The 72,089-nt window shown below is 27.9% G+C and overlaps 3 protein-coding genes and 3 long non-coding RNA genes across 7 annotated transcripts; 5 read left to right on the forward strand and 1 right to left on the reverse strand.

Annotated features, from left to right (window-relative positions):
• Positions 1–37,792: 37,792 nt before the first annotated feature.
• On the reverse strand, positions 37,793–56,467 carry LOC136082055 (uncharacterized). The gene is made up of 6 exons (XR_010639380.1): positions 56,314–56,467; positions 50,588–50,638; positions 42,042–42,207; positions 41,287–41,351; positions 40,979–41,106; positions 37,793–37,883 (listed from the first exon to the last, which is right to left on the reverse strand). It is a non-coding gene; the product is annotated as an uncharacterized LOC136082055 (long non-coding RNA).
• Positions 42,057–46,566, forward strand: LOC136082052 (probable serine/threonine-protein kinase Sps1). The gene has a single exon (XM_065800632.1). It carries the CDS (start codon positions 45,245–45,247, stop codon positions 46,241–46,243), a length of 999 nt encoding a protein of 332 aa, XP_065656704.1. The 5' UTR covers positions 42,057–45,244; the 3' UTR covers positions 46,244–46,566.
• Positions 46,506–47,628, forward strand: LOC136082053 (histone-lysine N-methyltransferase Set8-like). Of its 2 annotated transcripts, XM_065800634.1 has the most exons (5): positions 46,507–46,582; positions 46,714–46,807; positions 46,890–47,055; positions 47,126–47,321; positions 47,548–47,628. In XM_065800634.1, the coding sequence occupies exons 2-5, from the start codon at positions 46,756–46,758 to the stop codon at positions 47,611–47,613; spliced, it is 480 nt and encodes a 159-aa protein (XP_065656706.1). In that variant the 5' UTR covers positions 46,507–46,582; positions 46,714–46,755; the 3' UTR covers positions 47,614–47,628. The 2 variants fall into 2 exon arrangements, with proteins under 2 accessions (XP_065656705.1, XP_065656706.1); XM_065800633.1 differs by lacking the exon at positions 47,548–47,628 and having other exon boundaries at positions 46,506–46,582; positions 47,126–47,462.
• Positions 47,900–48,629, forward strand: LOC136082057 (uncharacterized). Its single transcript, XR_010639382.1, has 4 exons — positions 47,900–48,094; positions 48,228–48,269; positions 48,403–48,444; positions 48,579–48,629. It is a non-coding gene; the product is annotated as an uncharacterized LOC136082057 (long non-coding RNA).
• Positions 50,171–52,675, forward strand: LOC136082051 (uncharacterized). Its single transcript, XM_065800631.1, has 4 exons — positions 50,171–50,218; positions 50,309–50,367; positions 50,562–52,179; positions 52,272–52,675. The coding sequence occupies exons 3-4, from the start codon at positions 50,823–50,825 to the stop codon at positions 52,406–52,408; spliced, it is 1,494 nt and encodes a 497-aa protein (XP_065656703.1). The 5' UTR covers positions 50,171–50,218; positions 50,309–50,367; positions 50,562–50,822; the 3' UTR covers positions 52,409–52,675.
• On the forward strand, positions 53,365–54,854 carry LOC136082056 (uncharacterized). Its single transcript, XR_010639381.1, has 3 exons — positions 53,365–53,780; positions 54,110–54,214; positions 54,539–54,854. It is a non-coding gene; the product is annotated as an uncharacterized LOC136082056 (long non-coding RNA).
• Positions 56,468–72,089: the final 15,622 nt, after the last annotated feature.

Here is a 72,089-nt window from a genome sequence, read left to right on the forward strand (position 1 = left end):
AGAAGGTGGAGATTTCGATGCTGGTACTATTATCCCTATTGTTAGATCTGTTGCTCCAACACTTGTTGATACAGCTCAAAAATTCTATAATGATTTTCCTTATGGATTCGAAAATTGTTTTGATATGCATTTAATGCCAGAGACTATGAATGAATGAATGGGATTCTAAAATATTTAAAGATGTTCATGATTATGATGTAGCCTGTGGTAATACTACTATTAATTGGGAAAATACTAATTTTAATTATCTTCCCCGTATTACTCCTTTTCAAGGGAACAAATCAGTCAAGCCACTCTTTTTGTGTTTTGATCCAGCCTATATTGGTAACAACGTTATGCCTGTTAATATAAGATTTTGTCTTCGATATAATTTTACTATTGAAGGTTGTGGTAAAGAATGGAATTTTGAGAGACCGTTATTACAACCTGATACTAAAGAAATTATAACTCAGCCTCAGATTTATTTTGGTAAAGACGTTTTACATCATAAGACAACTATGGCAGATCCTTTTAGCACTGGAACAAAGTCTGTCTCTATTTATAATGGAGGACTTAAAATGTTTATTCCGAAATACACTACTACGTTTTTAAGTATTGCTCCTGTCCCACCTCCTGAAACTAAAAGAAATAGACGGAAAAAACGTTATAGAGTTTATTGAATGTATTTTTCATATTTTGATAAGTTTACAATATTGTTACAAATTTTTTGTTTTTTCTGACTTAAAATATATAAAACTCTTTCCCACATGTTGCTAAAATACTAATTTCGTCTTCTGTAAATATTGATTTTAATGGTACTCCCATGAATAAGATTAAACATCGACATTCGAACATCGGGTATTCATTAGGATGCCATTTTAATATGTCTTTTTTGCTGTTTGCATTCATTGTGATTATTACTGGGTGTGGGTCGACTTGTAGAGCGTCTTTGTACTTTACATCACTGTGTAAGGTTTTGCTCCCTTCTAATAACTGCTTAATCATCTGTATGATCGGCGCTTCTTCAAATACGAATTCGTCTGCGCGGTATGCGAATGAATTACATAAAGACTGCAACATAAATGTTGATACATTTTTAGAAGTAGGACAGTTGAAATATCCTATTTCATAGTCTTTAAACTCACTAAATAACAAATTAGCTAAGAAGGATTTCCCAGTATCCGATGGTCCACACAATATTACTCCCTTTTTCTTGTTATTTTGATTAAAAATAAAACTAGACAGTTTTTGCAGCATATGTTCAAGGAGTATTTTATTTTGATCAGCAATTGTTTTCATGAAATACATTACTAATCCTAGACGTCCTTTGTCTGTACAAGTTTTTACTCTTGGTGTTAAAATATCAGCATTTCTTAAACGTAGGTAATTTTGTCGAAAGGCAGTTTTTTTAATCGTTTCAATCTCTGTACATTTCTTGATAGATATCTCTAGAAGACGTAAATATTTATCATTTTCAAGTATATAATCATAATGCTTGTTATTGATGATATCATTGTTTATCAAGTAATCTTTAAAGTCGTCTTTTGTATAACTCTTTTTTTTAGTTTCGTCGTGGCTTGGTTCATGTGTTATTAGTTTGGTTGATAGCAGCTTGGAGAATGCGTTTAATGTATGCATTGAGGTTCTTGTAGTACGTAAAGCTGTTAATATGTTTGCATTTAGTTATAAAAGTGCATCGTTTACATTGTGTTCCAAATCGTCGTTTATATAATTCGTGGCATTCTGGACATTTGAATTTTCTCTCTCTGAAAAGTGATCTACAGATTGATTTGTGTATTGCATCCAATGATTTGTGTTTAGCTGGTATGGCGAGCATGGTATGTGTGTGTAACTTTCCATTCCACTCTGGGTCAGGTTTTCCATCTCCGTAATGACATTTGATGTGGGTACCTTGAAGAATCGGTATATATTTGATTGTATTTGTGAGGAAATTGTACCAAGGGGTGTTGTTTTCTTCTCCTGAGTATGTGACGTGATATAAGTAGTATTCTTTAGTTGGGGGTTGTTCTGAAAAAACAAAACACTACTCGAATTATTATATAATTATATATTCTTTAATTTTATATTATCGTTTAAAAAATCTTCACATTCTTTCATATATTTTTCACAATTTCTCATATCGTCTATCATTTCTTCTAAATCGCTTTCGCTTGTTCCAAATAATTCGTCCATGTTGATTAATTCTTCTTCTTGTAATTGTTGTAACAGTATTTCTTCATGTGTTATTAATATATCGACAAATGGCATACCGTATTCATTTCGTAATCTTTTTTTTAGTGGTAATGTGAATTTATCCCATATCGCTAAATAAAATAATTTATCTTTAAATATTTTAATTACCTCTTCTGTTATGTCAATTGCTTCGCATTCTGCTAGTTCTCTCATCAATTTGCTGATATTGTCTACGTCTTTTAATGAATCGATTGGTGGTAGAATTATATCTTCAGTCGTTCGCTCTCTTGTTTCTTCTTTTGAAGTAGACGCCTCATTTCCCTTACTTGTGTCAATCTTGATTCTCTTCTCCCGATCATCCATTGCATCATTATTGTCATTTCCTTCAATACTTCGTTTTCGTAATCGTTTGCTTCCTCCTCCCATCTGTTCAAGTTGTTCATTTCTTCCTCGTAGTTCAGAGTTGTTGCTAGATCCTGTGGGCATGTTGGAGTTATTCTTGGATACCACGGTTCGTGTAATTGACAATCTGTTAGTCTGTTCCGTGTTCTTCTTTTCATTACTTTCAATCCTTCGTTCAGCATCTTCTGTGTTCTTGCATGTAGTTTCATTGTTGTCTTCCGTTGGTCCCAGTACATCGATGATGTCTGCCAATAGCACTTGTTGTTCACTTTCATTGACATTTGTGAAGTAGTCATAGGGATCATGGGATTGATATTGGGAGGAGTCAGAGGTGATAAATAGGGAGGGAGAAGTGATGGGGTTGATGTTATTATTGGTAAGGTATTGGGTCTCTTCATTCGGAAGTAATTCGGCATTTCGTCTGGTATATCGTTTCCATTTATCATTTCCACTTTCACTGCTACTGGAGTTGTACATTAATCGTTATTCATTTGCGTTAAATGATTTTCTCATAGCCCTTGCTCTTTTTATACTTTTTTTAATAATTCGCTTTAATGAGTTACAGGTAAAACAGCATGTTAAACAACAGGTGTTTAAAGCGTTCATTTATACGCTCCAATAGAGCATATAATATGAATCTTTTATAAACATAGCGACCGCCCATGCCGTGCTAAGCAAAGCAGTATTATCTATTAGATATGTTTAAGCTTTGCTTATTTCGCTGATTGTTTAATCAGCGAAATAAAAGTTAAATAAATAAAATATATATATATATATATATATATATATATATATATATATACAGAGGCGTAAAAAGAATTTTTTGGTGTTCGAGATAGGTAACTTCCAGACATGGAGCAAACTCCAAACATTTATATGTTTATACCTATATCAAATAATGAGGGTTTGCAAAAAATTGCGATGATTGGAGGCTGGGAACAAAAAAGATCAGTTTAATGTCATGGTTAAGACAGATTATAGAAAGTAATGCATTATCAAAAGATTGGAGTTACTAAAGATCTCTGATCTCGAAAGCGCTCACTAACTATTGGCAGCAAGAAAACGTGCTGCAAAGAAGTCGAATTTGACATTCAAAATAAACATTGCAATCAAGGACACTTGAATATTAGTCATTTAAATATTTTAACAACTAACATTTCAATTGTTAAAATAATAAACATGAATTTGTTCGATTATACGTAGTAAAGGTGGTTGGAATGACAGGCCAACAGCCAAACAATTTAAGTCTTATAAATTTATATAACTATTAGATATATATCTCATCTATTAGATATTATATTTTATATATATATTATATATACAGACACCGACCATACCAGATCTGGTATGGTCGGTGTCTGTATATATAATATATATAAAATATAATATCTAATAGATGAGATATATATCTAATAGTTATATATGAAATTTGGTCGATTGTCGATCTCTATGTTTATAAAAGATTCGTATTATAAGGTTATATATTTAATAGTTTATTTTATTTTTTATCATTATGTTTTGGATATTAATCTGCATGGTTCTTTTAGCCACAGCCCTCACTGATTGGTGTGGACATACAGCTTGTATTTCTTTGTATAATCAATGTGTTGCACATAATTTATTTTCATGTGATATGTGGACTGTTTGTGGATGTCATGACATCAAAAAGTATTTTTGATACTGATGATGGAGTTGATATATTTGTTGATTCTTCTTTTCCTGTTAGTTCTAATCCTCAGCATTTTAGTAATAAGCGTTTTGCTGAACGCTCTCTTGAAGTTGCTCCTGGCTGGAATGATCAAATATTTGGTGTAAATAAAAGGAATTTTAAAGATCCGGATACAGCCCGTATGGTTGAATCTGCTGTTTTTGGTGCTGTTGGTGCTATTAATCCTAAATCTGTTGTTAATGCGACTAAATCTGTTGTTAATATTGCTAAAGCTATTCCTAAAGTTGTTCCAGCTATTCCTTCAGCTGTTAAAAATATAACGCGACAATATAAATATCAACTCTATGGTCCTAAGGCCCAAGTTACTTATAGTCAACGTAGATGGGATGAATTGAATATGGAGTTAATGGGTCGATCTAAATTTGGTTATGATATGGATGATCTATTTTCTGATACTATGTCTACTACGTCTTTTGATTCTTCAGTGTCATCGACCACTACTAAGTCTACTAATATCTCTGATACATCTTCATTATCGTCATTTGATCCTGAAGTTGACTGGCGTACGCATGATGATTTTTATGATAAAGATAAGTTAGCTCAATGGGAGAAAGAGCAGCTACTTACTGCTAAACCTCGTATTAAATACGATCATACGCAAGAATATTCTTCTAAAGATACACCTATTTATAAAGCTGCTGATTTATTTCATCAATTAGAATTTCGTAAGCCTACGTTATTAAGACATTTTTATAGTGATCCTTCTTATCAATCTGATGTTATAAGACCGAAAGCTAAAAAAGCTGATCGTATTCATCCTTCTATTCCTACAGATACTTATGACAATTCAGTCGTCGGGGAAATACTCTCGGAGAAAGTTCGTTCATCCAAAAAGAAGAAACGTTTATCGTCTAAGAGGTAGTCGTATTCATGGCGGAGCAACCTCCCAACGTAGAACCACCAGCCGCACCAGACTTCGTACCTCTTCCTGGCCTTCAGCATAACCAGACATTTTTTGAAGAGCATACTATGTCTGAAGAGTTTTATATTGGTTTAGAATTATCTGAGACTACTATACCTAATATATATTAATTACCTATTGAGTTTCCTACATTGATGCTTAGTCGTGACAAATTTTTACCTCTTAGTCATTTATTGTATTTTATACCTAAATCTATTACCTGGGAAATATTTGATGTTCGTGTTGAAAATCAATTGAAAACTAGTTCATCTGCATATGTTCCGTTAGAGATGTCTAATATTGGTATGCGTATATTTAATGTTGATGGTAATCAAACTATTTTGAACAGAATATATCCTTATGCTAATAGTAGTGATGCTACTTATTTGGTTACTTTGCAAGAAAATTCTCGAAGGAAAATTCCATCTCCTATTCCGACAGTTGTGTTATTGGAGGATGCTATATATTTTCCTCTTGATGACGAAATAAGACATGAAAATGTTATTAGTACTAGAGACCCTAGATTTATTGAAAAGAATAATGTTGCAGAGCAGACTCTTTTTAGTGATAGCTGGGTGAATGACGTTGGTTTGCGTATGCATATTAATCATTTATTATATAATCCTTATCAAGTGTCTACTTTTAGTTTTAGTAAACCTGCTACTGCTGTTGCTGATGCTAAAAATGGTGTATGGGTTAATTCAGATCAGAATGATGCTGAATTTGCTAAAGTAGGAGTTGTTTCTGAACATTGGAATGTTATTAATGTACCTCGATTAGATTATTCTGATGGGTTTTTAACTTTTCCTGGTGAAGGATTGTTACAACTGTGGGAACAACATTCTATACAAAACAGTACTGGTACCCCGACTGATACTAAATATCTTACTACATTAGATCGGGGATATAAAGCTTTAGAAGGTGGAGATTTCGATGCTGGTACTATTATCCCTATTGTTAGATCTGTTGCTCCAACACTTGTTGATACAGCTCAAAAATTCTATAATGATTTTCCTTATGGATTCGAAAATTGTTTTGATATGCATTTAATGCCAGAGACTATGAATGAATGAATGGGATTCTAAAATATTTAAAGATGTTCATGATTATGATGTAGCCTGTGGTAATACTACTATTAATTGGGAAAATACTAATTTTAATTATCTTCCCCGTATTACTCCTTTTCAAGGGAACAAATCAGTCAAGCCACTCTTTTTGTGTTTTGATCCAGCCTATATTGGTAACAACGTTATGCCTGTTAATATAAGATTTTGTCTTCGATATAATTTTACTATTGAAGGTTGTGGTAAAGAATGGAATTTTGAGAGACCGTTATTACAACCTGATACTAAAGAAATTATAACTCAGCCTCAGATTTATTTTGGTAAAGACGTTTTACATCATAAGACAACTATGGCAGATCCTTTTAGCACTGGAACAAAGTCTGTCTCTATTTATAATGGAGGACTTAAAATGTTTATTCCGAAATACACTACTACGTTTTTAAGTATTGCTCCTGTCCCACCTCCTGAAACTAAAAGAAATAGACGGAAAAAACGTTATAGAGTTTATTGAATGTATTTTTCATATTTTGATAAGTTTACAATATTGTTACAAATTTTTTGTTTTTTCTGACTTAAAATATATAAAACTCTTTCCCACATGTTGCTAAAATACTAATTTCGTCTTCTGTAAATATTGATTTTAATGGTACTCCCATGAATAAGATTAAACATCGACATTCGAACATCGGGTATTCATTAGGATGCCATTTTAATATGTCTTTTTTGCTGTTTGCATTCATTGTGATTATTACTGGGTGTGGGTCGACTTGTAGAGCGTCTTTGTACTTTACATCACTGTGTAAGGTTTTGCTCCCTTCTAATAACTGCTTAATCATCTGTATGATCGGCGCTTCTTCAAATACGAATTCGTCTGCGCGGTATGCGAATGAATTACATAAAGACTGCAACATAAATGTTGATACATTTTTAGAAGTAGGACAGTTGAAATATCCTATTTCATAGTCTTTAAACTCACTAAATAACAAATTAGCTAAGAAGGATTTCCCAGTATCCGATGGTCCACACAATATTACTCCCTTTTTCTTGTTATTTTGATTAAAAATAAAACTAGACAGTTTTTGCAGCATATGTTCAAGGAGTATTTTATTTTGATCAGCAATTGTTTTCATGAAATACATTACTAATCCTAGACGTCCTTTGTCTGTACAAGTTTTTACTCTTGGTGTTAAAATATCAGCATTTCTTAAACGTAGGTAATTTTGTCGAAAGGCAGTTTTTTTAATCGTTTCAATCTCTGTACATTTCTTGATAGATATCTCTAGAAGACGTAAATATTTATCATTTTCAAGTATATAATCATAATGCTTGTTATTGATGATATCATTGTTTATCAAGTAATCTTTAAAGTCGTCTTTTGTATAACTCTTTTTTTTAGTTTCGTCGTGGCTTGGTTCATGTGTTATTAGTTTGGTTGATAGCAGCTTGGAGAATGCGTTTAATGTATGCATTGAGGTTCTTGTAGTACGTAAAGCTGTTAATATGTTTGCATTTAGTTATAAAAGTGCATCGTTTACATTGTGTTCCAAATCGTCGTTTATATAATTCGTGGCATTCTGGACATTTGAATTTTCTCTCTCTGAAAAGTGATCTACAGATTGATTTGTGTATTGCATCCAATGATTTGTGTTTAGCTGGTATGGCGAGCATGGTATGTGTGTGTAACTTTCCATTCCACTCTGGGTCAGGTTTTCCATCTCCGTAATGACATTTGATGTGGGTACCTTGAAGAATCGGTATATATTTGATTGTATTTGTGAGGAAATTGTACCAAGGGGTGTTGTTTTCTTCTCCTGAGTATGTGACGTGATATAAGTAGTATTCTTTAGTTGGGGGTTGTTCTGAAAAAACAAAACACTACTCGAATTATTATATAATTATATATTCTTTAATTTTATATTATCGTTTAAAAAATCTTCACATTCTTTCATATATTTTTCACAATTTCTCATATCGTCTATCATTTCTTCTAAATCGCTTTCGCTTGTTCCAAATAATTCGTCCATGTTGATTAATTCTTCTTCTTGTAATTGTTGTAACAGTATTTCTTCATGTGTTATTAATATATCGACAAATGGCATACCGTATTCTTTTCGTAATCTTTTTTTTAGTGGTAATGTGAATTTATCCCATATCGCTAAATAAAATAATTTATCTTTAAATATTTTAATTACCTCTTCTGTTATGTCAATTGCTTCGCATTCTGCTAGTTCTCTCATCAATTTGCTGAAATTGTCTACGTCTTTTAATGAATCGATTGGTGGTAGAATTATATCTTCAGTCGTTCGCTCTCTTGTTTCTTCTTTTGAAGTAGACGCCTCATTTCCCTTACTTGTGTCAATCTTGATTCTCTTCTCCCGATCATCCATTGCATCATTATTGTCATTTCCTTCAATACTTCGTTTTCGTAATCGTTTGCTTCCTCCTCCCATCTGTTCAAGTTGTTCATTTCTTCCTCGTAGTTCAGAGTTGTTGCTAGATCCTGTGGGCATGTTGGAGTTATTCTTGGATACCACGGTTCGTGTAATTGACAATCTGTTAGTCTGTTCCGTGTTCTTCTTTTCATTACTTTCAATCCTTCGTTCAGCATCTTCTGTGTTCTTGCATGTAGTTTCATTGTTGTCTTCCGTTGGTCCCAGTACATCGATGATGTCTGCCAATAGCACTTGTTGTTCACTTTCATTGACATTTGTGAAGTAGTCATAGGGATCATGGGATTGATATTGGGAGGAGTCAGAGGTGATAAATAGGGAGGGAGAAGTGATGGGGTTGATGTTATTATTGGTAAGGTATTGGGTCTCTTCATTCGGAAGTAATTCGGCATTTCGTCTGGTATATCGTTTCCATTTATCATTTCCACTTTCACTGCTACTGGAGTTGTACATTCTTCGTTATTCATTTGCGTTAAATGATTTTCTCATAGCCCTTGCTCTTTTTATACTTTTTTTAATGATTCGCTTTAATGAGTTACAGGTAAAACAGGATGTTAAACAACAGGTGTTTAAAGCTTTCATTTATACGCTCCAATAGAGCATATAATATGAATCTTTTATAAACATAGCGACCGCCCATGCCGTGCTAAGCAAAGCAGTATTATCTATTAGATATGTTTAAGCTTTGCTTATTTCGCTGATTGTTTAATCAGCGAAATAAAAGTTAAATAAATAAAATATATATATATATATGTTTGTAAATCAGCTTAAAGCGGACATATATGTATTAAAAATCCATCCTAAAACAGACCGTTTCGTAAAGCGGACAATTTGCTGTCCGCTTTGCGTTTTGCGACTAAATTTCAGCAAAGTTACTTGGTTTAAGTTACTAAAAATTAGACTATAGTTTTAAAATTATTTATAATGTAAATATAATTAAAAAAAAAGCGATTGGTTGATGGATCTCTTCAAATTTTTCACTTTCTTTTTTTACCAGTGTATATCTCCTGTAATAGTAAAAACGTGTCCTAAAACAGACATTTATAAAAAACCTTGTTTTTCATAGTTTACTTGAAATTCTTCTTTTTTATTTAAGTTATAATTGTTAATAAATAATATTTATTTGCTATATAAGTTTAGTGGTACCTTATATAAAACAATAATCCAAAATTTTGTAAAATGTATATCTTATACAACATATACAATCAATTTTGAACCAAAAAAACAGAACAGTTTTTACTATTTCTCTAAAACATTTTTGACATGAAAACTTTTAAGTTAGCAAATTAATTAATAATATTGTTGTTATTATTGTTATTATTAGTGTTAACATTTAAGTTATTAAGAACCTTAAATTTCGTTTATTAGCTTTTTTATTCATAATTTCATTTTTTCATAAATGTCCGCTTTAAGTTAATTTTTTACTCATTACTTTTTGAATAAAGAACTCTTATTGTTTGCAATTATATAACAAATTTGTCATAAGAAAACAATACGAAACAATATTGTGTTTTGTTTTTGTTATAGTTAATTTTTTATAATTAAGAGAACAGATACAGTAGAATCCCGTTGACTCGGGACTCAGAGACTTAGCGAATGTCGAGTTAAGCGAAGCTTTTTGTATGTATAGAGAATTAATGGGGAATTGAAAATTTGTCCGACTTAGTAAAAGTCCAACTTATCCATGGTCCGAGTTTACGGGATTCTACTTTAAAATCGTTAGATTTTTTTTGTTGCTGTTGTTGTTGCTTCCCTTCAAAAACTGTTTTTCGTTTGTTTTTAACGCACTTAATTTTTAAATATACTTATTTCTATTTATTCAATAAACCGAAAATTATTTTTATGTGAAAAAAAATTCTGCCTATTCATTTAGTTAATTTATTTATGTGTGTAAATATTTTATAAATGCTTTTATAAAAAGAAAAACACAAGGTTAATTTATACAAGTATACGTTCGTTTTACGTTAAATTTTAACATAAAACTGATTAATTGAACATAATTGAACATTAAATATACTGAATGACTTTTGTAGCTTTATTTTTTTAAAGAAAAACTTTTTATGAAATAAAAAGTAAAATCATTGATTGATGATTTATATATTTTTAGCATTTCTTCCGAAGACCGTTTTACGTTTGTTTTTAACGCACTTGCATGATTTTCAAATATACTTTTATAAACCTATTCAATAAACAAAAATTTATATAGAAAAAATTTTATATACAAAAAAAATGTGCATATATTAAGATAATTAATTAATTTATTTTAATTATCTGCGTTAAAATTTTTAAAATATTTTTGTAAAAATAATAGAAAAGTAAAAAGTTATATTTTATATATGTATATGTCCGTTTTACGTTGAATTTTATCATGAAACTAATTGAATAACTTGAATGACTTTTATAACTTTTTTTTTTTCATTCATTCCAATTATTATTACAAAATTTTTGCTTTTCGAATATTTTTGAACTTTTTTTTTTTAACCTTTAATAACATTAAAAAGCAACCACTATTAAAGTTGGAGGTCAAACAAACATGAAGAAGTTTAAAGAGCTAAATTAGAGCAGTTCCAGCGATGAATTCAGAAAAGGAGGGGGAGTGATGAGTAAGGAGATGATGCATTCTTCCCTCCTCAATACCAGAATCTGAAAGTCCTAAAATGTATTAGAAATGAAGAGTTTTTGTTTTTTCAAGTCGCAAATGGGATACAAATTAAATTTATTTTAATATTCCCCTTTTCCCCAATAAAATCCCTGGATCCGTCACTGAGCAGCTCAAACATACTGTCAATTAAACAAATCTTTTAGTCTATAATAATAAATAGCGTATCACTTCTGATACCTCAAATAGTATTTCAATATGAAAATTATTGACGTTGTCGCTTTTTCTACAAAGATGACGAAAATTTATTACCAAGTTTTAAAAAAATTAGATAAATAGAGGAACTATTGAATTGAACTTATAGAAACTTAATACAGTAAAGTTTGGGAGACGGTCAATTCTCATTTGAAACTCAATTGTTTTTTAAAATTGTTTTATTATATTCTTTGCTTTTTCTATAATAAAGCATAATCTTAAGATTGTGTTTTTTCGAAATTTTCAAAATTTAATCAAAGTAATTGTTATAGCAATAAATTTATTTAAGTTTTGCGATAGTTGAAACTATTTTTTTACACGTGAGAGAGTCCATGGCGCAAATCTTTTAATGTTGAAATATATTTTTTTATCGGATATTAAAGAGTGACGGATACAGAAATATTTTTAAGAAAGATGCTGATACACAAATATGTTTTTATCAAAATTAGGTTCTTGACTTCTTTGACATTGAAGGACTTAAATATTCTGCTCGGGGGTTATGTAACTCCCTGGAGCCGTCACTCATTGTATACATAATTATTTTTGAGATAATATTATAATCGTATATTATCTAAACTATTTTAGATTTTATCATCTTCCTGTATTATTTTATATTACACCTATATTTCAATTATTACACGGTGAATTAAGATCTGCTAAGTCTAAATTTATATTGTACGACATATAAACTGAAAAAATATAAATATGTTTTTTAATAAAGAAAAATTTATGACTTTTTTTATTTTGAAAAATTATAGTTTTTTTTTCACTTTATTTAAATTACTTTCAAAGTCAGAAGAATTCAGCGTAAAGAATGCATATTATACAAGGGAGATTAAACAAGGTATTATATTATACAAGAGAGATTAAGGTGGTACAACACCAAAAAAATAGGAAACTAAAAATTTTTTTGAGTTTTTCGATTTTGCATAAAATATGTGTCAAATTAATCAAAGTACGTTTAGGCAAAGTCTCAAAGATAAATAATTTATCTTTCTTTAGATATGAGAATTTTATTAGAATACTAAATATTTAACATGGTTGTTAGGGCATTTTCTCCCTAAAAATAAACTCAATTTTACTAGAGTCTTCAAGCTTTGTAAGCTTAATGTTTTCCGAATTAAAATTCAATTAAAAGTCATTGTTCTTAACCACTAAACACGTTTTGTAACAATTAACAGATTTGAAAGATTTGGAGTGTTTTTGTTTGTTTACCCTTTGGATTTATATTATATATATATTATATATATATATATTTTTAAATTAAATAAAAGAAATGCCAAATAAACAAAATGGTACTAGAAAGAAGAGCAGATAATGGAATGGGTTTAAACCATCTGATATTCTCAAATCAAAACCTGCAGATCAGGAGATTTCTTGTGTTATGTTGTAGAAAATTAGATCCCATGAAATATTAGATCCACTGCCGTAAAACTCAAAACGAGGATGCGTTTTTAATTTATTATCTTTAGAAATGTTCCTTTGAGTCTGAATATATAATAATATAAAGATATTAATAATAATGCAAAAAGGGAAAAAAAAAAGGTTTGCATTTGTAAATTTGCCATTTATAAAGTAGATGGTGAAATCTACTTATCTTTTAAAAAATGTTTATATTTCGTTAAAGTTGTTTGCAATTTTACGCGATGGGATCTTTTTTTTTTAGATTTTTTTAAAAATTATTAGATCTCAATGTGTAAAACATATATATATTTATGCATAAAAGTAATAAATTGATAAATGACATGTAAAACTACCATTATCTTTACATCGCAAACATAAAAACAATAAAATAGATGTAAAGTTAGTTTCAATTTATAGTTTTACTCGATGGAATCTAATAATATTTGTACTTAAAAATAATTATATGTAATACATTTTTATTTTCTTGTAAATAAATCACTATTATTGTTGAATAAACGTTCTTTTCCTTTATTCGATATTGTGAAGACTGAACGGATTTCAAATACGATATAAAAGTATTGTAAACACAGATTTTATAAAACATGCATCATATATAGTAAACACTTATTGTGTGTTTTTGATAATTATGTATGTATAGGAAAAATTTTATACTTATTAACTTTTTATTTTTAAACAAATTAATTGCACACACTGTTTGCCCCAATTGCTTTATTGGAAATTTGTTAATCAAACATAACGTTGGTTCTCGCATGGACTTTTTTCATTTACTTGAGATGAAGTGTACAAAGTGTAACTTTTTCTAAAAATTTTAGAACTTTACCAAAGTCACAGAATTCTTTAAACACAAATGAGTTTCTTATTAATACTGTTAAAAAAGAACTTTTTTCTCTAGAATCACCATATGAGATAAACCTGCGAGCTGTCATCGGATTGCGAGAAATAGGTGTTGGTCATGAGTCGATGAAAACTTTTTCCTTCTGTATAAATCTTTATTGTTTGTTGCCTAATGGCTTTAATAAGTAAAATAAAACTGCCATGTTAGTATACAGCATTACTGCTGAGGAAAGTATGCAAAAAACTGCTTTTGAAACCAAATCAATAAACAACTCTCTTGAAATGAAAGAAGTTAGAATTTCTACTGATGGTTCATGGCAAAAGCGAGGTCATAATTCGTTGAATGGTGTTGTATACTGCTGTTTGTAGTAATAAATGTATTGATGCAGAGATATTTACCAAACAATGCAATAGATGTAAAATGTGGAGATCTAAAAGAGGAACTCCACAGTATCAGTGTTGGTTGGTTGATCACCAGTGTAAATCACAAGGGTTCATCGAGTTGTATGGAATCTGTAGGAGCTGTGGCTATGTTTAAAAGATCTTTATAAAAAAATAAATTGATATATAAAGAATATCTTGGAGATATTCTTTATATATCTTATTTTTTTATAAAGATACATCTTCTTTTAATGATGAAATAGTCGCAGATCCTTACAAAGAGTATGGTATTATGCCTGTAAAACTGGAATGTGTTGGACATGTTTAAAAACGGTTAAGAACACGTCTACGAAACTTTGTGCAAATACTGGGCTCTAAATCAAAAGAATTATAAACCCAAATCTACCATACCTCTGTGGATAAAAGATTTAATTCTAACAATAATTATAAATTTACCATCAGATGAATTGTTATCAAAATGTTTACATGGAAACACACAAAATGCTAACGAGGCACTTAATGGACTTATTTAGGCTCGTGTATCAAAAAGATGTTTTATTTTTAAATCAACACCGGAAATGGGAACGTATTTAGCTATTTTAGCATACAATGATGATGCAATGGGTGTTATTAGTGTTTTTAGATATTTTGGTTTACATGGTAAGGTATTAAATATTTCAGCGACTTCGAAAAATAAAAAAAGGATTAGTCAAATGAGGTGCAAGTCATCAGAAAAGGGAAAAAAAAGAAGAAAGACTCTTTGAGCCATTTAAAACAGGTCACCTAGATGAGGAGAAAGCAAAAGAATGTAATGACAGTTATGTTTCAGGAGAATTTTAAATTAATATTGTAATTAATATATCAAGAATTTTTCAAAGCTGTTTATCTCAGTTCGCGTTTTTTCGTTTTTGCTTAAACTTCATAACACAGTTTCTTGAGTTAGCATTGTTCATTTGATCTGAAATTTTCAGTACTTGCTCGAAATACCTATAAAATTTATTTAAAAGATGGATTTTTTTTTATGATCAGTAGTTTTTTTTTTTTTAGTCATCTCTCTATAAAACGTCAAAAAATTAATAAAATATGAGAAAAATTTACATAGCTTATCATCATTTACTTTGGTATTTAAAAAATTTTTCTGTAAAATGGAATAAAATGTTTAATAAAGTGTTTAGAGTAAGTGTACAAAATTTCAGGTCATATGATGATGGATAGCCTTAGATATTATGTTTTGAAATTTAGTTTAAAAACGCATTTTTTGATATTTTTTCCGCCATTATGGTCCTAATGCCAATTTTTTTACATTTTTTTTTTGTGCTTTTTTTAATTTAAATCATTTTAGTAAACTGTATTTAAAAGCTTTTTTATTTTGGAGGTTTATTTCATTTTTTAATTAATTGGTGTTGTACCACCTTAAACAAGGTATTATATTATACAAGGAAAATTTATTTTTAAATAGTTAACTTAAGCTTTAGACTACACGAGTTCAACAAATTGTTAAAAGACCGACATATATACAGCTATTAATATATACATATATATTAATAGCTTTTTTTTAAAACAAAAAGTTTGTATTAATAAACAAAGCAGACCAATGTTCATAAACAAAGCTGGTTTATGCTCTTAAGCTATAGAGAATGAAAATAAGAAATGATGGAGTTATTCTTTACAAAAAATAATATATCTTAATATATCAAATAATTTTCTAAACCGATACGGTACAGCAATAAAAAATGAAATAAGACAATCATGAAAACAACTGGAGCTACTCAATTCCAAAATAAATTTCAATTAATTCCAAAATTCTCAAGTTATGCAGAACCTTGTTCTTAAACGTTGCAGAACCATATTATTATACGATGAAAAACTGTTTTGTCAAAAAATGCACAACTACCTCAAACAACTCATAGCTGTGTTATTTTAATAATGCAGAGCTGTTTTTGTAAACAATGTTTTCATTTACAAAGTCTATACAAAAAACTACGGCAACCTAAGTAACAAAACTCTAGATGAGCAAAATTTTCTCTTTTTTTTGCAAGTAGGTGGGGTAAAACGAGACAGTTAAAGACTACCATTTATTCTTTGGTTGCAAAGTTCTAAAAATGAAAAAATGTCCGCTATCTATTATTTGAACATGTTCGAACATTTCGCTAACAAAAAATCACATAACTGCATAAACTACACGCCCATACTCCAAAAAAAAGTCATAAAAAATAAAATAAGGAAATATTTAACTTTTTTAAATAACGTTAATAATGTTTCAGCATAAAAATAAAACAAACATTATAAATAGCTAGATACAAATGTAGTAATATAGTTAATTATAAAAATAATATGCTGCCGAATATGATACACAAAAATCACTTTAATAAAATTAATAGTAATCAAAAAACTTCAACAGGTAATTTTTTAAAACCAGATTCTAAAAGAAATAATAAAAATATAATGTTAAAGAAACTCCCACTTTTTATTTGTAAAACGAATTACCATTAGTACAAGATATACTTTTTGTTGCTGTATCGCATAAAAAAATACAAAAATTTAGTTCTTCATTTGGTACTTATAAAAAAATTCATTACAGTTTTTTATTTTTCATTTTCATAATGAAAAAAAAAAAGTTTAAATTTTTTATCAAAAAAAATTAAAAAAAAAAAGCTTTATGTATAACTGTGCCGTTATGCCCCACCGTTCCGAAATGTCACGCTCAACCTTTCACTCCACTCTGTCTTTCCCATTTTGATAATCTTGAAAAAGAAAGATAACGTTATTGGCTTAATTGAGTTAACGTGACGTCACTCATTTTCAAATTAACCAGCTATACTAAAGGAGTTCTAATTACACTAAATTTGATGCTATAACTAGCTCATTGCAAGCTCACTGGTAGGTTAGCAGATAATATAATACAATGTATTATATTTCAGCAGAAATGCATGCATGCATCAAATGAGTATAAATAGTATAGCAGCAACCAGTGGTGGACACAAATGGATAGGGGGAAGACATAAAATCATTTCCATTTTTAGAAATGTTTCACGTTACAAAATTTTTGATTAAAAGAAACGAAAATACAAAAGATTATTCGTTTTAACAGTTTATTTTTTGTAAAAATATTTATATACACATAAGGGGCTGTTTAAATAATACGTGACACATTTTTAGGCCTTATTTATGACACCCTTTCCCCCAGGTAATATTTTTATCAACGCCCACCTACTCTTATATGTGACGTGACATTGTTTTCAAACAAAATATATCTTTGAAATTGCAATTTTTTGCTAAAAGTTCACTAATTTTGCTTTGACAAGATTTTAAATTTAAAAAAAATGTGTCACGCCACACTGTGTCAAACCACTCCCTTTCCCATAGGATAATTGATGACACTTTCTAATACCCTCTCCCACAACGAAATTCAAACTTTAAAAACTTTAAATTTCATTATTATTCTCATTGTATTAGAAAAAAACTTGATTGTAAAGCGTTGTTTTTTTGGTATTTTTGGTGTTAAACATGTAGGTTTTTTTCTGCGTAAAACTTTTTTAAACTAGTAGTTTTGAAATATTGATATAAAAAATATAAATATTTCATAATTTTTGAACGGAAATTTTTCTTTTTAGTGACATGTCAAAAAATTGAATACAAAAATCATAATTCAAGCAGAACCTTTAATGGATAATTTAGAAAGTGCCAATCCACTTGATCTTTTACAGCTAACTCATAAATATTCCTTGAAAGCTGTATACCTGCTTATCTGTCTGAGGATATTTTTGACACTACGAGTGACAGTTGCACCTTGTGAAAAGAGTTTTATTAAGTTGAATATAATAAAAAACTACTAAAGGTCTTCAATAGGCAGAGACAGATTATCAAGTTTGTTTGTCATCAACAATTGAATCAACACTGACAAGCTGGGGTAAAACGAGACAGTTAAAGACTACCATTTATTCTTTGGTTGCAAAGTTCTAAAAATGAAAAAATGTCCGCTATCTATTATTTGAACATGTTCGAACATTTCGCTCACAAAAAATCACATAACTGCATAAACTACACGCCCATACTCCAAAAAAAAGTCATAAAAAATAAAATAAGGAAATATTTAACTTTTTTAAATAACGTTAATAATGTTTAAAGAGTAAACTTAAAATGGTATTTGAAAAATATTGAACAATTGTTATTATTGGTGTTTAATAAAAATAAAAATTAGCTTGACCTTTTTTTATTATTATTATTACTGTTTTTTTTTTTTTTTTGGGAGGGGGGGGGGGAATCTGTGTGAACTTTTCTTTCAAAATAACCTTATAACATAGAACCCTTGGCTCCAAAGCAATAGCAAACAATAATGTTTTCTTTAGGCCTTGATGAATTAACTTTCTAAACTGTTTTTGTATCTTTCTTTGAGAGAGCTTTTTTCACACTTGGAGGTAATTCCTTATATGTCCATAAATTACATAACGCTAAATTTAACTAATAGACGAAACAAAAAAGATAAAAAGTTTTCCCTATCAAAGTCTTTAATTAAATCAAAAATAAAAATATCCCTTTAAGTTCAATTAAAATCGCTGTGCAAAAGAGGAAATAATCTCCTACTTCTATTTTTTTAAATAAAATTAGCGTTGCATAATTTATGGATGATCCCTAAAAGAAAAAATGTTCTTCAATACAGCAATTATAATATCCTTTTATATTATTATAAAATTAAAAACTTGAATATTTTTATTAAAATAATAATAAAATAAGAGCTTCAATGATTTATGAAAACGAGGCTTTTAAATTTTTCAGTTAATAATTTTTTAAATCAAAAAATATTTGGCGCCAAATTTCAGTCTCGCACCGAGCGTCGTTCATGCTTGCTACGGCACTGCGAGAAAACACAAGTTTAAATGTTTTAAATAAAATTAAATGCAAGAAATGTTTTAAATAAAAGTACTTTAGTACAAATATATCACTCATTTATTTATTGTCACATAAACTATGCAAACATTGCTTGGGGTAGTGCAAAGAAAATTAAACTTAAACCTCTTTATTGTCAGCAGAAGCATGTAGCACGTCTCATATATTTTAAAGACCGTTATACTCATGCCAACCCTCTATTATTTGAAATGAAAGTTTTTAATACATATGAGCTTAACATTTTTAATATTCTTTGTTTTATGTTTAAATGTAAAACCAATTCATCCCCTATTTCTTTCCATAATTTGTATTCATCGAAAGATAAAAATAAATACATTTTGCGGAATGATAATTTTATTAAGCAGCCCATTTTTCAAACAAATCTTTTTAAATTTTGTATTGATTATCGCGGACCATTCTTATGGAATAAAATAGTTTTAAAAAATTTTCTAAGGATTTTATTCATCAAAGTAACTACTTTTCATTTAAACAAAAGCTTAAAGAACTCTTTTTTACAATCGACGATGTAACAATATACTTTTAATATATATATTTTTTTTAGTGATCTTCCTTTTTACCCCCTATTTAACTATTGATTTATAAAAATTATATATGCATCATTAACAACTGTAATATAAAATAATGTATCTTGTATTTGTAACGGAATATTTTAAGTTTCTTACTTCGTTAACTTATTTTTTATCTTGTAAATATCTTATAAATTTTAACACGATCATTTCTTAGCGGTACTCGACGACAAGACCGTATGGTCTTCTACGAGTTCCCGCGTTCTTTTATTATTTAATAACGATTATTATATATATATATATATATATATATATATATATATATATATATATATATATATATATATATGTTTTTATTTTTATATATTTGTATTTTAAATATTGTAACAAAATGTTTATTTATAATGTAATAAAAAGAACAAAAAATAAAAAATAAAAAAATAAATAATATAAGCTCAGAATGATAGAGTGAGAATAAAACTTCCGTAAATAAATATAAAAAACCAAAAAAAAATTTTAAGGAAATATAAATACCCTTGTTATCAAGTATAACACAAATATAAAACAAAGCAAAAATAAAAACAAACTGGCTTTTAAATTTTTATTAATAGTTTCGAAGACATTAAAATGCATTTTGAAACGTTGCGTTTTAACATTTTTGAAACTACTATAAAGCTAATAACTGGTTAGTTATGTAAAAATATAAAGCAATAGAGCATTTTTTTAAATCTTAAGAAAATATTTTTTTTTAATATTTCAAAACTGCGCATTTATCTACGCTTCGAAGTTTTTTTTGAAACCCTCTCTTATAACTTTTTTTGTTGTTCAATTGTCTTGTTTAAGTTCTTGCCTAATCTCAAAGCCTTTACATATATTGACCAGTTCCATATATACAGAGTACATTGCATAAATTTACGGCGTAAGTATGCACAGATAGGTTAATTAAATGTATGCATAGTATGCATACATTTAAATAACCTATATGCGCATATATACGATACATTTAAATAACGTTAATAAAGTTACTTTTATTTTATTTTATCAAATTGAAAAAATTCAACAAACGATCCCGACTTTCGTGAAAAATGCATCATGATCAGAAATCAATTTAGATCCATATGTTAACTTTGTAAATGATTTTTGAACACATACTGTTTTTATCAATATCCTAACAAAAATAATTTTGTTGGTAAAAATAAAATTCTTTCACAATAATAATAATGATGAAAACATAGAGGTGGGGGGAATCGGAGTATGGCGTATTTTTTGTATCAACATTCTCTCTCTCCACCCCACTAAAAATTAAATAAGTCTGTCACTAAATATTTAAAGTCTAAATAAGAGTTTTGAAAAAATTTCGACATTTTGTAGAAATTTCTGGAAATATTTTCAATAAAATTTGCTTATAAGCCAGTTTTATATATAAAAAAAAACTTTAATTCTGATTTTAGGGCCGAAACGCCAGGGGTGCGTGCCATAGACTTTTTTTCTAAAGGACCTTTTTTTATTATTATTTTTTTAAAGTTTCTAGATACATAGGATATTTCTTTAGAGACTGACAATTGTGCCCTCCTACTTCAAAAACCGTCGGCCTTGGATTTGCGTAAAGGAAAACATTGTATATATAGAATGAAATGTGTATTTCTGACACATTTCAAACATTTATACATATTTTATAACATTTTTTTTTTATCCATTTATTTAACCATAAAATTGAAATAATTACGAAGTGACGTATAATTTCACAAAATTAGGTTTGGTGTCACTCATTATAGTTAAAAACTAGTCATTGGAGTGACACCTTAATAAAATGAACAAATTAAAAAAATAAAAAAATTATATTGCGACCAAAATGAAATAAAACAAAATAAAAAGAAGAAAAAAAATATTTAAAAAAGCAAGACAAATAACACAAAAAAGAGCTAAAGTAAATAAACGTGGTAGATAACATATAAAATATATATATATACATTAAACAATTAATCAATATGACAGTTACTCTCGTGGAAATAAAAAAGATGATCAAGAATATGTTGGACGAATTTGAGAAAAAAACGGAAGCGATGCTTAAAAGACAGGAAGTAAATTTCGTAAATATAATTAACGCAAATTTAAAAATAACAAACGAACGTTTAGATAAAGTTGAAAAGCTATATAATGACAATACAAGTATTTTGAAATTATTATCAAAAGATGTTGAAGAGTTGAAAATAAGCTTAAACTTCCATGAAGAAACTTTTGAAAACAAAATAAAGACCGCCATTACAGTCGTGGATAAAAAAAAAGAAACAAACGACAAAATAAAAGGTAAGAGTGAATTTGTATATGTAAAAAATAATTTAAGAGAAATAGAGGACCGAGCAAGAAAAAATAATCTAAGGATTGACGGAATAGAGAAAGCTGAAAACGAAACCTGGGAAGTGAGTGAGGCAAAGGTTCTAAATTTGTTTGAAGAGCAACTTGGCTTGGTAAATATAAAAATTGAGCGAGCGCATCGCACTGGTAACACGGTCACTAAAAACCCGAGGACTATAGTTCTCAAATTATTGGACTTCAAGGATAAAATCGCAATCCTCAAAAAATTTTCAAGTTTAAAAGGAAAAAATTTATATATTAACGAGGACTTCTGCGCGGAAACAAACCTTATTCGAAAAGATTTGCGTGAAAAAATGAAAGTGGAAAGAGAGTCGGGGAAATTTGCATACATATCGTACGATAAATTAATCGTACGTGATTGGAAAGAAAAGGAAAGTATTTTATGTCCTTAATATACTATTTTCTTATGAGTATTTATTTACCTTTTTTTTGCTTATTTAAATTTTTTACTTTTTTCTTTTTTTTATCAAAAATGGCGAATAATGTGTTTGACCAATTAGATTTTGAAAAATTAAATTATGATCCTTTTGAAGATAATCTTTTGAACAATCTTTCTGATGACAACTTAAATATTTTTTTAGAAACTCAAATGAGTTTAATTAAAACACCATATTTTGATCCTTATGAATTTAAAATCAAAAAAGATTTAAACTCATTTTCTATATTACACTTAAACATAAGAAGCATGCGGCAAAATTTTGAAAAATTTAAAGAATTTTTATTTATTATAAATTACTCGTTCGACGTCATATCTCTGTCAGAGACTTGGCATGATTCAGAAAGTCCTCTAGAGTTGAATTCGAATTATAGTTTGGCAAATTACAAACTAATTAGCCAACCACGAGGAAGCAATAAAAAAGGCGGATGACTGGGTGTTTACGTACTTAAAAAGTATCAATTTAAAATAAAAAAGCAATTAAGTGTAGCAAATAACAATTATGAAAGTCTTTTTATTGAAGTAATTAATGCAAAAAACAAAAATAGTATAATTGGATGCGTGTACCGACCACCTAGTGGTAAAATTAGATCATTTCAAGACTTTATCGAAAAAAGTATTTTAAAAACAAACAACGAGAAAAAAAAATTATTTATCCTTGGGGATATAAACTTGAATGCACTAACATACCAGAAATTTCCAAAAACAAAATCTTTTTTTGACATGTTATATAAGTACAATGTTTTGTCAGTAATTAATTAACCGACTCGGGTTAATAGAACTTCTGCAACTGCAATAGATAATATTTTTATTAACAATTTCTTAGAAACATCATTTGAGGCAGGAATATTTAAGACGGATCTTAGCGACCATTTCCCAATATACATTACCATAAAAAATATAAAAGTTATTCCAAATGATCAACCCAAAATTTTATATATAAATAAACGCAACCTTTCAACTCATAGTAAAAACAATCTTACGAACAAATTATATTTAGAGAATTGGAGTGATGTTTATAAAAGTCAAAATGCAAATGAAGCATGTAATTTATTTTTAGACAAATTCCAAGAGATTTTTAATGAAGCTTGTCCAAATGAAGTATTAAAAATAAAAACAAAAACATTTGCTAATCCATGGATGGATAAAACACTTATTAAATGCTCTAGAACCAAACAAAAACTGTATAATAAATTTCTTAAAAATAAAAGCACAACTAATGAAAAAAATTATAAAGCATACAATTATTTTTATATCGATCTTTTAAAAAAAACTAAAAAAAATTATTACAGTAAACAATTTACTAATTGTAAGCTGGATACTAAAAAAACATGGGCTGTAATTAATGGCATACTAGGAAAAAATAAAAATAAAACTTCTTCGCTACCCAAACGAATCAATATAAATAATAATGATATATTCTGTCCTAAAGAAATATCCAAAGTGTTTAATACATATTTCACAAATGTTGGGCTTGATCTAGCTAACAAAATTACAACACCCCTTAATTCTTATAAAACCTATCTAACACCATCAAATGATAAAACGTTGTATGATTTCGACTTGACATTAAAAAAATTTGAAACGGCTTTTTCTTCGATAAAAAATAAAAATTCATCAGGATTTGACGGTATTCCCAGTAATATACTAATTTCAAATAAAAAAAGCATCAGTAGACCATTGTTCTATAAAGTCAAGCTTTCACTGGGCCAAGGAATATTTCCTAATGTACTTAAACTCGGAAAAGTAATTCCAGTTTATAAAAAAAATGATCATGCAAATGTTTCTAACTACAGGCCTATATCATTGCTTTCTGTATTTTCAAAGATATTTGAACGAGTAATTTATAATAAAATCTTTGACCACTTAACAAAAAACAATTTTTTTTATCCAAAACAATTCGGATTTCAGAAAAATCTTTCAACTGAACATGCGATTGTTGAATTAGTCGATCAAATAAATAATGGCTTTAATGAAAATAAATTTACCTTAGGTATATTTATTGATCTAACTAAAGCTTTTGACACTGTTGATCATTCCATCTTGTTAGAAAAATTAAAGTATTATGAGGTAACTAATAAGGACTTCAATTGGATTAAAAGTTACCTTACTGATAGAACACAATATGTTCATAAAAAAGAATACGGAATTCTTAAAGTCCCCTGTGGAGTACCCCAAGGATCAATACTAGACCCTCTCTTATTCTTAGTTTATATAAACGACTTAAGTAATGCATCAGTGAAATTAAACCCAATTATGTTTGCTGATGATACAAATCTCTTTCTTTCCAACTATAGTATCAGGCAACTTTATGCTAACATGAACTTTGAATTAAATAAGATAAATGATTGGTTTCAAGCAAATAAACTCTCATTAAACGTTAAAAAAAACAAAGTGTACATTATTTTATAAAAAGTCGCAAGAAGTAAACCTTCCCCTCAAACTACCAGATCTTTTTTTAAATAATAAAGAAATAAAACAGGAAGGCTCTTTAAAGTTCTTAGGGATTCTTGTGGACAAGCATTTATCTTGGCTTCCCCATATTAAATATTTACAATCAAAAGTTAATAAAGCCATCGGCATGATGTACCGAGTTCGCCCTTATGTTAATATTATATGTCTTAAATTAATTTACTTCTCTTTAAATCATTGTTTTATCAGTTATGCCAATATTACATGGGGCAGCACGCAAACTACTAAACTTAAAAAAATACTTAGTGTTCAAAAACATGCGTGTAGAATTATATACGGAAAAAAAAGAAGGGAGCACACGAAACCCTTAATGCTTGACATGAAAATGATGAATATTTATGAAATAAATATTTATCAACACCTAATTTTAATTAATTAAAAACTCCAGTAAATTTTAATTGTAAGTTTAAAAAAAATATAAATGAAAAGTATTTCCTTAGAACAAACCAATCAAATTTCTTTAAATTGCCTAAGAAACTAAACAAGTTTACAGAGTGTTCAATAGCATTTCGCGGACCAAAAATATGGAACTATTTAAAAAAAAAAGAAGCTAAAAAAGATAATATGGTAAAATCATTAAACTCATTTAAGTTGCTAGCAAAAAAACACATTTTTAATTCGGAGGAATTACAAGAACTCCGTTAAGTTTTATCAAAATAGTTTTACTTTTTTATTCTTTGAAAAATTAATTGTACATATCTTTTGTAGTTATTTATGCAATGATGTATATATTTTAAATCCTTGAGTATTTAAATTTGAAGTTTTTACATCTTACTTTTATCTGCAGTTTATTTGAACATTTTGACGACATTTTATTTTTGTGATTTATTTTAAGATTTTGGTAGTATTGTATCACCCATATCTTCTTTGATTCCCGGTCTGTTTTTTAAATTGTCTTATTTGTTTATATATTTTATTACGTGATAATCTTATATAACTTATTTTATTAAACAGCAAAAATATATTCTAAACTAACGAATGAATGATATAACACAACGTTTGGCGATCAGAAGGATGATAAAAATAATGAAGAAAATAAAAAAAATAGGATATTTTTAAATATTATGATGAGACAAAAAATAAGAAATAAACTGAATAATAGCAACAAACATAAAAAACAACAATAATAAAAATAATTAGCAACAAGACCACAAAATAAATGCACATCAACGTAAACAATACACAAGTGAAACTTCAATTTAAACGATGCACAAAATTACACAACAGTATAAACAAAACATAGAAATACACGACAATATAAAAAATACAAAAAACACACGACATTATAAACAATACACAAAAATACACGACAGTATAAACAATTCATACAACATAAATTAATAAAATTAATAAAATGTTATTTTAATAACTTTTTATAACTTTTAATAACTTAAAGTTTTTTATTTTCGAATTTATCACGAAGAGTTTTATTCTTTTAACTTTGCGTTTAGTTCTTCTGTTCATTTAATGTTTTTCTTCAATTTTTAATCTTTCATATTTTAATTGTTTTCACTTTATTTATTTTATTTTATTTTTTAAATCGTCATTCTAAACAATTTTTTATTTGTTTTTCTTTAGCTCTTTTATCTATTTTTCACCTTTTCACCGTTAAAAAAACTTCCTCCATTTGCGATGTCATTGCAAAGTGTCATTGCAAATTTTAATTTCTTTGTAGTCTAAAATATTATTAGCTGTATTGCTTTTTTCAAATTAGGAATTTTTGGTAACTTCTTTTAAACAAAATTTATCTAATATTCATTTTTTAGTTTTACTACCATTTTCTATTCAGTTAAAGAAAATATAAACTTTGATATTCTATATGATGTATTTTTTTTGATAAAATACAATTGTTTTTTAGATGGTAAAGCCAAATACAAGCATAACTCTATGTAAAACTATATGTAAAGGTGTGATATTTTGAATTATAAATATTTCAATAATCTCCTCTGAGAAACAATTTGAAGAGAAGTTTTTGTTGAATTTGATTTGGGGGTCTATTTTGACTAAAATTGACGTGTTGATTCCAAAACTGAAATCGTTTTTTTTCTAAGAAGTCAACTTTTTTCTCCACCCCTTGCGCTTTAGTTAATAAAATTTCACCGTAAAAAAGTTACCCTCTGATTCCGATTGGATTCGTCTACCCGACAAGCTACAAAAATAGTTTGTCTGGGTTCCAAGCTATTTTTTGTGTGAGCTTTTAATTTTGTTAAAATGTTTTTTATTGTTTTTAAAACATGTGAGTTTTACATTTAAATGTAAATGAAAATAGTGTTAAATGAAACTTGGTGATCAAGACAAGCCAAGTTCCCCTCACACAGTCTGCAAGTAGTGTATTGAATGTTTACTTATGTGGACTAAGGAAACACAAGAAAAGTAGCCATCGGGATTCCCAAAGTTTGGTGTGAGGTAAAACAGACTGTTACTTTTGTTTTGTAAAAAGTTTTAACTAATAAAAAAAAAAGAGAAATATTTTATCCTAATTGACCAGCTTTAAGACCAACGTGTCATTCAAATGAAATTCCAGTGCCAGTATTCAAACAGCTATCTTCTCTGGAAGAAATTAATGATGTTCGAGAAGACATTGACTGGAATAATGCAGATTTTGAACATCACAATTCAGCTCAAGAAATTCGAATTGTGAAAAGCCATAATTGAATGATTTGGCACAGGATTTGGGCCTATCAAAAAAAGCTTCAGAAATTCTAGCGTCAAGACTAAATGAGAAAAACAAAGCTGAAAAAGGAGTAAAAGTATTTTACTTTCATACAAGAAAAAATAAATTTCTGCAGTAGTTTCAAATTGAAGTGGTTTTGTGTTTTTCCATAACATTTCTGGTTTACTTAAGGAATTGGGATTTTCAGACTCAGGCCCGGTTTTAAGCGTAGGCGACGTCGGCGACAGCCGACGGCGGCACTTTTCTAGAGCGCCATTTTCTTAATTTATTTTGTGTTTTCCCAAAAAAAAAAATTTTTTTTATTTTTTTTTTTGTAACAAGAAATTATTTTATTTTTTTTAAAAATTTCCAAGTTCTTCTACGTACTCACTCCATTTTTATAATTTAAAGTTATGGATTTTGTAGATTATAACATTTCCTATTTGTCCACAAATTTTTTGCTTAGGCGGCGTTGTATTTTACGGGAACTTAAATACATACTAATTTTTTCAAATAAATAATATAGTAATAAAAGCGTTTGTTTGTATACATGTTTTACATTTGGGATTTGGCGAAGAAGAAACAGTAAAAAAAAGTTTCTTTTTTCTTTTTCAGGGATGGGTGTTAGCAAACCGCCAAATATACAAACAAACGAATTCTATTGGTTCATAAAATACGCTGACTAAGCAAATTAAAGTTCCAGAATATTCCTAAGAAACTTTCTTAAAAATTTTATTGAAGTTATCTTTGAGATATCTATTGTAAATTGGCAGTTGAACTAGAAATTTTTGAAGGATTTGATGTGGATGATCCCGTACGCGTACGCAGAAAGAGTAGACAATTCCTATACGAAGGTCGTGATGAACCGATAGTATCACCAGAACAAAACTTCAGAGTATCTTTTTTCAATCGAATATTGGGCATCGCAATTCAAGCAATAAATAAAAGACTTACGCAATTATCGGAATATAACGAGTTATTTGGGTTTCTTTACAATATCGGCAGCAAACACTTTACGGATGATGAGTTATTGAAACACTGCAAGGACTTGCAGTTAGCGCTTATGTCTGATGGCCAATCTGATATCAACGGGGTCGAACTTTGGTATGAAATTAAAGCTATTGGGAGACAACTTGATACTTCCAATAGCGATCCAAAAAGTGTATTAAAATGTATTTACACATCTAATGTTGTCGAAGTATTCCCAAACCTTTCGATAGCTCTTCGCATACTACTAACGTTACCAGTCACAGTTGCTAGTGCTGAAAGAAGCTTTTCAAAGCTGAAAATAATAAAATCCTATTTCAGATCACTAATGTGTCAAGATCGTTTAGTTGGTCTAGCTACGATTTCCATCGAGAAAGAAATTGCTGATCATTTGGACATAGAAGATTTGGTTAAAGATTTCGCAGAATTAAAAGCTAGGAAAATTCACTTTTCATTACGATTTGTTTTTTATTTTTTCATGAATGGAATTTGTTTTGTTTTTTATTTTTGTATAAATTCAGTTTTTTTATTTACTTTGTTTTTGTGTAATTTTTCGTAATAAAATAAAAATATATTAAAGTTTGATTTTCAGTATTTTTCTATTTTCCTTCAAATTGGAAATTATTGCATTTTTAATTTTTGCGGCGGCAAATTTGCATCTCGCCTACACATAGAAAACTATTAGAACGGGCCTGTTCAGACTACAACTTATTTGAATAGTGAATGTTCAATGATTATGCAAAGAAGAGCTTCAAGTGCGTCCTGCTACATAATAGCGATTTATTTAGTGCAGTGTATACTGGGCATTCTGTCTGCCTTCGTGAAGAATATTATGATTGAAAGAGAGTTATTGAGTTATTACAGTATAAGAAGCATCATTGGACAACCTGTGTTGACCCTAAAATGGTGTGTTTCCTTGTTAGTTAGCAACGTTTTTACACAAAGTATCCTTGCATTCTATGTATATTACATAGAAGAGCTCGAGGTAAGCATTGGGTTAAAACAAACGGGCCTCCAAGGTCTGATCTTAAATCTGGAGATCCAAACATTTTACATGAACCACTTGTTGACAGAAAGAAAATAAAATTTCCACCTTTGAACATAAAGTTAGGTCTCATAAGGCAGTTTATGATAGCACTGGTAACTAATGAAGACTATTTTAAGTACATTGTTATTGCATTTCCTAGACTGCCAATTAAAAAAATTTGATTGTGCACGAATTCGGCAGTTTATCAAAGATAAATATTTTACAAGAACTATGTCGGATATTGAGAAGAATGCTTTAATATCATTTAAAGTCATCGTTAAGAACTTTCTTGGAAATACATACACACATAATTACAAAAAAATTGTTTAGCACATTTTGGAAAATTATAAAGCACTTGGTTGCAATAAGAGCATTAAACTACATTTTCGTCATTGCCATCTCGCCGATTTTGTGAAAATCATAGTGCTGTGAGTGATGAGAACAATTTCATTTAGACTTGAAGGTTATGGAAGAACGTTATCAAGGTAGATGTGATGTACATATGATAGCCAACTTTTTTTGAAGCATAAAACGCCATAGTCCTCAATCTGAACATTCCGCAAAGAGCTATAAACGTACATTTTTACCTTAACTACTTTTAAAACTGAAGTATTCAGTAGCCATATTATTTGTTAAAACATTATTTGTGTTAAATAAACATTGCAGTCTAGCCCAATTGTTAATTTTCTTTTGTATGGTAATATTTCGATAAAATAAGCTTATATCGGCTAAGTACTTCATAATTTACATTTTATCACATTTTTTAAGAAAATGAAAACCCTATAATTTAAAAACTTGACGTGAGAAAAAAAAATTAAGATCGTTTTTTAATTTAGCACCTATAAATTAATTAATAAGTTATTTCAGATTCCATTCAAAAAAACTTTGGGTTCTCCAGTGTTTATTATTATTATTATTGCTATTATTGCTATTATTGTTTTTATTATTATTAATTTTGTTAATATTTTTTTTAATTCATTAAAAAAATATGAGTTTTTATAAGAAACTCAAAATACGTTTTAATGTTTTGTATTAACGAGTTAAAATATATTAGTTTGTCTTCTTTTTAGAAAGAATATTCAAAACTTATATTTATTTATATTTGTTATATTTTAACACTAATGGACATTTTTACAAATAGCATTAAATAGAAAAAACACTGCAATAGTAACGTTTTTAAGATTGCTTAGAAACGCATCAATGGTTTCTAAAATTTCTTAAGTTTTTTAAAACATGTTCAATATTTCTGAGACCTCTCTAGCGTTTTAGTTTGTTGAAAGACAAATACTAATTATGTTGTATCCCATTTTATTGCTCCTTGGTGGAATTTTTTATGACTAAATATTTCAGAGGAACAACAGTTACTGTCTTAACTTATTTTACACTTTACAGTATTCTTGATAAAATTTAAAGCTGTTTTACCAAGATAAGGTTTTCCGCAGCTTAATAAACTTAATAAACCGACTTAACAAACACCCGGTTTGCTAAAACTTTGTAGTTTAGATTTATTCCTAGTTGTTGAAAATGACTATAAATAGTCCCAAATTTAAAAACGGTTTTATAAAAAGCATTTCGAAAATTTTTCTAAACTTAGTACCTTAAAACTTTGGAGGTATGCTTATAAACATATATGTGTATTCATACCTCCAAAGCATTTTTTTATTGGGAACGGCTGTAAACATTAAACATTGTTATAGTATAGAAATTTTGAATATGTCGCTTTTAAAACTTTTTAATTTGAATAATGAATATAATCAGAATAATGTTTTCCTATTGAATTAAAACCTAAGTTATAAGTAAAAAAGTTGCGAAAAAAACATTAATTATAAAAAAAAAATTATATGCCGTCTCCTAAAGTCTTTCCTTTTAATCGTTTCATCTCAAAAGTTTAAATTGTGGAGATAGAATAAGATAATTCTAACGTCGCGATGTATTAAACTTAAGAATATAGTTTATATTAAAAAATTATGTGACTTTATATTGTTTAAGCACTTTTGACTATATATGTTTATAAATAAGATTTTACTTAACTATTTAAAGTGGTACCCTATGATATATCATATATCGATAAAACTTGATTTATCATTTAAAACTATGATATATCACTCAGTGGCGGACACAAAGGGTAAGGTGGTGGGGGAGGGGGATTAAGGGGTAACTAACCCCCATAAGAAATATCAAACATCAAAGTATTATTGAAAAGTTTGTAAAAGAAAAAACAAAATACAAAAAATTATTCTGCAGCTAACTATTTACTTTTTTTAAACTAAAAAAACTGTGTTTAAAAACTTACGAAAAATAATATATAGGTTTGGTTTTAATAGTAATTTTTTTTTTATTAATTTAATTTTAATTTGTAGTATAATTTATATAGGTGATGAATATGCTAAAACTATTCTTAAACATACCATAAAGATATTAAGTAAAAGACGTCAGAATAAAGAAAACTTTAATGCTATATTTATGACTGCATCAGAGTTACTGGAAGACTTAGGTTTAAAAATCAAGATTTCACGAATTACAGGAAAACAAACTAATCGCGCAAACCCCAATACCAATGATCTTCTAACTTACTATAGAGTCAATGTTTATTTAACGTTACTTGATATCATACTTCTAGATTTACAGTTCAGATTTTCTGATGAAACCTTAAACTCTTTTGAATAAAATGTAGCAATACCAAGAAATTTATTAAACAAAACAAAGACAGAGTTAACAATAAACGTATATGAATTGCTTCTGTGAATAAAATATCATATTCATTTCTATCCAATCAAAAAGAATACTCAAGCATTTGCTTTTTGGTGATGATAGTAATTTAACTATAGAAAATCCTTTTGCATTTTGATTATATCTCGATTTCGGAAACTTTTTTTATTCATAATAGCTAATATATTTTTTAAACTTTTTATTTATATAATTATTATAACTATTAGTTCGTATGATTAGTTAGTAATAACGATAAATAGTATTTACATCGTTGCAAAAAAAAAATAAAAAAAAGGAAAAGGAAGTCTGTGTGAGTTAGGAAAAAATGTAGGCTGAATTTCAATCTTTTGAATTGTTTCCTGGTTTCAATGTTATCCGGTAATCCAATTTGAAGCTTCAGTTCCAGTTTTGACTCTTTGAAAATATATAAACTTATCGTCAATAGATGGTATTTTGTGCATCCATAACTAATATACTGAGTTTTATGAAAGGGTTTCTCAACATTAACACTGTTGATGAGAATGTCTAAGTAATGAAAGTTTCTTCAGAATTCGAATTTTGAGAGCTAAAATGGAAAGACGCAATCAAAAAACAACAAGACCTACCTGAATGTGTGCTGGAAGCATACATGCAGTGTAATGGTAATGTCTTCCCTTTAATTAAATGTATTTTGCAACTGCTTTGCATCCTTCCTGTTAGCGTTGCTTCGGGAGAACGGAGTTTTTCGATTTTAAAAAGACTTAAAACTTGGTTAAGATCCAATATAGGACAAGAACAATTAAATGGATTAGTTATGATGCATATCCATAGAGATTGTATCATAAATGTCAAAAAGATTATTGATAGTTTTGCATCTTCAAAAACTAGAAAGCTCAATTTTATATTGTTGTTTGTTAAATTTATAATAGTCTTTATTAATAGAAAGAATATACTAAAGATATTATTTTGTTGCACATTACAGTGTAATAACATACAAAATAATATCTTTAGTTGTCCAGATTTACCTATAGGCAGACAAGACTGAAGCCTGTGTACCATGATTTTAGCGAGCTCAATTTTTAAATGGGATTTCGTTGAAAAAAAATTGTGGTGTTAAGAAGTGTTTAGGGCCCCAAAAACTTTCCTGCCTAGGGCCTTTGTTTTATTTTTACTTTTAAAGAAACGCTGAGTTTTTAAAGAAACATTATTTGTTATTTGTTTTAAGTTTATTTGTTATTTGTTATTTGTTTATTTGTTTATTTGTTATTTGTTATTAGAAACATTCTTTGTTATTTGTTTAAAGAAACATTATTTGTTAAATTACGTCATACTTTGTTAAACTTGTTAAACTACGTTATATTAGAGATATATTTAGAGATTGGAGAGTTTTTTACCACTAGACACCAGAGAGTGGGAAAAAAATCTTTTCAACGCTATCTTAAACTAAATTACAATTCAATAATAGAATTCAGACTTCATCAAAAAATGTCTTGGTTTTGACCGTGCAGTAGTTAAAACCCAGCTCAATTGGAAAGAACTCGTTTAAATCACAGAGATCTGGCTTGGAAAAGTTAAAAGATTTGAAAACTTATTAATTTTGGAAGTTCATATTTTAGAAGTGTTTTTTAGGAATCGCTGTAAACATTAAACTTGATTTTTACATACCTTAAGACCAGCAAATATAGTGATAATCTGGTTTACCACAAGTAGTCTGATAAACACGTAATATATCAGATTTGATAATTGGATAATCTGATGTCACGTGACAATCTGATTTATAACAATGATATATTTTTGTTGGACAGAATTTAAATTGAACATAAATCTTTTTGAACTGGTGTTATATTTTTATATTTATGCTGAGAGGCTCGTTGTAATTACTACAAGTAGTTTGTTTATAGATATGATACTGATATTTTGATATAACTTTGAATTAAAATACGACAATACAATAATGTAAACATATATCTCTGTATTTTTCCCATTAAGTTTCTGCATTTTTCAGGTGTTTTAATGAAAATGAATTATCGCATTGCTTAAAAAACTACACTTTTTCAAAGGAAAAATGTTTTTTTTTGTTAAGTTATTCACCTCCCCAATGTCGAGACAGCCACTAAAGTCAAGGAGCCTGGTTTTTAATTTTTTTTAATGTGGAAACAAATCACTCTCAACTCTTTTAACTCCGACACACAAACCTTGACGAACAAAAGTTGAGCGCGCTGTTTTCAAAGACGTGGTATGGATCGAACTTGGAACTTCAAGCTAATGATCCAAGCGCTCTATTACTACACTACTACCGTCGTTGAAGTTTATGTGGTACAAAAAAAAAAAATTAACAAAAATATTTATTTATTGACTGATCCGAGTATTATACATTATTGAATGAATGATGGACTTCCAATAATATTAGTTGACTTGCTGTTAAACATCTTTTAAAATTGCACATTTTCTTTCTATATCTAATCAGCTAAGGAATTTTTTAGTCTGGATTGGAAAAATAAAACTTATGAAACAGTAGCCGCGGCGCAATGGGTAGAGTTATGGCGCACAATGAAGTGGTTCAAGGTGCTAGCTCTAGTTAAACAATCTTGCGACACATGAAAGAAGGCGTGTACTTCCTGGTTAGATGCTTTTCCACGGTACTCTGTGATAGATTGGCAAGTTTATTCTTCTTTAAAAAGTCCTTAATATCTTATTTAAAAACCTTTTTTATATAGTATTACTGTAAAATCCCGATAAATATAACCCTCAAACTTCAGATAACTAAAAGTATTTTTAAATTTTCTTTGAATCTGGTTTTTCATAAAAATCAATAACTCGAACTTTAACTTTAAGTCTAGCCATTTTCTTTGTCTTTTTATGGCGTGTTAAGATCAGGGTTAGGGGTCTTATTTAGAAATTTTTACTAAATCTAAGAAAGACGATGATCTGTGCGTTGAATTTAAATAAGTTTTTCCTATTATAAATATAGTTTATTCTGCGAAATGTTGTTTTTAAAAAAGTACTTTTATCTCATTTGGTTGAGAAGATGTTGTCCAAAGTTTTTAGCAAGCTGCACAACCTGCCCCAACAGAGTATCAATAAATAAACGAGTATGCATGATATAAACTTAAGCGTAAGTAAGCGTGCCTATAGTTTATAAATCTTTTATATTTTGTGTGGTACTTAAAGCGCTTCAAGAAGTCCTCACGGTCTTGTCGCAAAGTACAACTCTGTAAAAAAGCATATAACGTAAGAGCATTTAACAAGGAAATTTATGCCTCCTTCCTTTACACTTTAATGACGTAAGAGAAAAAATTAAATAGCGAGAAACTTAAATTGCTGTCAAATCAGGTTAACTTGCCCCTGTTAGACTAAATGACACATTAGTTAGGTATTAAAATGAACTGTCGGATATAGGATTACAAGACTAATTATAATTAAAATTCCTATAATTTGGTTAAATGATAACTCTTTAGGGATGTAGATAAAAAATGCATCAATGCATTCAAGGCATCTGAGAGTAATTTTTTTTTAAACTGTTATGGTTAAAAATAGAAAAATGCTCATGCATCATACTTGATTGCTATCTAATCACTCCTTGCTGTTCATTGTTACCAATGTTTGTCATGAAATGCGTAGTTATTAAGATTATTTAATTGTCCAAACTGGCATTTCTACTTCAAGAATAATGTTAAAAATTTATTAAGATTAAATGGTACTTCTCTAGCAAAAAAATTGAAAAATTAAATTCTAGTAGATGTCATGTTTGAGAGAGGTTTAGATTGTAGTCATACTAATTTTAAAACTTTTTGGAAAAAAATTTCAAAGCGCTTTGTCAACCTCATAAAATATTTGAGAAACTGTGAGAACAAAAAGTGATTTTTTCTTATTTTTTCAAAAAATAAAAATAAAAATTAATTTATAATCGGTTGTACTAGCCACCAGGCTAAAAATATTAGTTCCACAACAAATTTCAAAAACTACTTCTAGAAAATTGCCCCTTAGCAACTATAACATTTATTTTTTTTAAATAAACAACCAGTGACCCAAAATAACTATGAAAGTTCACGCGTTTGAGTTTAGATGCATTTTTTTCCTAGTGAAACTTGTCAATTTTTCACTTAATTTAAAAAAATCCAAAAAACCCAACTTTTTTATTTATTTAATGGTGAAGCACCTTAAAAATCATTATAAAAAAAGAACTTCAATTTTTTAAATAAAGATTTAAATATACCACAGATGCTATATATCATAAAATAAACCACTTAGTTTACAAAAATGCCTTGTAAGTTTTATGAAAAAATTTTGTACCAAAATGCCTTGAAAGCGTTATAAATAATTTGAGTGAATTACATCATGATTTAGATTTTTTTTGTAATAATTGTTAATTGTCATAACTTAAAAAATTTCCAGCGAATATAAATTTTTTAAGATTATTTTAATGTAAAATTGAGTTCTTTAAAAAGTTTTCATTATATTATACTGAATTATCATTATAGTTAAAATTGCGATCTAATGATCATAATTTTTTTCTTTCTTAAGTAGAAACCTCAATAATAATCAATTAAAAAAATCAGAGCGAATACTTAATGCCTGACATATCAAGGTAATATAATTTTTTGAATGGGTTATGTATAGGTTCTTTTAGTAATGTCTAAAATTTCCCGCGTTTTAAGAATAATTTTAAGCGCTCAAAAAAGTTCGAATTTTAAATCGAATTTCCAATACTTCTGAAAGTAAAAAATTTTTTCGTTCAAAACAATTTTTGAAAGAAAAAGAGGAAGAAAAAAAGTAAATTTGCATTCATTTAAATTTCATTTATTTGACAATAAAAAAAACTAACTTACATTACGAAAATTAACATAAATTACGATTTAAAGAACATTTTAGCTTATAAATTATACGTTTTAAATCTTTTTATTTAATCATTTTGAAATTTATCTACATGGTATATTAATGGACGCGCCTAGAGTTAAACTAACCTTCACATATTTCTGCTTTGATAATTTTTAAATTAATAAAACATATTTTTTGTATAACTTAAACACTTATACTTAGGGGGTTATTAATAAAGCGCGAACGCTTTGTTTTCGACCTCACCCTCCCCGTATTTTGAGTACATTAGCTTTTTAACCACCCACCCAACAATTATATATATCTTTTTTAATTAGGTGTCTTTCTTTTATAATTGACCCACTCCCCCTCCATTTCATATACGCCATTTGCAAACCCTATTTCCACTCAGAGCTTACGTACTTTATAGACGATCCCTTTTTCATATTTTAGATAATACTAAATATATATATATATATATATATATATATATATATATAAAAGTTTATATATATATCTATAAAATCCTCTTTTTAACGCTTAAATTAAGGGTCAAAATATACAATAGGGTGGTGCTAAAAGTTCTCTTTTAAATTGACGGGATAACCCCATCAAAAAAAAAGGACAAGGATTAATTTAAAATAAAAATTTGCAAAATATATAATATTAATTCATTACGCTTTCAAAATATCGAAAAAAGGACAAAGCCAGATAATTTAAAAATTTAATATATTTAAGTTGTAGATTTTCTCAAAGTTTGTCTCTATGTATTTCCAAAGTTATCTTTATATATTTCCAATGTCCTAAAAAAAAGAAAATTATTCATAACATATTGAGCATTATATAATACAATAAGTAATGGAGAAGCAAGAAAGTCTCAATGCAATTAATCAATAGTCTTATATATTAAGGTGGTAACCAGGGTAAAAAATGGTTATTTTTGGTAAAATTTTGAAAAATACTAAAATGAATGTTTTAAATTCTTTTATCTACCTATTTTAAGATGCCTTTTCCAAAAAGCCAAAAATCTTAATTAAAATCAAATTTGCATTTTTTTTACATGGCCTTAGCAACGCTTTTTCTCCGAAATCTTTAAAACCAAAAAGCTCAAGACGTTTGACTTCACTTTAAATATTATATTAGGCTATAAGCTGTAAGTTTACGTTTGTTGCTATATAATTACAATATATTACTTTTTAAAACTTATTTGAGCTTTTTTGCAACTTTTTTTCTCGCTAAATCTTAATTTTTCAGAAATAACCTTTCCTCGAAAAAAGAAAATGGGCTGGAATTTTGCAGATTTATAGATGAACATATTAGGAATGTTGTCTATAAAGCAAAGTTTTTTAATTCTTTTAAAACTCATTTTTATCATGTTTTGGTGCCTAACTTCCCTTATTTTTTATATCTTAAAGTTTGAATGTCAACCTGGTATAATTAAATATGTTAAAAAAAAATTCTATTTTACAGGCAACATTTTAAATACATTAAAGAATTCATGTTCAAATTTTTAAACTTTTTTGAGTTATATTAGATAAGAGAATAGGCAGTTTTGGGGGTAAAATGACGCTAATTATGCGCATAAACAATGACGTCATCACTAAAAAAAATTTAAAGTCTATTGATACTAATACTTCTCAATTTTTTGTTAAAAAAGTTGCTTTACCACCTTAACATTTAACTAATCTAATCAAAACTAATAGCAAAAGTAAAAACATTTAAAATGATCTATATTATTTTAAATCATTTTACTCTTGCTATTGGTTTTGACTAGATTATAAAACAATTTAATAAAATAACGAAGAGTTCAATATCGTCTGTATACAAGGAAAATGTCCAAAAACATCATTTTGAGATCATGAATAAGTTATCGACTTACTGTTGAAGTAAATAATTCTTAAAAAACTTATTAATCACTGATTTATTAAATTTGCGTGGTATATAAAACGATAAAGAATTTAAAATACTAAATAGTGGTATAACTCCATACTGCTAAAATGGAAAAATCAATTACTTAAGATAACTTTTTCCGTTTTGATGACCAATGTTAGCAAATGTTGACACCGGGTCTCCCTTAATCAACTTAAAGCATTACACTTGTTTCTCTTAAGTTAAAATTAAATGTCATCATGTTGGCTGTTGATACAATACGTGACATACTAAGGGGCATCGGCAATTTGGTATACATCACGTATTCTTCGTACAGCCGCATAACACAAATCTTTATATAACCTAATAAAACTTACGGTACTTAGGAAATAAATTAACTAAATTAAAACATTCCACGCGTAAAAACTTCATGAATACATGAAACACATTTGATGTGAACACAGTAACATATTTAAACATATAATGCGCAAAGACTTCGTGGAAAAACGAGGCATATTTAACACTATTAAATATAGAAATGCAGTGTTGTATTTATGCACTAAAAATATAGAAATGAAGTGTTTAAAATATAGAAATGCTTTATTTATGCACTATTAAATTGCTATATTTAACACTATTAAATATAGCAATGCAGTGTTTTATTTATAAAATAAAAATTTTAAATTAAACAACTCATTCATTCCATTAAAAATATACAATTTTTCTTAATTTAGAAAATATACGAATTTTAAGAAATAAGTTTTTATTTCTTCATGAAAAAATAATTTACTTTGCTGTTACTGTATTTTATAAGAAAAATATTTCTTTATATAATTTTTTATATAAGCTTAATATAATGTAAATAACTTAATCTAATATAAATAACTGAAGAACTATCACTGACTGATATCACAAGTAATTTATGAAGGATTAAATAACTTAAAAAGCAATACTGAAATATTGGTAAGCTCGTTAGAAAACTGAAACAAGTCTTTTAACAAATATTATTTGAAAGCAAATAATAAAATTAATTCACTTTTTAAAAGAGAAAATAGTTTGTTTTTTTTAAAAAAAACAACATTTTATTAAATAAATAAACAACGAAAAACACAAACAAAGCATTAGGTTTTTAGCATAAAAATCATTTTTTTCGTTAACTGCGAAGATGCAATATAAATTGCAATTTAAAAAATAGATATGAACCTTAAGCTTTATTGATGCTCCAATCTTTTAAACTTATAATGAAAAAAATATTAATTCTAAAAAACAAAGCCGAAACCGAAAAATCTTCAACATAGATTTTTAAATTATTAAACATTTCAATTACCATTTCTACATAAATTTTAACATTTCTACATAAAATTAATATAGATTTTTAAATTATTAAACATTTTTACATAAAACTTTAACGATTCAAATGATAATTTAAGATTAAACGATACTAACTTGTATATAGCGTATGATACTTATTAGTTTGTTGTTATTGATGTAAAAGACTTCTAATCTAAGGAACGCGTTAGTTAAAAATAAAAAGTGTATTTTACAGAATCGCAACTAAGAGGCTGTTTATATGAAGCGGGCTGCATTTTTTGAAACCTTATACAGGCTCAGAATAGGCGCAATCTGATTGGTTTGATTTTTGAAAAATTTGATTTTACTACTTAAATGCACAAATTTTGTGCATTAAAGTAGTTATGCTTTAACAAAATTTTACAATTCAAAAATTCGTTTTTTCAAAATATTTTCTTAAAAAATAAAGGTTTTGAAAAAGTAGTTTGTTTTCTAACTGTTTTGATACCTCTGTTATGACATAAATAACAGTTTTAATAACTTTGATTATCGTAAAAAAGAATATTACCTTTGTAACAAACTATAAAGCAGATGACGAAATTTGACTATGCTGCGATTCTCATACGATAGTTATTTCAAAACATTTTTATAATTTAATAAAATAAATAGAATATTAGTAACTTGGTATAACTTTTTTCACATTCAGTTCTATCATTCATAAAAATAATTTTTTTTTTACCTTTAATAAGTTCGAGAAGATTTAAGCTTTAAAAGCTTCGTTTTCCTGTTTCTGTGTCACACTTTTTCTTATCAATGCGGTTGGTCCCTTTCATGTTGAAGCAAATCACCACTTTGTATGACATCAGACTATAAAAAAAAACAACATGTTTACAGTTAAATGTAAACAACAAATTAAAAAAGATTGCTTTATAGACCAATAAATCTTCTATTATCTGGTCTACTTATATATAGAAATAATAATGGCTATAATACATCATTATTACATGAAGTAAAGTAAATCATTTAAATCAACAACTTTAAAATTACCTTTCCATTATGTTTTTAAGATTATCTTTTAAGGAATTCCCACCAATCTTTGAAAGATGAACTACCTATATAAATATAACGTATTAAATACTTACATACAAATATAACTTTCTAAGTTAAAAAACAACATTTTTTATTTGTTTGTAAAATAAAAAAATCGGCTTCAAAAAATGGCTATTTCTTTATAAAACCATCTAATTGAAATACTCATTCAACAAATAATAAAAATTTGTCAAAGAAAGTGTTTATAAGAAATAATACTTGTTCAGAAAAGTAGATAGTAGATTTAACAATGTCTTGTTAGGAATCTTTATATTTAGTGATTTGGAAAAAATGGACATGGGAGACCTGATAAATTTTTATATTTAGAAAATGTAATTGAAAAACAGCTTTTAAACAAAAACTTTGAATACAAAAATATTTTTAGTCAAAAATTTTAAATAATCAAATTTTATAACTACATTTATAGAACTTATCTTTTATGAAAAAAACATTACATTGGTATTTTTCCAAAACTGATTTTTTGAAGTGTTTGCTTTTTACACATCTTATTCAATGCAAGTTCTTTTTTATCTAAATTAGTTTACTTGCTTATTATACTTTAAATTACTTTTCGCTATTATAATTCTTATTTCATTCCTTCTTTATCATAAAGAAGGAATGAGATATTCTGACAAAAGAGTTAAAAAATAAGTTAAAATTGCGACAATGAATACAAAAAAGATAATAAATAGAACTACAAATATTAAACTTACCAATTGTTTATATTTTTCATCATCATAATTTAAACTTGTATCAAATTTAAGAAGCTCTTCGGCATCTGTGAATTTTTTAGGAACATTTTCTGCTGACTTTTCGGCATCCTCAGATCCATTTTGTAGAAAAGCTTGTCGATTTCAATTTGTTTTGTGAGAAGTTTCACTACAATATATTGGAAATCTTAAATGAAGTTAAAAAATAAAATTTTTGTATATTCTTGTAAATTATTACATAATTCTAGTCTACAATTAAAAGAAACTTTAGAAAATTTAGAAATGGTGTAAAATCATATTATGCAAACACAGCAATCATATTAATACAAATGCAGTTCAAATATAATTTTTCCATTTTACTGAAAAGCAAATCAAATTTCTCACAAATCATAAGTGTTGCAAACAGTTGAAATTAGGAAGCAAATTAATACTAATTGCTATTTTGAACATTTTTGGGAACCAATTCTTTTTTCACCCGCAAACATTCTTACAGCTATGCACCAATTGTTTTCAAAAAATATATATAAAAAGGTCCTCAAAAAACCAGCAGACTTTTTTTAATGGTGTCTTCAAATAACTTCTTAATATATTACTGAATAGCCTCATGAAATACTTTAAACTAATTTAAACCTAAAATAAATAGAAAAATAGCTGTTAACTCTTACATTAGGCAGTATGATTGACATAATGTTAGTTAGCTAAAGGGAAAAATTTGAAAGCATTATTCCCCGATATTTCAAAAATTAAACCCTGTTTCCCTGATTTTTTTTGTACCTGCAAACAACAATAATGGTGGATTATTTTTAATTATATTAGTACCATTTGGTATTTTTTCCAGCCCCCTACTATTACTTTTGATATGTTTACCAACCATCTACTATTAACAATTCTTTATTTCAAACTTAATATAAAGTTTATACCTTTAGCCTGTATGCAAAAATGCTGCTGAAAAGAATGTTTTACATACCTTCAAGTTTCTGTTTTACCAAGCCGAACTAGCTCCATCCAGACTTACGAGGTTCTTAATTCATGAAAGCACGTTTTACTTGCAAACCATCTCGTCAATAAAAAGTATTTTGGCTGTCATTGATCCAGCATGATGACACAGTCTATATTCTTGATTATTTTCTGTCCAAACAGCTCTTTCATATGCTATTTTATGACCTACTATTATTTTAGTAACCTTAAGGGCTATCGCTTTTTAAACATTTGTGTCTGCAACTTTTAATTTTGATATTTATACATTAATAGAGCAAAAAAATATTTTTTATAATGTTTAAATTTTAATTAAAACTTTGACTTGAAAAACAAATTTGACAGCAAAAATATACTTGCAAAGTTTTTATGTGTATATTTATATTATTATTTCAATAGAAATAATAATTTATACAATAATCCAAATAATTCATAATTCTGAATTTTGTGCACAACTTTCCAAATTACAATAGAGAACCTTGGACTTAGCATTCCTGATATTTAAATAAATAAACTTGTAAACTTCGTCTTTTAAATTTTTTTAAATTTCATCAAAAAAATCAATAAACTATATCAGTCCTGTCTAATATAAAATAAAAATAAATATAAAATGAAAATAAATAAAAAATGACTAAATCTACTATAAGTCTAATTTATTGTCTTAAATCATGCACATATGGAATTAAAATATAACTATCATTTCGAGGTAAACAAATAACTTTACAAAGAATATCATTCTTTAAAATGTTCTTGCTGTCCATTTGAACTAGTTGTATAAATATCTAAATCTCGTGAATCACATAGTTTGAGAAAAAGATTTCTCATATATGTCTTCTTAACAAATTTACAAGAAAAAAAATCACCAGCCAATTTTTCTTTTACACAAACAAAATCTCCATTTTTTAAACAGAACCAGCTATCTCTATTTTTAGAAGAGATTTTTATAAATTAAAAGGCTGTGATTAATTCTCTCACGGGCTTTCTATAATTATGAACATTTTTTAATAATTTAAACAAGTGGACTCTTTGCATTACAAACAAACTTTTTTAATATGTGCATGTGATTTTCAAATGAGACACTAAAAAGCAGACATTAAAATTAGATCTTCTTTTTGATGGTATACTGAATATGTATTAATGGATGTATATTAATGTTAAAAAACTTTGACTATATATGTCAATAGACTTATATATTATAGACAAACCACTCCAGTAGCTGTTTGGCATACTCCAATAATTGTATACTTTTTATTAAATCAGCATAACACATAATTCTTATACCAATATTCAACAATAAGAAATTAATATAAACATTATTAAGAATTAAGATTATTAAGAATTCCCTTTAATACCACAGGTCCAGTATAAAGAAGAAACTGTTTAAATTCTGTGGCTTTCCATCTTTTTAGTTTATTTAAAGCTCTAGGCTGCCTTGCACATTCACTTGGCAGCTTCTAAAAGCTTCTAAAAAACCCTCAAAAAGATTTGATATCTTGTTGATTTGTGTCTGGGAGAGCCTGCATATTCTTGGACCTTCCTTTAAAAAAAAAGTAACTGCTTAACAACACCTAACATAACTAGATGCATAGAGTCAAGTAAGAAATTCTGAACACAAGAAATATTGTAATCAAGAAGAATACTTCTCTTTAACTGATAACCTGGGTAATTACCTTGGAAAAAGCCAATATCGTGAGTACCAATATAATGAGTTGAATTTTCATATTGGCAGGAAATTAAAATGCTTGTAACCGATTAAAGACTGACATCAAAATAACATGGAATAACTAACATCGAACATCTGACATCGATTCAACTTAAGATTTTGTCAGTTGATGTCGTCAATGAAAATCTAACTGAATTCCAATGTTAGATTGACATTGGGTGCCCACTGGGTAGCTAAGCATGCAAACCACGTCTAAGTTCCTTTCTTCTTGCATACTGTTCTCTTTAGACATATTGCGCTTAATTAAGAGGGGAAAAAACTTCGACTATCTAATAAAAAGCACTAAATAAAAAAAATAAAAAAATCTTTTTTTGAAAAATTTTAACATCGCTTTTAAAAATGTAATTCAAAACAACACAATGTAAATCAACGTATGTATAATTAATAATATAAAAAAGATTTTCTAAAAGTAGCACCGTAAAAGTTTTAAATTATTACTTTAACTAATAATACTTGACTCAAAGATATAATATACCTTTTAAATGCTTTCTTTTTTCAGGAAACCAAAATGAGCTCGTTTACTTTTAAAAACAGTGAATTAGAAAAAAAAAAGAGAAATTTCGAGTTGTCTGAACTGCCTCTAAACTTCTCTGATTTAATTGGTGAAGGTAGTTCAGCTAAAGTGTACAAGTCAGTTGTACAGAAGAAAATTGCAGCAGTTAAAGTTTTTAAAATCCAATTTTCAAAGAAACGTGTTTGGACAGTTTCTGATCAATTAAGACAACTCCAGCATAAAAATATCGTTCAATTCTATGGGTTTAGTTTACGCCCTACAGCTCTTTGTTTTGAGATTTGCTGTGTTCAACTTGATGATGTGATTGTACATTCCTTAAAAGATTTATTAAATATTCTAAATGACAATAATTATTTCAAATTAAGTGAAAGGGTTGACTATATAACTCAAGCATGCAAAGGAATAGATTATCTCCACCAAAAAAATATCATTCATCGGGATATCAAACCAAATAACATGCTAGTGAGTGGCACTTTAGAAAATCTCATAGTAAAAATTTCAGACTTTGGAGATATGACAACAATAAAAAATACAACAACAAGTAACATAACAACTGCATATGGATCAAAATTAGAAGGTTTAACAATAAGCTATGTAGCCCCAGAAATTGCTAAAAAAAATACGAGTTTTCTTTCTGTATGGACAGATATTTATGCTATTGCTGTTTCAAGCTTTGAAGTTTTATCTAATCTTAGCTCACCTTGGGAAAATATACTGCCTTTATTAAACGATGTTTTCCTTCTCGATGCAATTAAAAACAATGAAAGACCAGATGTCAGCATATTAAGAAATCTCTATCCTGAAAATGAGAAGGAGATTTCTAAACTTATTCACCTAATAACATTAGGTTGGAAAACATTACCAGAAGAGAGATTACCACTGGCAGATGTAAAAAAAGTTTTTTTAAATTACCAAGTATTTGTTTACTTTCATTTTCAAAAAAATATTTATTTTGATTTTTTAGTTTCTCAGAGAATTGACTTTAGTAAGTAGTAAAAGATTGGATGTAGAAAATGGAAATGTAAGTCAAACTTTTTAACATCTTCTATTATTTTACGACTCATCCTTAGGCTTAACAAAATGATAGTATACAAATCTCTCCTTAGAATGAACCAGAAGTCATTATTGAAAATGTTCCTGACTCGGTAAGTGGTAGCAACTTTTAGCATACAACTTATAACTTTATCTCCTACTTCTTACAGCATATTATATTTTGGAGCTAATAATCAATACATTTAATAGCTAATACTTTACAGTTTCATTTTTCAGCATGAAGACTCTTGTTTATCGAGAGAACCACATGTCACAACAATAACTGTTGAAAAAAAATCAGTATGTAACTCCATTTCCTATTATTATTCCTTATATTGTTTTTTACACATAAGATATTTTAATATTAAAATTTTTAAAAATATTTTAATACATTACCATAAAAAAAAGATTTTTTACAATTACCATCTTAGCGGCGTCTTCCTCCAACTGAAATAGCAAAAAATTATATATCAATGATGACAGATCCTGATTTTATATACAAGAAATTTATTAACAAAACAAAAGGTCAGGAGATAACTTTAAGTTTGGAAAGGTAATATAAAAAGTATTTACAAATATTGTAAACATAACTTTTTGGTTTACGTAGGATATGGAGTTTTTGCATGTAAAAACATTCAAAAAGGAGAATTTATAGTTCATTACAGGGGGGATTTATGCCTAAAGTGCGAAATGATAGAAAAAGAAAAAGTATACGAACAAACTAATGCTGGGAGTTATGTATATGACTTTATGCACAATAACATTGAATACAGGTAATAAACTTATCTTGTTTATTTCTATTTTGATATTAAAGGCATTATATTAAATCTTTTTAAATTTTAGTATTGATGCCACTTCTCATGAGGAATACTTGGCTCGGTATGTCAATGACTCCAAATACTTTCCGAATGCAGTAATGAAAAAAGTTTTAACTGAAGATCGAAATCTACATTTGTGTTTATTTGCATTAAAAGAAATCAAACCTAATGAAGAAATTGTATACTTTTATGGTGTTGATGGTTTAACATGGCATGCAGCGGTAAGGTTTTTCTATTTGGCGATTGTAACGTATAATAAAACCTATTTTTTAGTTTCGGTATTACTCATAAAAGAAAAGAAAATTTGTATAACAAGAAAAAAAAATTTTTAAATAGCAAAATTTTGTAACATTTGAAAACTCTAGAGATAGATTAAAATATTATATAAATATTGCATAAATATAAAGTATTTGAAACAGTTTTAAAGTTTTGTTTATATACTTTAAGGAGTTAGAAAGGAAACAAGAGCAAATTAAGAAGTCAAAGGTAAATGATATTTTTCTAATTATTTGAGAATCTGTCTGTTAGTGAGATCAATACCATATAAACGTTTACTAAATATCAGCTACTAAAAAGAAACTGTATATGCACTAAGTAAAATTTGACTTAGTCGAGTATTATATATTATAGTATTATATAAATATTTTTTATATTGTAGAGTAATAAATCAAAAAAAAACAAAGCTGAAATAAAACTGGCACAGAAACAGTCGCAAACAAATCAAGAGTTAGAATTTAAACTTAGAAAAAATGTTGCAGAAAATCCTCTATTTTTAATTAGTGATAAAAATCAAGTATCTTTTTTTATTACTACTTCTAAAACTTTTGTGCATTTTCAAATTAAATGGAAAACACAAATACTATACACAACAAGAAAATGAAACAAAAAATAATCAGTAATCAACTTTATGTAAATGCAAAACAATATCCTTTCTGTTTTTTAGAATTTCTCAGACTCAGTGAAGAAAGACGCTTCTAATGATGTTAAAAATGAAGTGAGTTAGTTCTTTAGTAAAAACAAAAAAGTAATTAAAGTATCAACTCTTGCATTGAGCATCTAACACTATTTCAACTTAAGAATCCCCTTATATTGATAGAAACTTTAGAATAATATTTCATTTTTTTTAGAATTCAGCTTGTAATATTCTGAGTATGCTTACAGATGAATTTGTATGAATGATGAAACTTTTAATTTTTACTTTGTATTTGGTTCTTTTTAATGAAAGTTTAAGCCTAACTTTGACTTCAAGTATTTAGTAGTTTTGTTGTTTTTTTTTATAATAAAATGATGATTAATTGATAGATTACAAAAGCTATCACTTCTACTTGGATAAACAAGTCAAATGTAAGAAAAAATATGTCTTTATTGTTTTCATTTTTTATATTGTTATCATATTAGTTTAAAAAGATGAAACACTGAGACACTAGGGTTGTATAAAATGCTAAATTATTATAACTTATTCATTCTAATATTTATAGAACCATTGTGAACCAGTAAAGAATGATTATGTCAACCAAAAAACAGAGAGTGTGAGTATTTTAAATACAAAATAGTCTTGTTTTACACAAGATATTTTTGTATTTAAAAAAATGATAAAAATTGGATCTATAAAACAAATTAAACTCTGAATAGATTAAAATTTTTAAAGACCACATTAATGACAATTCAAATAACAGAAAAATAAATGTGCTGAAGTTTTTTTGAGTTAATTAACAACTAAAAAAAAAAAAGTTAATTATACTAAAAATATAATTGTCATTTTTAAGATAACTTAATTCAAAAATATTGCACTCTAAGATTGTTTTTTAATAAAAAAATTTATGTTGATGATTTAGAATGAAGCTAATTCATCAGAAAAAATTTCATCAAACAAGATAACTGTTGAAGGTAAGTACTAGCACATATGAAAAAGATGAACGAACAAACTTAATTTTTAAGAATATTTAATTGGAAAAACCCTGCTTTCTATCTAAATGGTATAAAAAAAATTTTTTATCATTAATAAAATATCCTTTTGATTCAGATTGGAGCTAATTCTTCAGAAAAAGATGAATTCTTATTGGACAAGTTTATTGGTAGAGGTAAGCTTGTTCATATAAGCTCTAAAACTTATAGATATGTAGCAGAAAAAATTTTCGTAAAAAGATTAAACAAACAAGGTTTTTAAAATTTAGACTTAGAAGAAATGATTTTAGTGTTCAAACCATATTACAAGACTCACATTTAGAAGAGGTTGAGATGATCTTTTTCCTAGTTTATAGGTTTTATTACTTACATTATTACATTTCTAGGTAATAATTTAAATATTAAAATTTTTTCCTTACTTTACAAAAAAAAAAAAAAAAAAAAAAAAAGTTCATATTATCAAACAAAATGTTTCAGAGTCGTTTTTATTAATAAAGAACAATAGTGCTAAGTAATAATTGACTGCAAATTAGCCCTAGTTAATTCTTAGTACAACTACCAAGAAAACCTTTTTGGAGCTATGAATATATACAAATGGTTGAGTAACTATGCAAAATTTCTTAAACAAAATGTTTACATTTTGTTTAAGAAAGATATTTGATTTTTAAGATTTTGATAAAAAACTTCTTCAATTCACTTGTTTCAAAAAATATATATTTTCTTTAGCCACAAACAAGATTTGTAAACATATTTCAAAATGAATTGAAGAATCCAAATTTAAATTATGAAATCAAAAAAAAAGGTGTGGTGCAATGGAGGGTTAAATCTTTAAAAGTTGTAACTATATAACAATGAATTTTAAATTTCAGACAAATTTTGAATAATTGCTCTTCCCTTTGTATATTCATACCTCCAAAGGGTTTTCTTGGAAAAAAGCTGTAAACATTAAACTTGATTTTTACAGTCCACATTAATGAAAATTCAAATACCAAAAAAAAAAAAATGTGCTGAAGTTTTTTTAAGATATTTAACAGTTAAAAAAAAAAAAAAAAAGTTATGTATAAAAAAAAAAAAACTGTCATTCTTAGGATAATTTAATTCAAAAATATTGCACTCTATATGATTTTTTTTTCAATAAAAAAATTCCTGTTGATGATTTAGAATGAAGTTAATTCATCAGAAAAATTCTCATCAGACAAGATAATTGTTGAAGGTAAGTACTAGCACATATGAAAAAGATATATGAACGGACTTTAAAAATAAAACATTTGAATCTTTTTTTTGTAAAATTTTTTAAATTTAGACTTAGAAGAAATTGACTTGAGTGCTTGTAGCACATTACAAAACTCACATTTAGTAGAGGTTAAATTAATTTTTACCCTTTTTAAGTAATAAAATAAATTCAAGGAAGTTCAATCAATACTGAAATATTTTTTTACAGGCATTACTTTGACATTTTATTTAAAACCAAATAAGAACATTTAATAAAAAAGAACATTAAAAATTACAGAAAATTATTTGAGACTATTTTAATTTATTTCTATCAAATTTTGTAGAAAAAAATACGCAGAAAACAACCTACCAGAGTTTGCCCATTTTGTGGTGAGCTACATACAAAATTGAATCGCCACATCTTAAAGAAGCATAAAGATGAAAAGACATTAGAAAAAATCAACACAAAAAATAAAACAGAAAAAAAAAGAATATTTCAACAACTTAGAAAAAATGGCATTTTGCAATATAATAGAAAACAATTATCTGAAAAAAATCCAACTTACCTAAGAGAGAGATACTCTCAATTAGATAATGATCCAGTAATGTGCACTGGATGTTTTGGGTTTTATGCTAGATCATTTTTTAGAAGACATGAGATGAAATGCACAAAAGATTCTTGTGCTTCAGCTTTGTGTATACCATTAAACACCATGGATTCTGCATCACTAGAAAGTTATAGTGATGATTTTAAATCTTTTATCATTGGCAAATTAAGAGATGATGATATTGGACTACTCATAAAAAGCGATCCAACAATTTTAATGATTGGTTCTCGTCTCTATGATAAAATAAAAAGAAAAAAAGATAAAAGAACAGAAGTAAGAAGGTCAGTTAGGGCTGATATGAGGAGATTGGGTCACCTCTACAAACATTTAAAATCATTAGATATTCAATCAGTATTTAACAATTCAACTGATATGTTTCTCCGTAAGAACTTTACCAATCTAACAAAAGCAATTAGTCTTTATACATCATTTGAAAACAATGAACAACAAAAATCTGGACTAAAACATGCTTTGTGTTATCTTATATTAAATGCAGCGGAAAAGCTAGTAGGAAACTTTTTAGCTAATGATGATGATAGTGTTGCAGAAGATATTTCAAATTTTATTAAACTATATAATCTGGAAAAAGAAAATGTCTTTGGTGATGCCAGTTATAATCTTAATAATAGAAGAAATAAAAAACTTAAAAAACCAGCAAACTTACCAGTTGAAAGTGACATTATTCTTCTAAGAAATTTTACTATAGAAACAATAGATAAACTAGTTAACGACAAGTTCATGATGTGGGATCTACATTCATTTGTTTTGTTAAGGAACTGTACTTGTACAAGGTTAACTTTATTTAATGCCAGGAGAGGTGGTGAGCCAGCAAGGTTGCTTTTGACTGATTGGAAGGAAGCAGATGAAGGGGCATGGGTTGATCAACAAAGAATTAAATCTTTTTGTGATGATTTTGAAGATAATCAGATGAAAATAACCTATCAGACTGGAAAAGGGAATAATCATCTTGTTCCAATTCTTTTTCCAGTTGATACAATAGCAGCAATGAAAATTTTGTCTGACATTAAAATTCGTAATGATGTTGGAATTAAAAACAATAATCCTTATGTGTTTGCAAGTGGAAAAAGTTCTGATAGCCATTGCTCTGGTTGGCATGCACTTACAAGCATATGTGAAAAATTACCTTTAATAAATAAAACTAGGTTAAATGCCACTACCAACAGACATAGGCTGAGTACTCTTATTGCTTCACAATCAATGATAGAGAGTGAACGCAACCTTTTTTATGAGCACATGGGGCACAGTGAAGCAATTAATAGAAATATTTACCAAGCTCCACCTGCCATCATGCAGCTCATCAAAACAGGAAAGCGATTGCAAACCATTGATGAAGGTAAAAATTAATCTAAGTTTTAACAAATTTAAAATGTTTCTTCTTTTTAAAAATTTAAAAAAATACCTACAGTTTAAACAATATGACATTAGGTGAACAAAGCACAAGTAATGAACCACGGAAAAAAATACAAAAGACAAGTTTGATCAATCATCCTCCAGAAAATAATGGTAAATATGCAATTCTTATCAAACCAATAATTTTCTTAAAATTACACCCAGGAGTTTAACTTAAAACAAAACAAATATCTATACATAAACAAATTAACTATTTTAGTACTTTTTATCATATATGTAACGGAAGTCGTAACAAAGTCTCAGAGCTTCTACTTTGTTACGACTCAGACAACTTTGTTTAGTCTCAGACAAAAGAAATAAATAAACAGGAAATAACAAATATTTTATCACAGCATTTGTATTTAGAAATTTGCCAATAATTGTTTGAATTATATTATATAAACTTTTTAATAGGTATTACCAGATCCTGTAAAGAACTACAATCTTGTTTAAGAAACATGACATTAAGTATGATTTTTTATGTTTATATATATATATATATATATATATATATATACTATAGCATTGCTGTTTTAAAACATATTTCATAGTATTATGCATAGGAGTATGTATAATTCATGAATGAATGCATACACCATTCTTCAAAAGAGATTATAACATAAAGTGGCATTAATGAGAAAAGCACAAGCATTTGCAGAATCTTATATATATATTTAAAAAAAAGTATGTACCTTAAAAAATATCAGAAGCATCACAAAAACACATCATTTATGAATATTCAAATAATTTGACAATAAACATTAAGAATTTGAATATGCACAAACAAGAAGACATTTATAAAATTAAAAGGTATACAACACTAGTGACATATTTTCAAGTCAGCATATTATAATTCTCTCTAATATTTCCTTGCCTGTATTATTCACTATATAAAAAGCCTAAAGCTATTATTTACAATAATCAATTAAATGTTTAATAATTAAGCAACTGCAATTTTCAGCATCACAAGTTGTTTTATTCGAAAAATTAGAAAATGTTACTTTCTTTTAAAACTTGATTTTTCAAAGAAACTCTATACTAGAACTTCATTGATATTCATAGTAAACAAAACTTAAACACCACACTCATATGCATGATTCCTTGTAGCTCATCAGAATGTGAAAAAAGCTTCAGAAATTTGCCATCTTACCAAAATCTTGTAAATAGAATTACACAAAGTTGCTTAAGCAAAAGTTTACTTGCTGTTTTAATTACTCTATTTAATTATTTAGGTACAAAGATTTTATAAAGAGAGAATACTAAACTTTTATTATTACTAGATAATGGTATTTTATTTTGAGAATGTCATGATCAAAAGCCCTCAGTTCCTTATGATTCTTTGCAGGCTTGTGTTAAATGACTATCCAGTAGCAAAATTTTTGTTAAACTGTGTATATATATGCAATAAACATTTTAACTAATTTGGACTTAAAATGATGAAATTTATTTTGTTAATTATTACAGAGGGTGATTTAAAAACGCCACTTTTTGAAACAGATCCGAGTGATTCAGATGATTCAAAAAATGAAATTCACAGAGAGAATGGTAACTATGTTTTTTTTTCTAAAACAAAATAGAGTAAAAAAAAAAAAAAAAAACAATATAAAATTTCAAACTTTTCGCATCAAATAATATAATAATTTCAATTGCCATGCATGCCATTTTCATTACTAATTAAATTACTGGAAATAAGTCTTTTTCAAAAAATTGATTTCTTATGATTTTTCTAAATCATTTGTCAAAAGTCTTAATTTGCATTCAACAATACGTATAAGCGACTATTATAACAATATTAAAATATATTTAACTATATCAATTGAACTTTGTAAAAAATTATGCAAAATTATTTTCCCCAGTAATGCTTTTAATTTTAGAGAATAAAGCAATAAACAGAAACTATTGTCGTTGGACAGTTGAGTATGAAGACCTGTTTTTTAAATGGTTTCAAAAATACTTGGACAAAAAAGCTGGTTGGCCAGGTATTAGTTTTAAATAGAATATTGTTAGTATCTTAAAATCAATGAATTAGAAGTTTTAGCAAATTCACCTAAAAAACAATTATACCAATTTGGTGTTTATGTTACCTAGCAACAACTAGTTATAATGAAATCCTTCAATTAGGAGTAGTACAAATCATATTGCTATATTAAGTTAACTTGACTTTTATTGAAAAATCAGTTTTTAAACTTTAACAAATTAAAAAATGTAAAGCTATATTTTTATAAAATTTCTAACTAATGTACTTCTAAGAGTAAGCTAAATTTTATCAATAAACAAGCAATAAAAATGATATTTTTATTTAGAGCGTGATTACATAAAAAAATTTCAAGAACTCGTACCATACTCATACAAAACAATAAGAACAAAAGTAAACAACGAAAGAAAGATGCAACTCAGTAACGCTTCGCAAAAAAAGTATGAACATCAGCATGTGAAAATATCCTACTTCAGCATTTCTCTTTTTTTTCTTATGTTAAATATTTAACTAACAAACCCTTAACTTATATATATTAATAGTATTTTTAAATATTTCGATTTTTAGCCTATTTTGTTTTATTCCTTAAAATTTTATCTTTAAGGAACTAAATAATGGAGCATATTGTCATTTCCGCATATTAAAAGTTATGTACAAATGAAACTAAAAAGTTAATTTTGATTAGTTAAAAGTAACTCTCGTTGTAACATGTTATAATCACATCTTACAAATGTTTCTCAACTAATTTTTTTTGTATTTTTATTCCCAAGATATGCATGTTTAAGGATAAACTATTCGGGAATGTTTCAGTTAAATATATAAGGAAATACATTTGTCTAAAGTAGCTAGTAACCATATTGTTACTCTGACCAATTAGTGTAGAACATATTTACGTTTTTTCGTAATAATTAATGAGTAAAATAAGCCAACATTTATTTTTTTTGTTTTATTACTTTAATTATGAAAAAATGCACATTTTAATATTTTCATCCTGCATTATGATAATAATTAAATATTAAATAAACTAAACTTTATGTATTACTTAGAACTTTTTCATAAATTTTTATTTTGACTTTGTTTAAAGACAATATTGTTTATTCTTAAGATGATGTTTATAAGCTTTAATTTACCAGATGAATGTACTTATACTTTTACTGCTATTGTGTTGTTTTTAGTATAATTTTATTTTGTGTTGTTCTATTGTTATACTTAAAAGTAACCTATTTAAGCATTGTTATCTATGTGTTCAAGTAAAGCCTACTATATTTCTATATTTTTATTTGTTATTTTTGTTTTAATTCAATTCACCTCCCCAAGGTCATTGCAATCAAGCAGGCTACTTTAGATATGGTTACAACCCTCTCTCAACTTTATAACTCCGAAACACAAACCTTGACAAACAAGGCCGCTGCGCCGATAAACAAGTCGAGTGTGGTACTACTAGGGACATGGTGAGGATCGAACATCACAAAATAAAATTATTATAAAAACAACCAAGGAGTTATTAGAGACTGGAGGGAAAACGAAGTTAAAATACATCATTTCTCAAAAAACAGTCTTAGTTGTAACATAATATTCTATTAAATACTGCGTAATTATCATAATTTAAATTTAACTAATCACTTTTTTTTTTTAAACAAAAATTATTCAATAATATTGTATCAAAACGTTATAAACAATTAATGCATTGCAAATAAAAGATGGAAGTTTAAAAAAATTTGTAAACATTATTTAGAGTTTGTTTATTGATATTTTTTGCTGCGCTTTTTGAACAACTAATAATAAATTTTTAGATAGGAATTTAATTAATAAATGTTTAGATAAGAATTGGTAGTATTTTTGCCGGATTTACGAAAATAAATTTTATATTTCTATATTTAGAATATAGCAATTTGCTTTAAAATCCACCAAAAATACTCCGACACAAAATAAAATCTTGGAGGGATTTAATAAGTTCCTGGCCGAAATAACAGTTTTAAAAAACGTAACTAACCAGTAGCTGGACAGGCAAGCAAAAAATAAAGTTCAAATAGGTTGTAGAGATTTACTAAAACTTTGATATTTATACCTATAATTGAAGGAGGCAAATAACAATTACTTCACCTTAATCGTGATTTTTGTTTTAATTAACTTCTTGATTGATCTTTTATTTTATTAATCCATTTCGACCACAGCTTTCAAAGCTTACTTATTACGTTTTGAAATTTTCCATTTCTTTGCAAATTTTGACTTTGCGCCATTTTGACTCGCCTCTGGAATAATTATACTACAAAGTAACGCATTTTAAATCCATTTTCGGGTTTGTTCTCCCTCCAACTAAACCTATGTTCTCCCTCCAGCTACCTCCTTGAAAACAACTTAATTATTATTTAATTAATTATAAATAACATATGGTTGTTGTTTAGATATCTAAATTGCTATTAAATTAATAAAGAATTCTAAGTAAACTACTTATGATTGTACCATTTTCTCTTAAAAATTGAAATAAAAAGCATTTCTCGAAAATTGAATCTATTTTTTGAAAGTTTTCTTTTCATAGTAAAAAAAACTAAAAAATGTATACTTTTAAAAAATGTATAGTTTTTCTAATATCTTTTAAAATAATGATTTGGCTCTGATTTGAGTCCAAGTTTTTGTTTACCAGTACTGATTCCATGCAAGATTACATGATTTAAAGTTGTATTGTTTTATATTTTCAATATTTCAATAATTAGTTAATTCATTGGTATTGGCATTGATATCAACCTTTTCCCATCCATCGGCAACAGTATCGGCCAAAAAAGTGCTATCAATACATCACTACCAAATATACCGGTATTCGCCAGTACAACCCCAAAAAACCAGTAAAATGGGGATTTAAAAACTTTGTACGTTCTGTCTCATCAGACATTATCAATGTTTTTTTTTTGTATTCTGGCTCCGTTGACAACCAAAAGTGCTCGGGTTCTTATGTGGTACGTAGATTAATCAAAACACTACCAAGAAACCCAAACTTTAAGCTTTATTTTGATAATTGGTTTGCTTCATTATCATTGTTTCTTTCATTGAAGGAAAAGGGATTTTTAGCAGCAGCCACCCTTCGGTCTGATCGAGCAAAAAGTTGTCCATTGCCAATGAAAGAGATCTTAAAAAAACCGGAAAAGGTAGCCACAGTTTTCAAGTTGATACTAAGAGTGGCTTAGCAATTACTAAGTGGTATGATAGTAAGTGCGTTTAAACAATTACTAACTATTGTGAACCACAATCAGTTGGCAAGGTAAAGCGATGGGATCATAACATAAGAATATACATATTACATTAGGGATACATAAGAAGTTTGTTGAAATTAATTGCTGAACTGTTGTTTAGGAACATAATAAATTAATGGGTGGAGTCAATCTTTTTGATATGTTGATAGCACTATACAGGAAATCAATCAAAACAAAACAATGGTATCTCAATACCTTATTTCATTGCGTTGATATAGCAAAAGTAAATGCTTGGCTCACCTATCGACGCCATTGTTATCAATTAAAAAGACCTAAAAAATGTCAACTTAGTCTATGTTTACAGTTTCTATAGCATCTGTCCTTGTTAAAACAAACATCATACAAAAATCTGTTGGTCGACTTTCTTAAAGGAAATCTAATGTTGAATTGCCAATTGAGCAAAGAAAACGCCCTATGCATTTACCAGCCGGCGATGCTCGGTTTGATAGCACTAGTCATTGGCCAGAACTTCGAAGCAAGAAGAACAAATGTTGTTTATGTAAAGGTAGAACAGGGAGAGTTTACTGCAAAAACTGCAACTTATGTCTGTGTTTAAGCAACGCCAAAAATTATTTTTATAATTTTCAAAATAAATAAAGTGTCATGCAAAATCGTAAAATAAAATCTGTTACGGTTAGAATGGGGGAGGCAGGGGAGTTATGCAATTATGAGGTGACATTTAGAATATTTATAAACACATTTTTTTTTTAATTTTTTTCCATAACTTGTAGTTTTATTTAAAGGAAGTTTATTTGTACTATTTACTTTTATTCCGTAAATGTTCAATGTAAACATATGGTTCACCGTTACAAAATTTTGAAAAAAATTCGCTTTTCCCGGAAAAACCCTTTGGAGGGATTAAAGTAGACACATTCCTGATTCCAAAAATGTTAAAACTGAAATTAACGAATTACGTCCAACAAAAAAAATTGCGATTAAAATTTTATTCTATAAGCACATGACACAGAAATGACAGCACACATTTTTTTTTGCATTTTTACAACACATCTAATTTGAAAACTCTATAAAAATAAAAAAGTAACGCTAAATCTTCTTATTTGACTAATAACTTATTCTGAAAACATATTGAAGTAAATGAATTCTGGTCTTTGTTGGTTTTACATGTGTTTGCTATTGTAGTCCACAATGCACGTCTTCAATTTGCTACCATAGTTAGTATTACTTGCGTCTTTTTTGTGTCTTTTCCAGTGTTCAGCAAATGAGATGTAAAGAGCTTCTGTTTGCTGCTCACTGTAAGGTCTAAGTGCAGTGTGCTTCATTTCAATAATTCTTTGATGTGAAAAAAGACTGCATGTACCTTGGGCGTCACTGAAACATTTAACAAGGCCAGAAATGAGGTTCGAATTGCATCAATTTTCACTGCATAGTGTGGATCAAGCTCTTGTCTAAAGCAGGCAATCACAACTGCTCTAAATTTTCAAAGGGCATCAATAACACCAATGACTTGGAATACACAGTCAGTTTCTGCTAGTTTTTGAAGGAGATAAACATTCTTCAAAAGCTTGTGACATTCATTGCCAGAAAATTGACATCCATGATGGGGTTGTGGTTGAATGTTTAGGAGTCTTGGTCAATCATCAGCTTTGGGCCACAGATAATGTTTGCGACCTTTAAGTCACTAGAAATGAAGAAGTTTGTAGAGTTGATTTGAATCAATGAAAGCAATTGTCTGATGTTTTCATATGTTTCTGACATGTCTTCTGCATCTTTATGATGTGGTGCAGTGAGCGATTGCTTGCTTGGGGGAGAGTGACAGGTCATTGCAATGAACAACAGTTTTTGACTTTTTGGTGTTTGAAGCTTTTTCAGTTGACACATCAATATCTGTTTGTGTGAAATGATCGGATAAATGTCTTCCAAAGGCACCAAACTTTGCATGAAAATTGCTTTCAATAACTTTTGTTCTGCTGACTTGATTGATTGTTAATGCAAGTTTTTTATCACCAGAGTTTGACAAATTAGTATTCACCTGAACAGTGACAAGGTCTTCACTGCCACGATTGGAGCATTGTCAAAAAGTTTTTCGGCACTGGAAGATCCTAAAATATAAAACAATTAGTCGAATAATGTAACAAAGCTTTACAAGATCTAAATTTCACTTAACCAATTTGACAATAAGTTTTAAATAATGTGGAGCTCTATTACTTTTATAGTCAATTTTATATCTTATTATAAATTAAAATGATAATAACAATTTACCTTTTGTGATGGGGAGAGGTCTTCCACTATGTTGTGCAACTCTGATTGTTCCATGTGGAGATGCATCTTTTGAAGAAATCACTGAAGATGTAATCTGTTCTGCCAATGTTTGGTCTTTTGTCACAAGGGTTTGCATATTTTTTCAAACTCTTGCCTAATTGCACTTATGAGGAAGGTCTCTGCCAACAAGAGCAAGACATTCTGAGCATCTTCTGTGCGTTTTTGCTGCTGCTGATGGCATCGGATCAGTACTTCACTCTGCAATTCTTACATATTCCATTTGGGACTCGAGTATCAGAGAAATCAATTGGTTTATCAAGTAGAGAATGAAGTTTTTCAATGATGAATGTTGTTACTTGTCTATCACACTTTTGAAAGCACAAGAAGCAGACACTCTTTTTATTGTTTTTTTGTGATCTTGCAGAATTTGGCCAAAAGCCGTTTTAAAATTCACCAAACTAAGCTTATGAGTTCTTTAATTTGAAGTAGCACTTTCCAGAACTATAGTTTGAGCACATTGTAGGGTTGTGCTGTTAGTATTTGAGTCAAATATGCTTATGGTTTTAGATAGATATAATAAGTGAATTCTTTTACATAATTTTCAACAGAAAAACATGCAAACTGGATTTCCTAATATACTGTAAAACTATTGCCTATATTTTGTCACAATCAATTTGATGCAATACTTTGCAATCTAATTTGGCGCTGTAATTAATTTAAAAGTCATCTTTTAGTTTTAATAACTTTTTTAATAACTGTAAAAATGCAAAAATATTGTTCACTGTCAATTCAGTAAGATCTGCTAATAGATAATAAATTTCAAACGCATTTTTTTTTCTCGGACGTAATTTGTTGATTTCAATTTTTACATTTTCGGAATCAGGAATGTGTACTTTCATGCCTCTAAAGGGTTTTTTCGGAAAAGCGGGTTGAACTTTTTGTAAATACTTATGGTAACGGTGGGTTACCATCAGTATTTACAAAACTGCTAACGTATGCGCAAAAATTTTTTTAGATTTGAAATGAGTATCATAAATCATGAATTTGTGCCAAAAATTAATTTTTTACTCAATCCCAAGACATAGTGAGGGGTAATGGGTTAAGCCAATATCATTTGGCAGAATCTCCAACGGTTTACCTTTGCATGCGTTTTTAAAAACTAGATTTACGCTTTCGCAGAGCTGTTCAAAACAGCTTCGGAAAAGAAAAGTACGAAGTTTTTATTTACAAGGAAATAAAGCTCTTCTTTTGCAAGATGATAGATCTTGAACTTTGCTTAAAAAAATTACACAATTGATGCATGATAAACCGAAAGTCAATTAACCATTTAAAAAGTAAAAAAAAATTTTCGTGCTCTTTGTTCCAACTCTTAAAAACGAGTTAAAATAAAGAGCACGAAAAAGTTTCCCACGGTTGGGATCTTGATTAATATTCCCAAAAAAATGGTCTTTAAAAAATTTTGCAAAAAATTTAAAGCCTTCAATCAATGATAATATTAAGTGTTGATGACAAAAATGACAAAAAACATCTACCCATCTGCATTTATGAGAAAGAAAAAGTAAAAAAAAAAAATAATCTTAACTATGGTAGTAAGAAAAAGTTTCCAAATCACGACGGCACCCAATAAATTTTTCTTGCATATCGGAAAAAATGTAGTTTATTTAGCAAATTTTTTGTTTCTTATTCATTGAGGCAATTATTGCACAAAGTAACTAGATTGGGAAAAGAAAGAGGGAAGTCATTACCTTTACCGGTTTTTGGAATATCCAATTTAGTTATACTAATCTTTTCCCACATTCAATACCTCACTCCCAAATTCAATACCCAGTCAATTTGAGAAGATGACTGAAACTTAGGCCAACTTATTTTGGAGGGAGGGGGGCTCTGTGCTCGAAGCATTTTATAAAGATAAAAGAGGGAATTTTTCAGGTCCCCACACATTTAAATACCAGTTTACGTTTTTTTTTTTTTTTTTGTTATTATTATTTTACTTTTTGTCTTTTTATGTGGGTTAAAAAAGTTAAAAGTGTTTTTTTTAATTTAAAAAGTGTTACACAATTTATCTATTTCGAAAAGTACACTGTAATCAACAAAAGCTTTATGAAAAAAAAAGCTAGCAAAAACGCTAAAAACAAAAGTAAAATCACAGCCCCCCGCCCCCTTGATAGGATATTCATACTTTAAAAAGGAATGTAGAGAAAGTTTGTTTCATGAAATATTATAATTTATCAGGAAATAATTATAACAACAGTTATAAAAAAAACTGACCTAAAAAACAAACTAAACTATATAATTAATGATTTAAACTTAAATTGTTTTGAATACCACATCAAGTATACCACAAAAAAATTTAAAACAATTTATTTAAAAATGGAATGTTTCCATTAATACATAAATCAACTAAAATCGCCTAAAAAACAGCTTCGCTATTTGATAACATCATAACAAACGATATTTTTAATGAATCACTAAAAAAGGGTATTATTAAAAGCGACATCTCCGATCATTTCCCTATTTTTTTCTCTATAAATTTAGAATCAAATGAAATACCAATTAGCAAACAAATCTTTTTTAAACGCATCTACAACGAAGCAAATTTATCATGGTTTTGGGAGCAACTGTCATTGCTTCATGGGAAAAATATAAACACTTCATCTGACTTTAACTTAGCTTACGACCAATTCCTAAAATTTTTTTTATGAAATATATGATGCTAACTTTCCAAAACGTAAAATATAATTAAAACCAAAAAATAAAAATTCGCCTTGGATTACAAACAGTTTCAAAAACTCTTCAAAAGTCAAACAAAAGTTTTACATTAAATATTTAAAAGCTAAGACAATTAAAGATAAAACCATCTACAAGAATTATGCGAAAATTTTTGAAAGACTTAGAAAATATCTAAAAAGAAATACTAATCTAATTTAATTAAGCAAAACGAGAACCATTCCAAACGCACATGGCAAATTCTAAGTGAAATTACTGGTAACACTAAATCTAAATCATGCTCTTTAAAAAATGACATTAAAATTAATGATGAAATCATATATTATTTTCATAAAATAGTAATTGAACTAAACAAATTTTTTGTCTCAGCTGAACCTAATTTAACAAAAAAAATTCCAAACATAAAAAAAAAATTGATATCACGTCCTTAGCAACAACTAATCTTGATTCTTTCGAATTATCGCATGCGGAATTTAAAACTGCTTTTAGTTTGCCATAACCAAACAACGCGAGAGGTTTTCATGACATAAATAGCAAGATAATTAAAAATTCAAACGAATTATTAAAGACATTCTTTATAAGATTTTTTTTATAAGATCTTTAATAAGACAAGGAGTTTTCCTGATCAGTTTAAAATAGCAAAAGTTACACCGATATTTAAAGGAGGAGATCTGTTCTTCCAGTTTTTTCGGAAATTCTAGAAAGAATTATGTATAACAGAATTTACACACATCTTAATGAAAATCATTTGTTACATGACCATCAGTATGGATTTTAAAAAAATAACTCTACAGAACACGCGATTCTCCAGTTAAGACGTTTATCACTGAATCGTTTGAAAAATCTGAGTATACCTTAGGCATCTCCATTGACTTATCCAAATCCTTTGATACTATAGACCAAGAAATATTTTTTAAAAAACTCAAACATTACGGAATAACTGGAAATGTTCTTAAATGGTTAAAAAGTTATTTAAATAGTCGCAAACAATTTGTATCCGTTGGCGCTCCTTCACCAATGAATTTGCTAAAGATTACCTGTTTCACAAGGATCAATTCTTTGACCTTTTCTTTTTCTCATATATATTAACGATCGTCATAAAGTATTGAGATTAAAGAAAATAATGTTTGCCGATGATACAAACCTATTTTTATTACTTAATAACATCCCTACACTGTTTCAACTTATGGATCTAGAATTAAACAAGATTTCTTATTAGTTTAAATCAAACAAATTATCGCTCAACGTTAAAAAAACTAATTGGAGTTACTTTTATCCACTTTCTAAAAAAAAAAATTCCTAACAAAATGCCATCCCATTTCATTAATAATGTCGAAATAAACAGAGTAAATGTTACAAAATTTTTAGATGTTTATATTCATGATGACCTTACATGGAAAATTCAAATTGAAAATTTATGCATCAAAACTTCAAAAAGTATAGGAATTTTATATAAGGTAAGAACTTTTTTGAATAAGAAAATTCTAACTTAATTATATTTCTTTTTTATTCACATCCATATTAACTATGCAAATGTTGCATGTACTAGTACTAACAAAAGCAAACATGAACCTCAACTTCATCTTATTCAGAAGCACATAGGACGATTAATAAATTTTAGTGAACGATTTACCCATGCAAAACCTCTATTAAGAAAAATTAATGCACTAAATATATATCAACTTAATGTTTATAATGCATTATCTTTTATGTTTTTATGTAAAACCAATTTGAATTTTTCAAAAGATAAAAATAAACACATTCTACGAAATGATAATTTTATTAAGCAGCCATATTTTCAAACAAATTATAGTAAGTTTTGCATTACTTTTCGCGGACGATTTTTATGGAACAAAATAGTTTAAAAAAATTTTTCTCAAGTTTTTATTGAACAATGTAACTACAACTCATTTAAACGAAAACTTAAAGAATTAATTTTTACAATAGATGATTTGGTAATACACTTTAATATATATGTATTTATTGTGTATGTATGTACAAGTGTATGTAGGATTTAAATAATTTCAAGGAATTTTTCTGTAACGAAAAAATTTGTAATTATCTTGATTATGTTTTACCAATATTACGAGAAATTATCACGTTTATGTTAGCGGTTCTCAACGACAAGACCTGACAGTCTTCTATGAGTCTCGCGTTCTTTTATTTTTTTTTATCTAGATAGATAAAAACAAAGTTAGATAACTTTGTAAATTTTTTATTGTCATTTACATATTATTTTTATCTTATAAACTTGTAAACTTTATATTTTATAACGACATGTTGTTTAAAATGTAATTAAAAAAAAAAAAAAAAATAACCTACTATCACAACTAAAAGATTATTTCTCGAAATAGCATTCTCTTCGTAAAGTTCTATTTACAAGATAACCTTGCGCTGTACGCAAAACTTAAAGTCTGTTTTAAGTTGACTTAGCGTCAAAATTTGCGTAAAACAGACTGGTAGTATAAACAATTTCGCTAAACGGACATCAAATTTTTTTTTTCATAATTGTAATTAATCTGCTTGTTAGGGAGTGAACACTTTATTATAACAACTAAATAATAGATTTATTTAAGATTTTTAGCAAGTTATATTGAGTTTGGCATAAGTTAAATAGTGTCCGCTTTAGGTGGACTTTTTTATGACCGTCCGCATTAGGTTGAAATAGTGTTCTATATATATATATATATATATATATATATATATATATATATATATATATATATATATATATATATATATATATATATATATATATATATATACAGAGGCGTAAAAAGAATTTTTTGGTGTTCGAGATAGGTAACTTCCAGACATGGAGCAAACTCCAAACATTTATATGTTTATACCTATGTCAAATAATGAGGGTTTGCAAAAAATTGCGATGATTGGAGGCTGGGAACAAAAAAGATCAGTTTAATGTCATGGTTAAGACAGATTATAGAAAGTAATGCATTATCAAAAGATTGGAGTTACTAAAGATCTCTGATCTCGAAAGCGCTCACTAACTATTGGCAGCAAGAAAACGTGCTGCAAAGAAGTCGAATTTGACATTCAAAATAAACATTGCAATCAAGGACACTTGAATATTAGTCATTTAAATATTTTAACAACTAACATTTCAATTGTTAAAATAATAAACATGAGTTTGTTCACCTTTATATATTATCTTATTCACATTAGTTTGACATTTAAATATTATAGACTAATAGAACATTTAAATGTGTTCTAGTTAATATAAATGGTCAACAATATGACTAATAATTTTATTAATTATTATTTTAAAATCTTGGAAAATAAACTTCTTTCACATTTTAACAAGAATTTTAAACTTAACATGTTTTAGATACTTCGTGCAAAGTGAGCAGCTAAAAGAAATGACGCTAAAAAGTTAAAATCAGGTTGTTATTTTTGTTAACGTCAACAAAATTTAATTTCTGTAAAACGTTGTCATTAAAAATGAAATTGAAAAATCCAAAAGAAATTATAAACTTAGTTTGAGGTTGGAAATACCAACTTGTTTTGAAATTTAAGTTATAAACTAAAAAGAAAGCTATCTAGAATGTTTACAGCGTCCTCCAAACAAAAAAGACACAGCATGATCGGTTAAAAGTCGTAAAACTCAAGTTGTAAAACAATGTTCTTTTGCTTATTGTAAAGTTGTATTTCTTAATTATAAAATGACAACCTCCAATGAACTATATTCTTTAATAAAAAAACTAATTAAACTGTTAAAATTTAAACTGTTAAAAGTTAAACTGGTAAAAATTAAACTGTTAAAAATCAACTAAACTACGGTAGTGATAGAAAATATAAAAATGCCTATTGTGTCACGCTTTGTAAATATATATATATATATATATATATATATATATATAACAATGACACTGACCGTAAAATTGACACAACTGTTTATTGATAACTCTTTATATATATTATAAAATTTTGTTTAAATGTTTTAAAATTTTTGATAATGTAAGTTATTTTATCAAAGATCAAGAACAGTGTAGGATCTAATTGTTTTACTTAAATAAATACGAGCCTGATTTTATAAAATTGTAATAAAAGTTTAGACACTTATACTAGAGATGGTAAACAAACCGAATTAAGACCTTACTAACACTCGAACCAAACTCAAACTTCAGTTGTAAACGAACCAAAAACTTAAAAAACAAAAAAAAATATACGAGCATGTTTGCAATGGCTCTTCCATAAACAGATTTATTTAAATACTCAGTATATGTTGTTACTCTTGCTCTATAGACTGGCGTTTGGTTAGTTTGAGCAATGTGGGTCACGAAAAAAATCAAATGCTATATGAGCTGAAAGAAAACTAAACAATGTTCTTAATGTATGTAACGACATTTTTGTAGTAAGACATTGTCGTAAGGTGTTAAATTTTAAATCGTGACTTACAGGATTGACATTGTATGCCATATCTTGCGGTATGTCGTGCATTGCATCCAACGCATTTGAATCTCCTGATCTTAAAATATTGTCGTCGGAGTCCTAGGGATTCGTTTTCAGCGTTCACTCTACTAAAGTGAGTTGGACAAACAACTGATGCGTATGGATTTGGCCGTCGAATTCGCTAGACTTTTCGTCGAATAATTTGCATACTTTGTGGGTTCTAGTACGGATGGGAACATGATCACACTTTTGCGTTTGGGCGTTGTACCACACGTAGCTATTCTCTTTACCTAAATATATGACGTAAAACACTTCAAATCATTATGCTTGTTTTCTATTAAATGCAAACGATTCCCTAAAATAGTTTTATATACATTGACAAATTAAATATGTTATAATAGTTATTATTTATAATTTACACGACTTACATCATTGCAAACATTTTTTTATTGGACACAACTCAAATCGGCTAGGTCCATTGTCGCAACAAGGTTCGTTTGCTGGACAGCTTTCCGGTGGTTGCCCAACTTCACTGTTTTGTTTGTCTTCGTCGATAACGAAGTGATCTTCGTCTGAAGTTTCGATGATATTTGCTTTATCGATTTGACGTTGTTGAACTATGTTTTTTCCAGGCTCTTCAGATTTTTTAACGCATTCTGTTTCAATTCCTTCATTAAAATCTTCATCGATTTTTGTCGCAAAGTCCTTGTAAAACGGCTCTCTGGTTACGTGCCATAAGCTTCTTCCAATGTCGGCAACATCGCATGAGTTGCATGCGTTTCTCGATAAGGTCATCAATTTGCTTTTTGAGGCACTGTACGTATTCGTCTTTTGATTTTTGTCGCTTGATAACGCGTCCCTTTGATGAGAGTACTCGTTTGTCGCTTCTGACATTTCTAGCAGATTGTTTTCGTTTTGTTGACATTTTTAATAAAATATTATTAAGCTCACAGTCGATAAAGTCACGCATAAAGATAAAAATAACTTCCGGTTGCTATGGCGTTATAATTGATATAAAGTCACAAAAAGATTGTAGGTTACTATAAATAGCTAGCGCATCACTAATCCTATTGTTTCGTGCCATAACAATGCGAAACATTTATAAGTTTCCTTTCCATCCACACCATCCATGCATGAACCACGCCCAACTATGAGATCTTATAGTAGGGCGCGGTCAAACTTTAGCTGTAACCGAACCCAAAACTTTAAGAATAATAATCGCTGGAGTTGAAACAGTTGTGGTAAGTTGAAACAGTTGAAAACAAGCTCTGGAGTTAAAACAGTTGTTGGAAGTATTTTTGGAGTAGCACATATTAGATTCAACTGATTTTTCCCTAATGGAAAAACAAAAACGTATAACCCTGCCTAAATTCAAAGAAAACCACATCCTGATCGTATTCAGAGTATGTGTTGTTTAAATCAGCGCTTTCCGGTATATAGATGTTAAAGGGATTAATTTTGTTGAATATATGAGCATGTTTGCTATGGCTCATCCATATACTGATTTATTTTAAATACTCAGTATATGTTGTTACTCTTGCTCATCAAGTTATTGCCGATTGGTTTATAAGATGCAGACTAGCAAAGAAACAAAAAAACGCAAAACAGTAATGGTAAAAAATTTTGAAACTTGTAAGTCAAACAAGATCAAATTTTTAATTCTTGTAAGTCAAACCGAAAGATCAGTTTAATGTCATGGTTAAGACAGATTATAGAAAGTAATGCATTATCAAAAGATTGGAGTTACTAAAGATCTCTGATCTCGAAAGCGCTCACTAACTATTGGCAGCAAGAAAACGTGCTGCAAAGAAGTCGAATTTGACATTCAAAATAAACATTGCAATCAAGGACACTTGAATATTAGTCATTTAAATATTTTAACAACTAACATTTCAATTGTTAAAATAATAAACATGAATTTGTTCACCTTTATATATTATCTTATTCACATTAGTTTGACATTTAAATATTATAGACTAATAGAACATTTAAATGTGTTCTAGTTGATATAAATGGTCAACAATATAACAGAGGTGGAACAGTTTGGTTAAGGATATAAAATCTTAAACATTTGGTGCAATTTAACACACTTAACAAAAGATCATTAGATGAAGAAATAAAAACAAACGTATAAAACGAAAAAAGTGTGTTTGACTATTCAATAGTTAAAGTTTTGATTGTTGTCTCATATGATGAAGAATAAAGAGCAAGATTACTTCAGTTTGTGACAGTCACATATTCGGGTATTTAATGCTGACATTAATCCATGTTTTTTAATATTGATTTATAATAATACTTGTTAATAGTTTAACGAAATTAATGCTCACAACTCATGATCTGGATAATTTTTTTTTTTGAATTCAGACAAAAAAGAGCAAGAAATATTGGGGATTATGATCATTCTAGATCATACTGTCGCCGTAAGTTTATATAATTCATTATTATATTTGTTTATAACACTATTACATATTTTTTAGACTAATAATTTCATTAATTATTATTTTAAAATCTTGGAAAAAAAACTTCTTTCACATTTTAACAAGAGTTTTAAACTTAACATGTTTTAGATACTTCGTGCAAAGTGAGCAGCTCAAAGAAATGACGTTAAAAAGTTAAAATCAGGTTAAAAAAGAAAATGAAAAATCCAAAAGAAATTATAAACTTAGTTTGAGGTTGGAAATACCAACTTGTTTTGAAATTTAAGTTATAAACTAAAAAGAAAGCTATCTAGAATGTTTACAGCGTCCTCCAAACAAAAAAGACACAGCATGATCGGTTAAAAGTCGTAAAACTCAAGTTGTAAAACAATGTTGTATTGCTTATTGTAAAGTTGTATTTCTTAATTATAAAATGACGACTTCCAATGAACTATATTTTTTAATAAAAAAACTAATTAAACTGTTAAAATTTAAACTGTTAAAAGTTAAACTGGTAAAAATTAAACTGTTAAAAATCAACTAAACTACGGTAGTGATAGAAAATATAAAAATGCCTATTGTGTCACGCTTTGTAAATATATATATATATATATATATATATATATATATATAACAATGACACTGACCGTAAAATTGACACAACTGTTTATTGATAACTCTTTATATATATTATAAAATTTTGTTTAAATGTTTTAAAATTTTTGATAATGTAAGTTATTTTATCAAAGATCAAGAACAGTGTAGGATCTAATTGTTTTACTTAAATAAATACGAGCCTGATTTTATAAAATTGTAATAAAAGTTTAGACACTTATACTAGAGATGGTAAACAAACCGAGCTAAGACCTTACTAACACTCGAACCAAACTCAAACTTCAGTTGTAAACGAACCAAAAACTTAAAAAACAAAAAAAAATATATGAGCATGTTTGCAATGGCTCTTCCATAAACAGATTTATTTAAATACTCAGTATATGTTGTTACTCTTGCTCTATAGACTGACGTTTGGTTAGTTTGAGCAATGTGGGTCACGAAAAAAATCAAATGCTATATGAGCTGAAAGAAAACTAAACAATGTTCTTAATGTATGTAACGACATTTTTGTAGTAAGACATTGTCGTAAGGTGTTAAATTTTAAATCGTGAATTACAGGATTGACATTGTATGCCATATCTTGCGGTATGTCGTGCATTGCATCCAACACATGCTTTTCGCATAATTGTTTATACGTTTAACATATAGAAAAATGATAATTGAAACACTCTAGATTATTATTTACTTTTACTTTTTTACGTATACAATAATAAATCTAAGGATGTAAAACTCCACACTTAAAGGTTTCATTATCCATTTTAAACCACACTTTGAAGCATTAAGCACTGTGTTATCTAAAAAAATATATTTTCACATTATAATGCATTATTGTTACAGACTCACACACACACACACACACACACACACACACACACACATATATATTATGAAGAAATAATAAAATATTCATCGTTTGGCTGTGAACCTCCAACATTTCGACTATGCTTTTCATAATATAATGAAACAGTAGCCTCATCAATCGACAACTTATTAAGTAAATGTTGTTGAAATAACTAATCTCTATAGTAGGTACATCTTTGAGCGGCGGTATATTAACCACACTCGTTCATGTCTCAAAGCTTTACACCATATTCTTGTATATTGAGAGCCTTGCATTTCAAATACGTTATTATCTTTAACTCTTTTTTCGTATACACCAATTTCAAATCTTTACATTAAGGTGCAATTTTATCGAGTATATTCAAGCAGTCGCATTTAAATTCATTTTTATAAATATACTCATTATTATAGGTATCCAAATCCTTGTCGACAAAAGCGACATCGTAAATACAAAACTTGCCCCATTTGTGTTCTTTATGCGTTTTTACTTCACGTTCTTGAGATGTTATTATTTTATCTTCTATAGACTCGGCACATAATACTTCAAGCGATTGAGATTTTATTACTTTGCCTTCTATAGACTCTGCACATCGTACAGTACATCGATAGGTTGAGATGTTGTTACTATGTCTTTTTGAGGCGCGTTCTTGATTATATGTTCCTCTGTCTCAATACAAATTACATTCAAAGACATTCTAATAATATTTGCTAAATATAAATAATTTATATTATTAAATAATATAAAACATGTAATACATATTTTTTTATAACATTATCTGTTTTAATAGATATAATACAAAATAAAAAAAACAAAAAACTTTTTCATTAATTATTCGCTTTCTCATAAAAAAATATATTATACAATATTTCCTAAAGTATAAATCTGCCATGTTTATGTTCAAACCTATCTATGTAAGAAGCATCTGATTCTGTTTCTAAATCGGAAAGGCACGAATAATATACAAGGTCATACTGCTTTACGTGACATTTTCTAATAAAGTAATCTTTTAATGAATTAATATATTTTAACATTGTCAACATGTCGTCCTTGCATAACAATACATTGTTGAATGTTTGTCTTATATATTTGTCAATAACATCAGGCGGTCAAAAATTTTCCATCTCGTTTTGTCTTCCATTGTTTTGTTTCCATTTCCAATAGGTTTTGCGGCTCAAACGAATTATCAGAGGTTTGATACAACAAATATCGAGAAAAATGTATACTTAAGGGTTAGGGTTAGGGTTAGGTTAATTGTTCCTTGTAAAAGAACAAAACTATTGCATAAAATAAACATTTAAATTTAAAAATCACAAACAATAACATATTTTTCTAGATAATATTATTACAAACACAATGAGTAGTACTTATGAGTTTGTAAATATACATATATATATATATATA

This window comes from Hydra vulgaris, chromosome 06 (genome assembly GCF_038396675.1).
Source record: "Hydra vulgaris chromosome 06, alternate assembly HydraT2T_AEP".
Classification (NCBI taxonomy): Eukaryota; Metazoa; Cnidaria; class Hydrozoa; order Anthoathecata; family Hydridae; genus Hydra; species Hydra vulgaris.

Coding starts and splice junctions, on each gene's coding strand:
- LOC136082052 (XM_065800632.1), top strand. CDS start 45,245: ATGAGCTCGTTTACTTTTAAAAACAGTGAATTAGAAAAAAAAAAGAGA.
- LOC136082053 (XM_065800633.1), top strand. CDS start 46,756: ATGATGACAGATCCTGATTTTATATACAAGAAATTTATTAACAAAACA. Junction 46,808..46,889: donor ATTTATTAACAAAACAAAAG/GTCAGGAGATAA, acceptor TGGTTTACGTAG/GATATGGAGTTTTTGCATGT. Junction 47,056..47,125: donor CACAATAACATTGAATACAG/GTAATAAACTTA, acceptor TTTAAATTTTAG/TATTGATGCCACTTCTCATG.
- LOC136082051 (XM_065800631.1), top strand. CDS start 50,823: ATGTGCACTGGATGTTTTGGGTTTTATGCTAGATCATTTTTTAGAAGA. Junction 52,180..52,271: donor ATTGCAAACCATTGATGAAG/GTAAAAATTAAT, acceptor ATATGACATTAG/GTGAACAAAGCACAAGTAAT.